The sequence below is a fragment of the Zingiber officinale genome, chromosome 3B (assembly GCF_018446385.1).
Source record: "Zingiber officinale cultivar Zhangliang chromosome 3B, Zo_v1.1, whole genome shotgun sequence".
NCBI classification, from domain to species: domain Eukaryota; kingdom Viridiplantae; phylum Streptophyta; class Magnoliopsida; order Zingiberales; family Zingiberaceae; genus Zingiber; species Zingiber officinale.
In genome coordinates, this window is record NC_055991.1 from 45,568,235 (window position 1) to 45,640,323 (window position 72,089).

The following is a 72,089-nucleotide window of genomic DNA, read 5'->3' on the forward strand; positions in this document are numbered from 1 at the left end:
TACTCTGATTTCTGTAATTGTAATCGAATTTGAATGATGAAAATGCTGAGCAAGTCCCCTGGAATTGAAAAAATATGCTAGAAACTATAGTGCAGAAATCAGAAGTTGTTAATATGGATTCTTGAGACTAATCCTTCATGATGTTTAGCTGAATCTGATGCTTTATTATGCATTTGAATTGGTGACATTACAGAACTCAGAGCTGAAGCAGTAAGAAAGAAACAGAGGAAGAGAAATAAAACTTGCAGAAAAGAAAAGAAAAAAATAGTAGCTAAAAGGATTTCAAGACATTGGATACATGTTGTGTTTGAATTATCCGAGACGACCAATGGATTAAGTGTGGGGGAGGGTGTTGGATACATGATTTGAGATAAGCTTCAAAATGCTGGTATTTAAGTGGAAAAATGCAAAAACAGTGAGAAAAAAAAATTTGGCACATCAAAAGAGTATCAAGTGTGGAGATAGAGTATCAAGATTCTATATTTGCCATCAAATTGAAGGGGAGATTAGCTTGATGTTTTGAATTGGTAACGACAAATGGTATTCATCTTTTTTTACATCAAATTGGTCAACTCATCAAGTATATTCCTCCAATACTCTATTTTCTCATTTACTTCACTAAATTCTTTTCTTTTGCCTATTTCATCCATTTTAATTGACCTTCTTGATTTCATTTCAATTCTTGTTGATAAATCCTTTTGATTCATGTATGCTATGTTTATAGTGGTGGAGAATTACAAAATAAGCAAGCTTATGGTAGTGAAATGTTGTGAGTGACATTGAGTGAGCTCCACTAATATATGTTTTGAGTGCGAGAGCTAGAATAGGTAAACCCTTTGTAAGATTGCATCTTGCTTAATTTTTCAATTGGATTGAAACCACCATACCTACTGATTATTGTTTGGATTGTATTCATGATTGTTTGTGATCTTTAAGATGACCTTAGTTAATTACCTTTTACTATCTTCTAGGTATTGCTAGGGGATTATTGTGAAGATGATTTTAGGTTTTCTTGACTTGAACGGGACGTCCAAGACTAAGTGTGGGGGATTTGATAACTATGATTTGGCTATATTGTTTTAATTCATAATGCATACTTTTCATGATCTTTTCATAGCTTAATTTTACATTTTACATCATATTTCAATATTGCATTTGATTTTGGATCTAATTATAAATTAGCTAATTTTTATGGTATTTGGTGCTAATATTTGATTCTTATTTTATAGGCATCAAAAGGGTCATGGACCCGATCAGATCAGACCACACTTGGGCTCAAATCAAGGGCTAATCAAGTCGATCAAGCCTTGGAGTGTTTTGGACCATCCATTAAAGATCAGAGAGATCTGAGTCATCCATCAAGGATCTGGTCCATCCGAGCTATGAGGAAGCACATCACAGCCATAGATGAAGATCCAAGGGTTTTGATCCAGATCCAAGATGATCCAACCATTGATCCAGCCCAAATTAATCTGGACCATCCGATCAATTTTGAGGAGGTTTAAAAGCCGCGTGAGAAGCTACAGTTCACTAAGCTCGGCGTTCACGATTTCCAGCACTATTCTTCTTCCTTCTTCCGCGACGCTGCAACCTCCCCTTCCACATTCTAGATCCGTGAGCAATCTTTCATCATTGCCGGCGATCTCCTAGCTATCGGCATTCGTCGTTCGAGGTAAGGAAGCGGTCGAGGGTGTTTCCCAGTCTGTGAGCTCGAGATTCTGTTCCCCTTCCCGCGATCCAAGCAGAGGGTGTTTCCCATACGCTGCGATCTTCATCAGCCACCGGAGCTCGAAGGGCGGTTCCTAGAAGCATCCGAATTTCAATTCAACTTCACTTCATCTGTTGAATTCGCACTGATCTGATCAATCGGCTGAGTGATGCAAAATTCCAGAATCGAGCTACTGTCTTCGTGTGATGTGAGTGCTAGCTGATCCGTGAGCCCGAATGGCGTTTCCCAGAGGCAGTGATAGGAAGGTTGCATTAGCTAAGAGCTTGGTTTGTCACTGGTGGTCACCCGAAGGGTGTTTCTCAGAGGTGGCTCTATTTCTGGCAGAATGAGGAAGATTTGTTCCGGATTGGGTTTGTGGAATGTTTAGGGTTTAATTTCCTTTGTAATTTACTTTGAATTGTACTTGAATCTGCTCAGATAGAAAGATCTGATCCCTTTTCCTTGCTATTTCTTCTTTACTTCATGTTCTTTGCAATTCTGTTATGAACACTTCATTACAATTCTGATTTCTTTGAATTACTGCAATCTGAATCATGTTTTACCACTGGATTAGTTTGCTAACCAGTTTGTGTTTTAAATTAGATGCTCTGATTAACATTAGTTTAATTAGTTTAGGTTATTTAGTTAGCTAGTCTTAGTTCTCTACTTTGGATCTATTGTTGATTGTGAAAATGTTTAAGTTGTTGAATGCTTAATGTGATGTTTATGGTTATGAATTTCAGTTCAATGTTGTTGTTTGTTATGGAGGACATTGAGTCAAGTTGTGAATGAATCATTTGAGCTTTCATTGCTTACCTTAATTTCATATGGTTAAATAATGCTGAATGAATGTTGTTGATGCTTGATTGTGAAGTTGATTGAGCTTGATGAGACGCAAGAGAATAATGTTCATATGAGAGAACCTTTCTTTGATTCTGATCTTGCATGCATTAAATGAAGACAATTTGAATTTTAAGTCAAATGATGCACTTAATTGACCTTGTTGATATAAGAATTGGACTTGAGTCAATTATAGAATTTTTACACACATTCACTTGTCTCCTTGGAAAAATACGACTTGGGACTCGTTACTACAACACTTGTTTGTCTTAATTTTAATGAGTTTCAATATTTATCAATTTGGGGTGCCACATGACATGTGAAAAGGCCAACACCAATCCCATACCCAAGAAGGACTAGTGTCTCACCATGCAGTCATGGAAGCCAATTTTGGAAATTAATATTTAATTGAATTTATAACATAAGTGGATTTGGATCAATAATGTTAAGCATCGTTTGCGATCCAAATCTAAACCATTAAGAATAGATAAGTTAAATTTGGAATCAATAATGTTAAGTTCCGTTTGCGATTCCTAATTTAATTTCTAAAGAACACAATAGGTTGTTTAGGAAAGGTTCGACACTTGTACAAAATTTTTGTACAGTGGAACCGGTACGATCTTCCTAGGACCAACCAACACCTCAACCACTTCAAACATAAGTGTCTTTAAGGTAATCCACAAGGGAACGGAATTATTGTGATTATGTTTATCTCCAAGAGCATGATTTTGACATAGAGTTGGAAAGTGATCATACATCTTTCGAAGAGGTTAAACAATGCTCTAAACATGAAAGGTGGATTAACGCCATACAAGAAAAGTTGAAGTCTCTGACAAACAATGATGTTTGAGAACTTGTCAAATTACCTGAAGGTAAGAAGCCCGTTGGTTATAAATGGATATTTAAAATCAAGCAGGATTCAAGGGGCAATATTGAAAAGTATAAAGCTCATCTTGTTCCTAAGGGATTCACTCAAAAAGAAAACATTGATTACAATGAGACTTTCTCACCTATGTCAATGAAAGACTCCTTTAGGGTAATCATGATACTTGTAGCTTATTATGATTTGGAGTTATATCAAATAGACATAAAGACTGCATTCCTCAATGGAGACATAGAAGAGTCTATATATATGGTGCAACCAGAAAACTTTGAGTTAACTACTCAAAGCACCTAATATGTAAATTAAGTCCATTTATTATTTAAAATAGATGTCCTATTAATAATACCAAAAATTTGATCAAGTGGTTACTTCATTTAGATTTAAAGAGAACCCCGTTGATTAGTGCATATATGTCAGGTTTAGTGGGAACAAGTTTTTTATACTTGTTCTGTACATGGATAATATATTACTTGCAAGCAATAATAAGGGTCTACTACATGAAACTAAGTTATTTCTATTTAATAATTTTAAAATGAAAGATCTTTGTGAAACATCTTTTATTTTAGGCATATAGATCTATCGTAATCGTTCAAGGGGCATTCTTAGACTTTCATAATATACCTATATTAAAAAGGTGCTTAAAAGGTATGATATGCATAATTGTACAACTGATGGCATACTTGTGTCAAGAGGTGACAAGTTTAACCTGCAGTAGCATCCACAGCTTGAACTAGAAATAAAGATGATAAAATAATTCACGTATGCGTCAACAATGGGAAGTCTCATGTATGTATAAGTTTATACTCAAATAGATATAGCGTTAATAATAGGGATATAAGATAAATATGTATGTAACCCAGGACCGTCAATGATGTAGTATTTGTAAAGAATTAAAGGATATATACTCACGTATCGAAGGCCAAATCACCTAGAGGTGATTAAATATTCAGACTCTAATTTTACTAGATGCTTAGATAACAGGAGATCCACTTTGAACTATATTTTCATGCTTGTTAGAGGAGCTGCATCTTGGAAGAGTGTTAAGTAGAAGCTAGTAGTCACTTCTACTATAGGAGCGGAGTTGGTAGCATGTTATGTGAAGCATTCAATCATAGGATTTGGCTATGAAGCTTCATCACAGCGTTACAGATCATTGATGTCATTAACATGCAACTGAGGATCTATTGTGATAATAAAGTCATAGAATATTTGCTAAGAACAACCATAATGTGTCGAAGTCTATGCACATCAACATTAAGTTTATGATAGTTAAAGAAAGAGTTCAGAGTTGTCAAGTCATGGTAGAGCGCATTAGCACAAATTCTATATTAGCTGATCCACTCACCAAAGGCTTGGTGCCTAAGGTGTTTTATGTATATGTTATGAATATGAAAATCCTTCTTATAGAAGAAGAACTCATCTAGTAGGAGTCTATATTTATTTGATTACTTTATATTTGATAATAAAGACAAACATTGTTGTTTTTATTATTGTACGTACTTAAGTTCAAAATATTAATGAGATTTTATTTATTGACATTCTGAAATACAATATGATGATTTACTACTGTTGTTTAGTATTTCATATTTGTAAATATGGTATATATTCGATTTAGGAATCATAAGGTTTATATCAGGATTTGTTATTGCAGTTTCACATAAAGTATTTGCAAATATGATCAGACCCTTTTGGGTCAGTGATGTGCGTAGATTATATATACTTTCATGCATGTTTTGACGCACATTCACATACTTTGAGCATGCTTTATCTATGCATTTTTATACTTCCAGCTTTCCGTTTAGCATATTTACTATTTTTGTTCGGAGATCTACTTTTGTGCATTTTTTGTACATAGGAGTCGAATTTGGTGAAGGATGCATGTTCGAGGCCAAAACTGCAAGCGAAGCGAGGGAGGAAGGCATTGCACCTGAACTTCACACAACCCTGCCATGGGGGGTTGCCCAGGTCGTGTGGAGATCCTTGGCCGTGTAGCTGCAGCAGGAAAGGAAGATGACTTGGCCGTGTAAAACTCACACGGCCCTGCCAAGATTTGAAGTCAAATGGAGTCAGGTCGTGTACACCACACGGCCATGTAAGATTTTCAGAGACCAGGGAATCCCTGGTCGTGTCCACCACATGGTCGTGCAAAGTTTCCAGTGAGCAAGAGGGCTCTAGCAATGTACACCACACGGCCGTGCCAGGTTTCCAGAGGCAGAAGCAGTCCAGGTCGTGTAGATCTACATGGCCATGCATGGGGGGTCATGGAAGATGCATGTCACGACCGTGTACCACACATAGCCGTGTAAGGTTGGCAGAGAAGGGAATGGCTTTGGTCGTGTGGACCTCACACGGTCGTGCCTCGGGGCCGTGTGCCGCCCAAACCTCAACTCTATATAAAGCCTCCTTCATGTTTTGAGAGGGGATATTCTCCCTTTTGGGGAGGGAAACAAGATTTAGGGAGTTCCTTGCCATTCTTGGAGGGATTTCCGGCGATCTAAGGGCGGATCTTCACCGAATCGACTCCGGGAAAGCAAGGATTGGATCTGAAGACGTTCTTCTTTGTAGATAAGTTTTCTTTCTCTCTTTTCTTGGATTTGAGGGGATTAAGAATGCTTGTAATCTTCTTTTCTTTGGGTTTCTTTACTTGTTTTATGGAGTAGATTTCTTGTTCTAAGATGGAGGGAGTAATTGTAAGGATGATTTGATGTAAAACTCTTGTGGATGTGTCAATTTCCTATTTCTATGATTTTACCCTGTTTGTATTCATTCTATCTTGTATGGATTGTTGTGATTAGGGCTTAATTACCAGGCAGATTAGATGTTTGGATACCTTGTGGATCTTGTAGAGATTGTATCTCATTCGATTTTCCGAGGGACGTTTGTGACAGGAACATGCCCGTGTAAGGACGTTTGAGGAACGATCTCGAGGGTGAAATAGGATAATTCAAGGAGGTAGGATAGATTGTGTGCATTAATCTTTATATCTTGATGCGGTTGATGAGTGATGAATTTGTATGTTGATTATCCGAGGGACACATGTGACAGGCAAGCCCGTGTAAGGACAACATAGGTTCATTCCTAATTGATCACATTTAGGTATAGATTTCAATTATAGGTCGGTTGTCTATTGCAAGAGAGAACCGGTAACCTTCTACAAATGATGGACAATTGAGGAATAAGATTTGGTAGATCATTTACATGGAACAATCCTTACAAAGAAACCAAAACTCCTAGAACATTCCCTTTATCGTCGCCCTTATTCTTGTTTCTTATTCTTTCATTTCTTGTTTACATTTCATAGTCATACTTAGCTTTTTGAAAACCAATTGAATAGTTATTTGGCTAATTCGCATTGAGACATCTTTAGTGCTTATTTCAGTCCCTGTGGATACGATATCTTTTATTATTACTTACGACATTTCCGTACACTTGCGGAGAGTCAGCAAGTTTTTGGCGTCGTTGCCGGGGACTGCGCTATAGCATTAGGGATTATCAATTGAATTAGACTAAACATAACTTTTCTTTTCTTTTCATTTGCATAGTTGAATCTAATTTTTAGAATTCTGATTTCATAACTTTTTCTTGTATTCCTTTCTACTTCTTACTTGTAGCAAATCTAATTCTGCACTTTTGATTTTCTAACATTCTAATCTAATTCTTTCTCTGTTTTTCTTGTCTTTGATTCAGCTTCTTTCTTCTTCTTTTATACATATCTTGCAAACTTGTTCTTGTGTATGCGAAGATCTAACTTTGCAGGAGAACTTCTTCCTCTAGATCCCGAGATAGACAGAACATTTCATAGAAGAAAAATTCTGCAAAGATAACAAGAAGAACAAGAACATTCTATCATGGCTAATAGACCACTAAAGGATTATGCAACACCTTAAGCTAGGGGTTTTCGATCTAGTATTTCAAGGCCTTCAGTTGAAGTAAATAATTTTGAGATCAAACCTGCAATTATATCTATGGTGCAGCAAAATCAGTTTGGTGGAGGACCGCATGAAGACCCAAATCAACACTTGGACGTCTTCTACGAGATATGCGGCACAATGAAGATGAATGGTGTTCCTTCTGAGACAGTGCGCTTATTACTATTTTGGTTTTCTTTGAGAGATAGAGCTAAGCAATGGTTAAACTCTTGGCTCCAAATAGCATCACCACATGGGAGTAATGTGAGCAACAATTTCTTGACAAATTATATCCTCCAAGTAAAATGGCTCATATGAGGAATCTTATTGCAAGTTTCAAACAAGCCGACTCAGAATCTTTATTTGAAGCTTGGGATAGATACAATAGTATGCTCAGACAATGCCCACACCATGGTTTGGAAAGGTGGTTAGTGCTACATACATTTTATAATGGCATCAATTATCATACAAAGGTGTCCCTTGATTCAGCTGCTGGAGGGGCACTTATGAACAAGAGTTTAGATGAAGCCGAAAAAATAATTGAAAGCGTAGCACAAAATCACCATCAATGGGCTAATGAAAGAAGTGGATATTCTTGTGTGAACCCAACAACAAAAGCATCAGGGAAGTTTGATGTTGATGCAGTTACTTTATTGGCTGCAAAACTGGATGCTCTCACAAAAAGGTTTGAGAATATGGAAACTAGCTCAAGTACGGTCAATGCTATTGTTTATTCTTGTGAAGTATGTGGAAATTCTGAACATTCGAATGACTCATGTCCATTGGGAGCTATAACTGCAAAAATTAATCAATTGGAACAATGTGATGCAATCATGGATTTCAGTCAAAAGCAAAACAACCCATACTCAATTACCTACAACCCTAGATGGAAGAGTCATCCTAATTTCTCTTACAGAAATAACCAAGATCAAGGACCATCTATGGGGGCAAGACCTAGTAGACCTAGTTTTCAATCTGGGCAGCAGAATTTTCAATAACAACAATCTTCTTAGGGATTTCCTATGTCTAAAATTGAAATGATGTTTGAAGAAATTATCTCCAATCAAAATGAAATGAAACAAGATATTTTAAGGCTTACTTAGAGAATGGATAGTTCTGATAAACATCAAAAGATTCTGGATAGTCAGATTGCCCAACTAGCTTCCTCATCTTCTAGAACACCAGGACAACTACCTGGCAAGCCTGATGTCAATTCTGTGGAGCACTGCAATAGAATTGAGCTTAGGAGCGGACAGACCTTGGGAGATCCCCAAGTGACTGCTCCAAAAGGGATGCACGCTGAAGAAGAGCTCTCTCCTACAACACAAAATCAGATTCAAGATAATGAGGAGAGTATCACTAAGGTTGAAGAGACTCTTCCACTTAACCATCAAAGTATAGCAGCCCCTTTTCCTCAAAGACTTATTATGTTAAAGAAGGATGAAGAGTTTGGAAAATTCTTAGAGAAGGTGAAAGAAATATGTGTTGAAGTACCACTTATTGATGCAATTCTTCAAATGCCCAAGTTTGCCAAATTCTTGAAGGACATCATGTCGAACAAAAGAAGGAAAGGAGACATAGAGACCATTACGCTTACAGAGGAATACAGTGCCCTTTTGGAAAAAACACTTCCCCAAAGTTGAAAGATCCTGGAAGCTTCTATATTCCTTGCAATATAGGAACTGAATTTATTGAGAAAGCTTTTTGTGATTTAGGGGCAAGTGTTAGCCTCGTTCCTTACTCTATTTGTAATAAATTAGGTCTCAAAAACTTTAAACTTACTACTATGGCACTGCAAACCTTTGCTTGTCCTCAAGTAAAATGCTACAATCTAAATTCATATGTTCTACAATGCACTCATATCCCCAATGCTTTTTCCTAACTCTATCAAAAAGTTTCATTAGTAAGCATGATCATGAAAATAAGTTAAGTGTGGCTCAAGCATAAGTATCATGTGCACAGTGCAAATAAAATAACTCAAAACTCTTCAAGTTTCAATCTATGTCCTAGTCAAGTCATCATCAAGTTTGAATTCCTAATGTTTCCAGTGATAGACAAGTAACCAGTGATAGGCACTTACATGTCACACACTTGGTTCATATTCGCAATCAACCCAAGGTCTCAAAGGTTTGCTCGACCTCAAGAGAAGCTGAGCAGTCATTTCCTCAGTAACCTAACTCATTCTCAAAGGGGTGACTTGCTAGATTCCACTCACGACAACTATTTTTTATATCCCTTATTCACTTTTTTTTTAAGTATTTGCATTGTGCAAATCTTATTTACAAATGTACTTTTAGTACAAATGTTAGAATATTTTGATTTTTCCAAATGAGCTTACATGAGTTGAGCCTCATCCAGTAACCAAAATGAAGTTTGAGAAATCACCATGGAAACTAAGTACTAAACAAACAAGATAAATCATGACTATTTCAATGATATCAACCATTCAAGCATCAAGTAGAAGTGAAGTGAAGATAAGATTCTTAAGGTCAGGTCAAAACTAAAACTCATCTCCATAAGATACTTAACTTATTTCATGCTACCCAAGATAGAAAAAAGAGGTTCATTAAGCATACTACTAGCATCACTTAAAACATCATGAATCTAGATAATGAACGTGCTAACATTTAATCTTGAAGACAAGAAATCATATAAGTGAAGTTTTGATGTTCTCAAGATATATGCCATAATATTTTCAAAAGATAGTCAAGTGACTATCAAAAATCAAGCAATTAAAGCAAGAACAAATGCAAAACAAAAACTAAGCATGGAGAAAACATGCAAAAACTAAAAACTAATGCATAAGGAAAAATCAGGTTCGACACCCCCCCCCCCCAGACTTAAACTATTCATCATCCCAATGAAATCAATATGGTGGAGGAGGTGGAGGTGGACGAGAGAAAGGAGGCCTACGACGTGGTTGGCCAATGGGAAAACTAGGAAAACCTGAAGTTTCGCTCAGGATTATATGATACTCAAACAAAGCATCTACTTGTTGGCTAGTGACACTCATGCTCTGCATAAAATCTCTCATTCTAGCTTGATCCATATCATAATCCTGGACAAATTCAGCCACTTGACCTTGAAAATTCCTCGTGAACTGAAAATGATTTTGTACCTCTCTAAACTGGTCATTTGATAAAGAGAAGTGACCTTCCAACATTTCACGTTGGGCATTTTGCTTCTCATGAAGTGATTCTAGAGATACACGAAAATCTGAGAAGTCAAATCTGGAGGGACCCGTGCCATAGGCAAAAGAATACCTAGCAGGATCCGGATGATCGGAGGGCTATGGGTATCCAGATGTCGAGGGCTCAATGTGTGGCTCTGTCTCCGGATATGGAAGGAACATTCTCGGGGTCTAAATCAGTGATTATCCAATTAGCTGGGTTGCGAACTGAAGTTCGATCAGGACAAGGAAGAGTAAAGGAAAACCATTCCTCCTAGGAAATGCAAAACCATTCTCATCCCGAACAATCATTTTTATAGCAAGATATGCATCCATGTCAATCATATCATTGCCATGAATAACTTCCAACCCATCTAAATCAAGTTCCAAGTTAATGGCTATTTGAGTAATCAAACCACCAAGCACTATTAATCCCGAAGATGCCCTCACAGCTCTCACTAAGGTTTGCAAAAAATGAAAATCGGAGTCAAAATCAACCTTATGTAATATAGCCCATAGAGAATAAAGTTCTACTTTTTAACGACTCCATCACTTTCCTCTCTACCAAAAATAGTTTTGCTCATGACTCGATGTAGATATCTAAAAATAAGGTTTTGCATATGAGAAGCCTTGGCTCTAGAGGGCTCATAGGGTTGATCTAATCCGGTGATTGAACTCCAAAAATTGTTCCAATTAAACCTGGAGTCAAACCTCCGAGAGCTACCGGAAGACAATCCAAAACAAGTGTTAAAGTCACTAAATGTCCATTGAAATTCTTGACTCATTAATCTAAAAGTTATCTTGTCAACATAATCATCCTCATTGGCAAAATGGGCATCTAGTGAACTTAGAAACTCCAAAACAAGGCGAGGATAAGTAGGTAGATGTGTGTACAAAATGTCACTCCAATCTAAAAACCAATCATCCAATCTATATCATCTCTAATTCCAATCATATCTAAAACGGTTGGGTCCATATACCTAGTACACACGATCTTTCTATTGATAAGAATTGTAAATCTAGTTATTTGATCATCATTTCTAAACACGATATTCAATTTGTTGTCATTACCTTCGTCGCGTGAGGTCCTCTTTCCTTTGCCTTTTACCGGTTGTTTCCCTTTGTCTTTGGTTGGCTCCTTCCCTTTGTCTCCACCACTAGATCCACCACCCCCCTTGTGAAGTCTCTTCAGAAGGTTGGATATATTAACGAGTTTGAGTGGGGAAAGGTACTGTTTGTGATTAGAGAAGCTAGGTCTTGAAGAAAGAGATCTTGAAGAATAAGATCTTAGAGTTATGAAAGTGGAGAGTCAGTTAGGACCAATTGGAAATTGATATGTATTGATCATATTGTTGGGACTGGTAGGGCAGGCAAGAGGGAGATGATTTTATCTGTCAAAAATTAAAACAACGCCTTTCTCGACCGTTCAATTCGAATTAGCAGCAATAGTATAATTAAAATAAACAACAAGAAAAATGAAGGAAGAGGTGCATGGTTTACTTGGTTACAACCTAGGTGGTTGTTAATCCAAGGACAAATGAAAGCTCTAAAAATCTCCTTCGGTGAAGGTGGAGAAGTCTCTTACACTTGTTAATTGCTCAGACTATTGCTAGGAAAATAATACAGGAGTTGTGTAATACTTCCTACGTCCAGGGATCTTTTTATAGACCCTAGAAAATCTTATCTATAGCTTGAAGGTGCCTTCTATAGGGCTGGAAGGTGCCTCCAGCGAAGCACCAAATGATAAAGTTTTATCCTTTGGCAATGACTAAAATTAGCCTGGTTGAAGGCGTCTTTGTACTGTTCATCGAAGGCGCCTTCCACAGTGAGGGGCGGAGGCACTGCGGAGGCTCCTTCACTTCCCTTTGAAGGCGCCTCCAGCATTGTTTCCAGCCTCCTTTCGCTCTTCTACTGCTCTGATCGCCTAGGTGATAGCGGCCATCTAGAATAGGGCTCACTCAGACCCATTTTCCGACCTTCTCCTCGAGCAGGCTTTCGCTTCGACTTCTCATCCCTCGGACCGCTGCGCGGGTCCTTCTCGTCCGTCGGTGTACTCTTCCACAGCTCTGTGTCCCTCATACTCACCGAGTCCGTTGGCTCTCTCCCGTGCTGTCCTTCTCGCTAGTCGCGTCTTCCACTCGACTTCCTGTGCTCCTAAACTCTTGTACACTTAGGCACAGGGTTAAACACAATAGGACCTAACCTAACTTGGTTGATCACATCAAAACTACCACGGGGTACCAACAATCTCCCCCTTTTTGATGTGATCAAACCCAAGTTAAGTTAGGGAAAAAAATTTATAAATTTTTGCAAGTAATAAAAATTTGTAAGTAAGAAAATATTTCTAAGTAAAATTTTCTAGAAAAAATTTTACAAAAGAATTTTAAAAAAAAAATAACCCTTTTGCAAGTAAAAAAGATTATAAGCACCCTCTAAACGTGTTCTCTACACCCCTTTTAATCACATTAAAAATGGGGTTCATTTAAAAGTAGAAAAAATCTAACTATTTTAAAAAGATGAGAATTAAAAAATATTTAATTAATTTTTAACAGTGAATTAAGGCATTTTTATAACTTTTAAATGCTTAACAATTAGTCAATTAAATACTTATTTCAATAATTGGCTTCCCGGTTACAGCGAGACACTAGACCTTCTTGGATATTGGAACAACAATCACTTTCCAGATAAAGCCTCGTAAAAAAATTTAATATTTAATTTACTCTGAAAGCCATAATTTAAAAGCATTCAATCAAAAAAATAATTTTGGAACTGAATATAGGTTCCTTCCTACTGGATAAACTTAGAATCTCTTAGGTATGTATTTCTTTAACATTTTTCTAATTTGACCCTTATGGTATTTAAGGTACCAATTCAATCCACTATATTTTCTAATATGTTGAATATTTGAGCATGTGTGATTTTTCAAAGTTTCTATGTCTTTTTGCAATTTTTCATTCTCAATTTTAACTTTATCATAGTCTTCTAATTGACAAGATTTAGCTAGAGTTGACTTTAGTTCTTTAACTTCTTTTTCTAATTTGCAGTAATTCTTTGTTAATAATTTAATAAACTGAAATAATTTATCAGGAGAAAGAGATCGTACTTGACTTACCTTGTCGATCCCGTGATCCGAAGCTCCCCTTGAAGTACTACTTTCTTCTGATATCGCTCCCCCTTCATCGATGCTTTCGATGCTCATTTCGGACGAGCTTGCTTCGTCTCCTTCTTCTTGGTGATTTTCCACTAGCGCAAGTCTGGTGATGCTTCAATTTCTGATTCGAACGATGTTTCGTCCCACGTCGCCGTCATATTCTTGTACTTGTTTGCTTGGGTCAGCTTCTTATTCTTGCTCTTGTTCTTGTCTTTCAGTTTAGGGTGATTATCTTTCACATGCCCTTCTTCATTGTAGTGGTAGCATCTTATCCTTCTTTTTCTACCCTGCACTTAATTAAATCTTTTAGTTTTAAATAAATTTTTAAATTTACATACCATCAGTGTTGTTTCATTATCGTCGAGAGAAGATTCTGAATCTTATTCATCCGCCTTTGCCTTTAAGGCAATGTTATGCTCCTTCTTCGGACCTGCACATCTCATTTCATGGACTTCAAAAGTTAAAAATAATTCTTCTAAAGTAGCTGAATCTAGATCCTTAGATATATAATAAGCATCTACTAATAATTCTCATTCAGTATTTCTAGGGAATGCATTAAGAGCGCACCTTTGTGAATCTCAGTTACTTACCTTTTCTCCAAGATTCATGAGTCCAGTGATGAGCTCCTTGATCCTTGAGTGAAGGTCTGCAACAATTTTGCCTTCTTCCAGTTTGATGTTGCTGATCTGGTTTCTGAGCAGATCTCGTCTTGCAAGTTTCGCCTCTGAGTTTCCTTCATGTAGTTCCAGGAATTTCTCCTAGAGCTCCTTTGCAGACTCATAGGCTTCGATTTGGTTGACTGCTTGTGGCGGTAAGATGCTTAGCAGATGGAACTCTGCTTTACTATTTACCACGAAATCGGTCTGCTCCTTTTTGGTCCAATGGTATTTTTCTTTGCCTTTGGGTGCTACAAAACCCAATTCCATTATTAAAAGAAAATCAAAATTAGTTTTGAAAAATACCTCCATCTTCTTCTTCCAGTTGGCAAAATCCCTCTCAAACTTTGGTGGGTAGATGCTTGAACCCGCCATCTCAAATGCTTCGTTCAGCGGTTAGTCCTCCTGAAGTGAACTTGGCTCTGATACCACTTGTTGGGACTAGTAGGACTGGCAAGAGGGAGATGATTTTATCTGTCAAAAATTAAAATAACACCTTTCTCGACCTTTCAACTCAAATAAACAACAAGAAAAATGAAGAAAGAGGCACAGGGTTTACTTGGTTACAACCTAAGTGGTTGTTGATCCAAGGATAAATGAAAGCTCTAAAAATCTCCTTCGGTGAAGGTGGAGAAGCCTCTTACACACGTTAATTACTCAGACTATTGCTAGGAAAAGAATACAAGAGTTGTGTACTATTTCATAAGTCCAGGGGTCTTTTTATAGCCCCTGAAAAATTGTATCCATGGCTTGAAGGCGCCTTCCATAGGGTTGGAAGGTGCCTCTAGTGAGGCGCCAAAGGATAAAGCTTTATCCTTTGGCAACGGCTAAAATCAGCCTAGCCGAAGGCGGCTTCCATAGGGTTGGAAGGCACCTTCGTACTATTCATCAAAGGTGCCTTCCATAGTGAGGCGCCTCGGAGGTGCCTTCACTTCCCTTTGAAGGCACCTCTAGCATTGTTTCTAGTCTCCTTTCGCTCTTCTACTGCTTCGATCGCATGGGTGATAGTGGTTATCCGGAATAGGGCTCACCCAGACCCATTTTCTGACGTTCTCCTCGAGCAAGCTTCCGCTCCGGCTTCTCGTCCGTCAGACTACTGCGTGCGTCCTTCTCGTCCGCCGATGCACTCTTCCGCATCTCCCCGTCCCTCAGACACACCGAGCCTGTCGACTCTCTCTCATGTCATCCTTCTCTCTAGCCACGTCTTCCGCTCGACTTCCTGTGCTCCTAAGCTCCTGTACACTTAGACACAGGGTTAAACACCAACAAGACATAACCTGACTTGATTGATCACATTAAAACTATCATGGGGTACCAACACATATTTCATATAATTTCCATCTACACATCACTATCTTGATATATGTTGTTAATGTCATTTATATTGTGATTACTATTTGTGCTTGTTATGATCATATATAGTAGCTATGACCTCTTTAATCATATACCAATGAAGTTAATGTACTAGATTATTTAAAGGGTATTATATACTGATTATGATAGTAACTAAAGTTATATTCGTATGTTGTCTATAATCACATATAGCCCAAGTGGGGGTCCCCTCTGGACGGTCTATTGGCTAACACACGAGGTGTTACCAACTTGAGGTTTGGGGTTTGAATCTCAGTATAGCTGAGGTAAATACCTCCCTGATGTGTCAGTCACTATTCCAAGAACTAGTAGCTACCCATGATTCACCTCCTCCGTCTTGACCTTGGGACTACTTGGTGGGGGTGCTGGGGGCGACCGTAGTCATCTTTTGCCAACATATAACCTAAGTGGTAGATTGTTAGATTTAATATCTCTTAAGGTGGGTTCACATGTGATTTAAGACTTGAGATACCAAAACCAGTTAAGTGATCTAACTTAAGATTGTTGGGTATCAGGTTATTGGATGTGGACTCATATGTATAGAACCCATTACCCACATAGATTATTATCTATAGGTTGATAATAGATGTGCACTATATAAGTGGTTGGCCCCAAGAGGATTAGGGGAATCTTGATAGACTCCTTGTTCCCCATATTGATGAGAGAGTTTTTGGGGTCGTCAACCCTGACTCCTCAGGAAGACCAACCTTCTTCTCCTTCTTCTTCCATAGGATTGTCGGATCGACGAGCACTATACGAAGAACAATGATAATTTTGTTACATTCAGGTTCTTCATAATTTATAGTTTATGTATTTACTTTCTTGTGTAATGTTTTTGATGAAAGTAGATCATATTTTGTGTTTTTTCTATTCGAGTTTTTATTTCATTTTTAAAATTCATACAATTAGGAGAAAACTCAAGTTCCACTACAAAAATATTCTGGTTTACCGATAGAATTTTCCATCGAAAATCCATCAGTATATCCGCTTATCGACATCATTCTGATGGAAACTAGTTTGTTAGGAGATAATTAGTCAGAAATAGTTTTCCTGACGAAAATTAAACTTCCATCGTTATAATTTCCAACTGAATACATATTCTATCAATAAATTTAAAAAAACATTTGCCAACGGAAATATTTTCGTCGGTATATACCTTCGAAATACCAACAAATACTGACAAAACATTATTTTTCGTCAGAAATTACCGATGAAAAACATTGTTCTATTAGTACCAAATAAAGAGTTATACCAATGAAAATAGTGGTTTCCTTCAAAAAAAATATTGACACAGAGTAACAATACGGAACAATGTTTACTGATGAAAATAATATTTTTGTTGGTATTCCATTGGTAAAAAAAATTAAAAAGAAAATGTTGTATTCAGGATCTACCCTATTTATAATTTATATATTTAACATTTCATATATACAAACATCACATTTTATAATCTATACATACAATCGTATTTTACACATCCTAACAATCTTTACATACAAACAAACTAATACAATTCTAACAATTCATACATCCTAACAATTTATATATCACAAACACAAATAAACGCAAACAAATAAATAGTTTTGTGGATAGAAACAAATAGAAACAAACACAATCTAAACAATACACAAACACAATAATAGAAACAAATATCCATATCTAATTTTTCTCAACATGCATGATATATCAATTATGTCAAATGAGTAGATACTATCAATAGGGAAGCTCCCAAAAATGTTCCTTTTCATCCAACCACAATTGCGCATCCTAACAATGTATTTATTTATCTCATCAAAACTAAATTGAGATGTTGGTAGAAATATATAACTCTCTATTTGTTCAATGATTTCTTCACCTGAAGCATTGATTGTTGGAGAAGGTCTTTTGACTACAATATTCTTTAGAATTTTTTTATTTCACCTGAAAGGGTGATCAATAGGTAAAAATTTACAGTGATTATCAAACTAAGATACCTTCCCACTGTAAGGTAATGAAAATACATCAAAATCTATCAAGTAGTGTGAGCATGATAATTTACCAACCGTTCTCCATCCTAACAACATTGAGTATGCTAAAAAATCATTGATCGTCCATAATAATACAGCATACAAGCTAAAATTAGTTTTACTTATAACATCATAAGTAATCGATCCTATATTCCATAATTCATTCAAATCAGCAATCAGAGGTTGTAAGAAAACATCTATCTTCTCTTTGAGATTGGTTGGACCATGAATAAGCATAGTAAGGAACATAAATTCATCTTTCATGCACATCCATGGTAGTAAATTATACGATATTAATATAACTATCCAAGATGAATATTACTATCCCAACTGACCAAATGGTTAAAATGCATCTGTGGAAAGTCTGAATCTTACATTATGTGGTTCTATTGCAAAGGAGGGAAATACAGTATCAAGATGTTTCCAAATAGGGGAATCACAAGGATGACACATAATACCTCCTTTGTGCTCATGTTTATAATGCCACATCATGTGGCAAGTTGTAGCAGCAAATGTATACAAGCGTTGAAGTCTAGCAGTTAAAGTAAAGTAATACATCATTTTCGAAGTAATAGTTTTCTTCTTTTTCCCTGGTGATCCTATCTGAGATCTGCAAAGATGATGTGCTGGGCCAGGTGGGCGAATGATTGACTAACAGAAGACCTTTCTCTCTCAAAAGAAGCTTTCCTTCGATCCTGTACATAAGGAGATAAGCCAACAAAATGCTAGTGCCTAGAAACCAAGGACACACTTGGAATGCTATCTGTTGAATATATTTTGGCCTAATATACTCTGTTGTGTATTATGCTGCATGTATCTTGGCCATGTTAAAATTCCATTTAAGAAATATAATACAGCACCTCATGTTTCCTTGAAATCTCTCTAATAATCTATGCTTTGCTAGAATTTCATATAGGTAATAGTGTGAGAATGAACATTGTAGGCCCGTTCATCCTTCTACCTAACCGAGCATATAATGGGCCATTAAGAGAAACTATGCTCTAAGAGGTTCGGTTAGTATACTAAACAAAGTCATATCCTATCTTTGCTTGATCAGTTTTCTATACTATCGGGGCGTCTAAAACTTGTCTACCTTTGTGACCGAATGGATACACACAAGAACATTATTGTCTAGAAATCAATTAGGGTGACCGGCAATTAGGATCGCCCTGGCGAGTACATGAGGATTCATATGAAGTAAGGAGTTTAGCTCTCCCTTGATTATACCTATGAATGATCTATTGTAGAGTGAGTCGATTATTCTGGCCAGCACGTGAGATTGGTCGGCCGCCACCTTAGCTGCCTCAATATACTAAATTCCCTAACTCACTCGGCTTAAGGGTTGACTATCCCTTTCTGACCGGATTATAACCCAGTCTGGTTGAATCTAAGAACCTTAGCACTGGCCTGGGCAATTAACTAGAGCCAAGTGGAAGGATATTGTCCCTTCTCGAATGGAACTGCCACATATCTTGATTTTGACTACCATGTCATCTTCTGAGTCTGCTCATCATAACCCATATCACTAGCCTCCTCTTTAAGTCTAGTTGAAAGAGGCGTAACCGACTGACTAGACTCAAGTCTTACTTTCACCCATTCGACTTCCTCACTATAACCATTCAATAATTCTTGTTTCCCTTTATGCCTTGAGAACTTAGCAATTTTTCAAAAGCTACCTACCCAAATCCAACTATATAGGAGAGATTACTAAGGACATGCGGAGAGGTTCCAGGTCAGAATAATGATTTGGTTGTTATTGTTGGTTGCTACTCGGAAAACCTAATGGTTCCACTGTACAAAAATTTTGTACAAAGGTCTGAACCTTTTCCTAGCTACCATGTATTCTTTTAAATTAAACTTGGATCACCTGCAGAACTTAACATATTTGATCCAAAGTTTAACTTATTTGTTCTTTTAGGTTTAGACTTGGATCTCCTGTGGAACTTAACACGTTCGATCCAAATCACCTAGGTTATTAATTCCATTAAATATTAATTTCTAAAATTGGCTTCCAGGACTGCATGGCGAGGCACATGGCCTTCTTGGATATGGGAACAACCACCACCGCCTAGACAAAGTCTTTTAAGGAAAGCTAATATTTAATTTCCTTAAATAACTTTAGGTCAACCAAAAAGAACAATCAAATCACAAGGAAAAGAAAAACAAAAGAACACAACATCGAAAACAAATTCGAAATACTAGAATCGCATGCCTCTTGTATTTGGTATTTTTACAAAGAAATAAAACTAGTATGATGCGGAAATTAAATACTAGTATACCTTTTCTTTTGCAAGCAAAAACCTCTAGGTCTTCTACCGTATTCCTCTTCTAACCTCGGACGTTGTGTGGGCAACGATCTTCCGAGATGAGAAACCACCAAAGCACCTTCTTCTCCTCTTGCAAGGTTCGGCCACAACAAGAGCACCTTCAAGGATGAAGAGAAAACACCACCAATGCTCCAAGGGATGCAAGCTTTCTCTCCTTCTTCTCCAAGCTAGAATCCGGCCACCACTTGATCTCCAAGAGGAAAGGAAGTTTCGGCCACAAGGATGGAGAGAAGAGAAAGGGATGAGCAGGCCACACCAAGGAAGAAAAGAGGGAGAAAATAATAGAGGTTGTTCACCTTGAAGGCTCCCAAAACCCCCTCTTTTATAATCCTTAGCTTTGGCAAATAAGGAAATTTAATTACAATAAAATTTCCTTAACTTTCCTTGACATGAATTAATTAAGAAAAATTAAATAAAATTTCCTATTAGAACATGTCATGGCCGGCCACCTCATGGAGAGCAAACAAGGCAGTTTTCAATCAACAATAAAAATTCCTTATTTGTCTTCGGAAATTTTAAAAAATAAAATTTCCCTTTAAAATCCCTTCATGGTTGATAAAAAGAAATCTCTATAATTTTAATTTTTCAACTTGTGAATAATTTACAAAGAAGAAAAATAAAATATCTTTCCAATCTACAAATAAGGAAAGAGATTTAATCTCTTTCTTTAATCTTTTGTAGAACCTTATAAAAGAGATATTTTAATTTTTAATCTCTCCAATAAATTATATCTTTCACATAAGAAAATTTTAAAATTAAAATTCTTTTTTTAATTTAATAGGGCCGGCCACCTAAGCTTGGGCTCAAGCTAGGGTCGGCCACCCATGGACCAAGGCTTGGCCGGCCCTAGCTTGATCCTCAAGCTAGCTTGGTCGGCCCCTCCAACATGGGTATGAAGGTGGGTATAGGTGGGTATAGTACTCTATAAATAAGAGGCTACGATAGGGACCGAGAGGAGGAATTGGTTTTGGTCTCCCGATAAAATTAAGCATCCCGTGTTCGCCCCGAACACACAACTTAATTTTATCAATAATAATTCATTCCACTAGAGAAATATTATTGAACTACCGTACCAATCCCAAATTACATTTTTGGGCTCCTTCTTATTATGAGTGTGTTAGTCTCCCTGTGTTTAAGATGTCGAATGTCCACTAATTAAGTGAGTTACTGACAACTCATTTAATTAATATCTTAGTCCAAGAATAGTACCACTCAACCTTATCGTCATGTCAAATTAAGTCCACCTGCAGGGTTTAACATGACAATCCTTATGAGCTCTTCTTGGGGACATTATCAACCTAGATCACTAGGACACAGTTTCTTTCTATAATCAACAACACACACTATAAGTGATATCATTTCCCAACTTATCGGGCTTATTGATTTATCGAACTAAATCTCACCCATTGATAAATTAAAGAAATAAATATCAAATATATGTGCTTGTTATTATATTAGGATTAAAAGCATACACTTCCATAATAACTGAGGTCTTTGTTCCTTTATAAAGTCAGTATAAAAGAAACGACCTCTAATGGTCCTACTCAATACACTCTAAGTGTACTAGTGTAATTATATAGTTAAGATAAACTAATTCCTAATTACACTACGACCTTCCAATGGTTTGTTCCTTTCCATTTTGGTCATGAGCTACTGTTTATAATTTATAAGGTACTGATAACATCATCTTCTATATGTGACACCACATACTATGTTATCTACAATATAAATTAATTGAACAACTACAAACAAATGTAGATAATTTGACCAAATGTGATTCTTTATTCAAAATAAATGTTTACAAAAGCTTAGACTTTCAGTATACACTCTAACAGTTATCTCCATCATAAATATCTATTTATGGATACTGCAACGTGGCTTCCTCCTTTGTTTTTTCAAAATAGTCTCTGGCACACGACTCCTCGTACAACTAAATGATTTCTTTCTTCATACAAATCAATGATCCATTGCATACCAACTTTATCCAATGGTCAACATTGAATCATTCTTTATAAAAACCCTAAATGGCCCATACTCCTCGCACTTTGCCTTTCATTTTCTTCGTCTTCTTCTCCAGCAACCTTTCACATATAGTGCCCCCCTCTCCTTCCCCTTAAGCAATCAGTAAGTCTTGTGCTCTCTTTTCACTTCATGTTTTCTTATGGCTGAAGAATCTTTCACCCCTTGGTATACCCTGACCTTCTCAAACTTTGATGTGGTCGATAAATCCTATATTCGTTGTCGGTATGAAATCCCTGAGAACTATCATATTGTAATCCATTCTCTTGATGCCCATCCTCACCATCCTCTTGATAAGCACATCATCTTCTTTATGGACCAACTGGCCGCCAATATTCATTTTCTTATTACCCAATTCTTGCCAGTGGTAAGCCAATATTTTCACATTCTTTTACAACAATTTGCCTCGAACGCCATTCGTGTCGTTTGCGACACCTTCATGCTATTCAGTCTGTTTAGCATTTTTCCTATACCTCAAAAAAAATTATTCTCATATCCTAAGAAATCTGAATTGAGAGTTTTTCTTTTCCAATCTCGCCCAAAATCTATTTTCTTTAAGGACATGCCCTCTTCCAACAAGGGTTGGAAGTTGTGATTCTTTTTCCTTGAGATACCTGAGCCCACCCCTTGGCCCACTGCCTGGAAATCTTATTTTCCACCCCTTCCTGACATAGAGAATTATAAATAGAACGCTACCTACCTCATTTCCTAAGCTAAGTAGTCAATAATTTAGGATTTATCGATGGTTGCGAGAAGGCTTTATTTACTTGTTTGGCTTAAGTCCCATACAAAAGAAGATTCCTGGCTCTTTTGATAAGCTTCGATAACATGGTTACTATATTATCACTAATTAAGGTATTCTTTGCTTTGTGTAATGGACACCCTTTACTTGGCCCTGGTTGATGACTCGATCGATTTGGACGAATAGGAAATCTAGGATAAGGAGCAAGAACTGCTAGTCGAGCGAGGAGTGCAACCAATCGCTCCTACCGAAGGGACTCTGATACCCTCGTGGTCAAGCCCAATATGACTACTACTTTGGAAGAATTATCGTCTGCCCCAGTTCTTGTGCCTGAAAGTTCTCCCTTGAAGGGGGAGGGCATTCCTTTGAAAAGGTGCAAAATACGTAAACTTGTTCATGCCGAAGTTCCTATGAGGCAGCGACATCAATTGAAATACCCACAAGCGAGGTGCCTTCCACTCACCTATCTCCCGTTCAGGCAGAGTCCGTCCAGGAAGAAGTACAGGAACAATCATCCAAGTAGACCTTGTATGCTCATCCTTCTGTTAGCCCCACGTCCGAGCCCGCTCAAACTCTAAAGGTGATATATCTACTGGATGAGACGATAGACCTTGCCTTCATCCTATCTCCCTGTGCAAAGAATTCTTCAGGCTCTACTAAACCAAGGTGACCTCATCAATTTTTAGCCCTCCTTGATATACTATCTGCCTAAGCCACCACTTCCCCTTTAACTACCCCAACTGGCCAGATAATTCTAAGTGGGCATCTAATAGAGGTCAGGGAAGATGCGAACAACTAGCTCAGTGAGTTAACCACCAGGGAATTAACAAACAAGTATGCCTTCGTGCAGACCAAGGTGAGACATTTTAACCTACCACTCCATACTTGTATTATTTCTAACATTGCTTATCCTTTCTTCTAGAACTGGCGATCGAGATGAGTGTTGCCCAACAATTATACTTCTTAGCACAGGAGAACAAAACACTAAAACAAAAAGTCTCAAGCCATTTCTGCACCTCCCTCAGAGTGGATAAGCGGGCTAGAATCCCAACTTGAAGAAGCTCAACGGCTAGCAAAAACTGAATTTGAGAAAGCCACTAATCTCAAGATTGCCCTGGAGAATGCTGAAACTAAATTCCAATTCGAGAACAACCTCCAGGTGAGTATGAAGGTAGAGCTAGATGAAAAGACTACAGAGTTAGATCACTTATCCTCCCAGCTAAGGGTTGAAATTGATCGCTTTTCCTTGAAGCTAGCTGAAGGAGCAACAGGCTACGCATTCAACTGAACTGGCTTCCAAGGTTTTCGAGTTGTCTGCTCGAAATATCGAGCAAGATGCCCTTCTTTCAGATTTAGCAACTACCCATAATTCCTTACCTGCTGAGGAATCTGAATGTGGGTATCTCGGTCGAACTATTAGCTGCCCGGGCAGAATTGGAGGTATACTGAGCAGGAGAGGACTAGGGCTTTGAGACGAGGAAGAAAGCTCTCCTCCAAACACCCAACTTCAACAATCCCATCACCAACTCTATCAGTAAGGCACTCCTCGGAGTAGAGGGCGCGGTGGAGCAGCTTAAAGAAGGTGGTTACCTAACTTCCGATCCCCCCACCCACTTTCTTAATCGTAAAAGGATAAACAACAAAACTCCACCTGACCTATTCCCAAGCTATTTTGATTTGTTTTACTTTATCCTGTAATGAATTCAAAAACCTGACCTTCTCCTTTTAACTTTCTCCTTCTAATGAAGGCATTAAGATCTTTTATCTGTGTTTCCCATTGTGAACAATTAAACCTATGATAAATTTGTCCTACGGCTTCATGAGTTTGTTTAGTAATTGGGGTCTCCATAGTTTATATTTTTTTTCTTGAGTGCACATGATATACTAAAGACAATGCGAGTTTGTCCAGGCTAAAGTCCATTGGGCTATAATTTACACAACCATTCGTCTAATCCTGCCAACTAAAAGGGACTAAATTTGATTGGCACAAATCTCGCTCAAGGGAAAAGTCAGTCTAACTTTCCTCAGGACGGGCTAGACGGGTTTTTCCTGGGTACTTTCCTGAGCGAGTCTTGAGAACTCTTTCAAGTTTATGACCACTCGAGTTTAGGATATGGGCCCCTACTAAGAACTCGTTCAGGTTTATGACCTCTTGAGTTTAGGATGCGGGCCCTTGAGAGAGTTACATATAAGAGGGTTGTACAAAAAATAAGGCTTGAATTGAAAAAAGTGCTGACGCTTCGCGAAAGCTTCCTGTCAAATCAGTTACCCTTGCAATCTTTTGGCAAGTGACATGTGTGTGTGCATTATTATAAATGAACCTAATTTTGCTTACCCGTTGTATCATCTTCTCATTGGACGATCCATAATTCAGCCCGCCTATTGGATGTTGAGATCTGATGACCTATCTTGAAAGAGAATTCTAGAAGGTAACCTTTAAAGGGTTCCCATAAGAAATTCCTGAGAATCCTAGAATCCGTAGTTCTTCTTCTCCTTCGACACTCTCTGTTCATCATTCCCTCTTATTACCTTTTCTTTCTTGCTTTCACTTCCTCTGCTTCCTTCATTCCCCTTTCTTCCTTTCTCCTGAAATGGTGGAGGGCAGTGACTGGTATACATAATGCTCTTCCAACTTCACCCTTATAGATGTTTACAACCTTAGCATCAACTATGGAGTACCTTCCTACATAATCATACCCACTAATGAAGATCACCCCCATCTTCCTATCCTGAGAGAGCCATTGTTTTTAGATAACAAGTCATGACAAGACTCTGTTTCCCTCTTCATCCTTTTTTTATTACGGTCAACTAATATTTTGGCATTCTTCTTCATCAAATCCTTCCTAATTCTATTCGCATCCTAAGTGATGTTACCATTATATTCCGTCTATTTGACCTTCCATTATCTCCCCACCTCTTTCATCATTATTTCCTTCCTCAAAAAGCAATGGATGATTTGTTCCACTTCTGGGTTCATCTTAGGGTGACTTTATTCGATAGGATTCTAGTGCAAGACAAATAGAGGGATAAATATTTCTTTATTCACCCCCACCCCCCCCAGCCCGTCCCCTCCGGCTTGTCCCATAACCTGGTAGTAGAATCTTCCCCATGTCCCTCATTTAGGGAATATTTGTGACGATCCAGCTTTGCGCCAAGCTTTAGAAAGTCTAAGGGGTTTAAAATTTAGTCTACCTGAACTAACCATCGAGGGTTTGTTGTATGTTTTTGGACTTACCCCAGTCAACATTGGGATAAGTGCCACCATTGGTAAGGACTCTTGGTCTCTTCATTGGCTACTCATAATGGCTTCCCTTACAATATTCCCATGTTGTTGCAACAGAGGCTATTACTCTGGCCTTCCTTGTCAATAGGAATTAGATAAAGGCAGATGCTTTGAATCAACAGGGGGAAGCTATACTAAGGGATAGTGAAGTCATGCAAGCGTCAGCCTCCACTAACTTTTTTCACCTGCAGAACCTCCTAAAGAAACCTCTTCTTCTGGTTCTTCAGATTTAGACACCCCCCCCCCCTTGTTTTCAAGAGCAAAAGACCTGATTAGAGGCTTCAGGTCTGGCTATATCTGAGCAGCTAATCTCCGAGTGGGCTCCTATTGCTATGACCAAGGTTTCTTTCTCTTAAGGTAACGAACTTGGATCTCAAAAATATTGTCGTTCTCATTTTAGAATTGCTATGATGAGGCCAGACATTCTTATATTTACGTCTCATGCAACTCCATTAGCTATCGGGCTAGTCGAGGCAATGCAAGGTCCCTCACCTATGCAGCTAACTCAGTCATAAATTTTGAGTGTTTCTTCAACCATCCCTCGTTCAAAATGAACCTCTAATATGAGACCGACTGGTAGTATACCTGAGCAATCAATACCCAAACAAGGTCCTAGGTCGTTCGGGCAAGTATCAGAGCCTTTACCTGCTCAACCAACTCCCACCCACTCTCATTCACCTAAGATCCACCTGGCTCTTCCTTCAAAGCCCAGCTCCTCCATTGGTCCTCCTCACCTTTTTAAACAATCTTATGTGTTACATAGTCAACAAAGAATAGAGGCTACTGCTTTTTCATCATATGGGGTGTTGAAGTTGAAAGGTTCCTTAGCCAACTCCTGGTTAGAGGTTTATGAACAATCAAAGGAATCTACTGTAGCAGCGGGCGCAGATGAACATGCTACGAATGCAGTTGCGGTAAGCTTACAACTAGGCACACTTTGTGGACCAAGGTCTTATTAATAAACTCTACAAACTAAACTCTTATTTCTATCCTCTTTCAGTTTCTTGCTTCTAGGATGCACTTAAGCTAGATAACTATAGACCTAGAGAAGGCCAACAAAATTTTGAAAGGATGGGTGGACAAACTAGAGGATGCTACTGATAACTAGCATTTTTATATGTTATTTTTGCTCTTGGAATTGATATTTTTACCCTTTCATATGCTTAATTATATATTTATATCATGTTTTATGAGTTGAGATTTATTTGGAACATTGAACTAATTTTTCCAATATTTTCTGGTATTTCATCTAAAAGGTGCATCATGTTTTGTAGGGAAGTAATCTGGACCGTTGATCAAGATCAAATAATCAAGGGTTCATCCAAGAAGTGGAGCTCCAATTCAAACCAAATCCAAAAACCCACCCTTGAAGCCCAATTCCAAAAAAACCCAATTTCCATTTCTCTTATTGGATCCGGATCTTTTCTCTTAACCCAAAACCTAACTCTACAACCCGATCCATTAAGAAACCAAAACCTCTTCTCACGCGGATGAACAGCGACACCGCGACATCTCTCGGCTCACGTTTTCTTCTTGCGCGGCTAGGGCACAGCGCACCTCCCACTTCCCTTCTTCCTCACCACTGGCCGACGGCTACTCTTCTCTTCCCTTGCCGTCGGCCGGCCGGCCATCCACAGCCCACAACTTCTTCTTCTAGATCCAAATCGGCGATGGTAGAAAGCTTTTCTCGGCGTCAACAAGCTTCAATCGCGACGGCAACGACCAAATCCACCTCACCGGAGGGGTTCTCTGGTAAGATCCTTCACCTCTCGGCGTTCTTCTTTCACTTCTTCCACTTGGGTTCAGGCGGCAGAGCAGAGAAGCAACAGCCGGCAGTCCATCATCTTCCAATCAACTTCCAGCGAGGGGGTTCTTCGTTGGAAGATTCGCTCATCTACCTCGTTGTTGAAGCAAGCACAGTCGGTACTTTGGTTGTTGTTCATCGGTTCATTCAGGAGTTGGGCATTTTGTGTGAAGTTCCTTCATCAGATTTCAATAGCAGCTTTCAAGAATAGAGTAGCACTTCTTCATCAAATTTCAGACAGTTTTGGATTGTTGCATTTCTTCACTTGATTCGTATAGATATGTTAATTTTGTGTGGTTGATTGTTTGATGCTTGTACTAAATTGTTCTCCCATGTTTTAGTGCACGTACTCATGTCATTTTGATTCATGCTCGTAAGGTGTTCGACAAAATGTTTCTTACAATAGTAGGTTTAAATTCGTGCACTTTATTCTGCTTAATTCTTGTTTGTCTTGTCTCTTACAATTGCTATAAGTTTTGTTATTAGTTTGGATGCAATTAGGATTAGATTTCTTTAATGCTCTAGATTTCATTCAATACTTACTTTATTTTGTCTTTAATATCCTTGCAATTATAGTTTAAGTTAGACTAGGTTTTCTTACTTGCATCGTCTTTCATTTACTAGGTTAGGTTCATTTAATGATTTGATATTTCATTCCTTAGTTTAATTCTACTATTAGTGAAATCGTAGCGTAGAGTGACAATGCACTATGAGATCATTATTAATGGATAGATAGGATGTCTTTCATTAATTAGGATTAGATTTCATACTTGCATTGCTCTTTTGTTCCTTAGGTTAAATTTCATACTTGTTTGTTATTTCATATCGTAGTTCAAAATTCAAAACTCAAACCCCCAGTTTCATATCAAAAATCCAAAAGCCATAACCAATCCTGAAGTTATCATCCTATCGTTACATTCTTTGGGAGACGACCTAAGTCAGCTCTATACTACTTTAGTGTAGAGGGGTTCGGTAACTTTAATTGTAATTTGATAAGCTCCCATAGCACGACACTCGAGATCACATCAAATTTTGGCGCCATTGCCGGGGATCTTGTAGTGGTGTTTGATAATTTTAGGATTGTTTTCTTATTTTTCTATAAAGTTTTGTTAAAAAAAAATTATCAAATGCTTTAATGTTCATAGATTCATGTGTTTGATATCATATACTCCTGTGTCTTCTAATCTTGTTTTTTAGTGTTTCAGTGTAAGACCACGACAATTCTTTCAGTTCAACATGGATCTTTATTCTCAGCAATTTGGAAGCTTCAATGAATATCACAATTTGGATACTAGGCAAGTGAGACACATATGTACTAATTGTGGCAGTCCTTCTCATCCAGTTGTTATATGTCATCTCTTTCAAAAGACTGCTAGATTTCCTATGGAACCCCAGTATTTCCAACATCAATATCAACAGGCAAATGATCCATCTCCTATTACCTATAGTCATGACTGGGGCAATTATTCGACTTAGTACTTTCAACCCCAGATTCCAGAGTAGCATGGATACTTCCAATCACAATACAATCAACCCCAACAACAGTATGGGAATGAGCAACAACAATTGAATCAATCTTTTTCAGCATATCAGATGCCACAAGGATTTTAGGATGATCCTATGCCCACATGGTCACATTCAGTCAGCAGATCAATCCAGTACCTTGGGGAACATTTCAAGAAAGCACTGAAGAAGTTCATGCCCCTAATCAATCAATATTTCAAGATTTGAAGGATGTAATGCAGCAAATGCAGCAACAACAAGAGGCATATACCCAGTCTCAACAAAGAAATGAAGCATCACTACAAAATTATCAGATATATCTAGATCAAATTGCAGCATCCATCAGCCAACGACAAGCACAACTATCTAGTGAGGAGATGGAGTATAGAGCTTGTAACAACCTTGATTCTAATCCTAAAGCTCTACAGGACTCCTCTGATTTTATGTGTTGTGATGATATAGTTGTAGTTGATCCTACTCTGATGATAATATTGTTGTTGTAGATATTGTTGATGCAGGTGTTGTTGGTGATGTTGAGGAGCTAGCTGAGCTGGATTATGCATCTATCGATAAGGAAAGTGTAGGGACTTGCATGGTGGAAGCAATGTCTCGAGAATCACCTAGTTTTGTTACACGACCACTTGATGATAAGAGTGTAGGGACTTATGTTGTGGAGGCAGAGCCCCAAAAATCACTTCATTTTGATGCACCACCAGAACCTGAGCCAGAACCAGAGTCTGAGCTATTATTTGATAAGGAGGAGGCCACATCCACTGTTCTAGAACCTCCAAGTACATTTCAGTACAGCAAGGTAAATATTTCTTGTGATCTTGTAGAAATTCCATAGAGGTTCCAAATATTGATTTTATTGGATGTGACTCATATTTGGATTCATGTTTGTCTTAGTTTGATATTGTTTCATCTCTTCCTTACCCCACATTCGTGTGGAAGGTACATTCTGTCCTTGGCCTTGCAGGTTTTTACAGGCCCTTGGAGTGGATGCTTAAGTTGAATCGCCTTCAACCTTCGGGAAGAACTTTCAAAAAGAATAGGGTGAAGGGAGCGGTCTTTATTCAAATGCAAACATTCCACTCCCAACTTGGATTTTGCACCTTAATCATTTGCAACCACCGGGAAGGATCATTCCACTACCGACGTGGCTTCTACTTCTGAATCGTCTTCAGCTGCCAGGAATAAAGGGGAGTTCGTTACTTTCCTTTCTTTTTCTTGCTTTCCTTTATCTTTATACTTGCATGTTTGTTTGCTTCCATATTTTGCTTTCATACTTTGCTTTCTTGTTTTGTATTTTGTTTGGTCTTGTTTATACCTTGCTTGATTTTGAGTCATATCTCCCTAGATGTCCCTTTATAATGCTTTAAGAATTGTAAAAGATAGTTAAATTTGACTATTAAGTCTTGGTTTCCTTGGTATATTTGGGTACATTAATTGCATTAGTCATTTGTTGTGGTGATGGACTCTATCTTGTTAGATTATGCATGATATTTGGTTATTCACCTAATGAGGTTGTTTCCACGCTTATCCTTTATCCTCTTGTGTGTGATAGCACTTGTGATACTTGACACTCTAGAACTTGCTTTGATTCTTTTTGAAATTATGGTAACATAAGCTTGCATGAATATGATAGAGGCAAATTTTCTTGTTGATCTCTTAGTTGTTCCTATACTTTGTTGTGTTACCAGTAAGCATTTCACCTAATGCTTTCATGTTTCATTGTACTTCCCTTGTCATATCTTCGCATTGCTATTATATTTTCATTATCATTATCATTGTACTTCCCTTGTCACATCTTCTCATTGTCGTCATATTTTCACTAGCATTTCTTTATCGATTCATTCTTTCCTTGGTCATGTGATGAGAGCATTGGGTGATTGCATGATGAGTTACATTTTCTTTGGCATATCTTTTTTTTTTTTTTTAGCCCCCTATTGTTGAGTTTTAGAGGATATCACTATTTGTTATATTGTCTGAGATGAACGAGTTTAAGTGTGGGGGATGCAAATATGTATGGATGAATGCTTGTTGAAAAAAAAATCTCTCTATGCTTGTTGAAAAAAAAAACATCAAAAAACGTCAAAAAAAAGTTGAAAAAAAATAAAAGAGAGGACAAAAAAATTCTCAAACATTTGTTATTTTGTTAGTGATGAACAAGAAGAAATATCTCCATGGAAAGATTGATGTATACTCATTTTATATTGTTATTGAGAGATTCTCATTAGTTAAGTTGTGAATACATGTATTTTGGAGATGTTATAGTGGTTGATGTATATCACAATGAGAATGTGCAAAGAGAGTTGAGGATGTTTGAATGAGTTTTTGAGTATATTATTTGATTGTATCCTTCATGTTGATTACCCCAATGCTCTCATATTCTCTTTGAATTCCATTGTTGTCTATCCTTCTTGTTCTATTGTTTACATTTGTGGTTTCATTATTATTCATGAAAAGTCCTTTTGATTTATATGCGCTTATGTTTACATTAGTGGAGAACTAGAAAATAAGCAAGCATATGGTAGTGCAATATCATGAGTTGCTTTGGAGAGAGCTTCACTTTCATGTCTATTATTTATGTGAGCATTAGTGCATATACCCATCTTGTGAGGTTGTATCATGCTTAATCTATTCAAGTTGATTGAAATTTCCATGCTTGTTGACTTATGTAAGAATTGGAACCATGAATACCTTGATTCTTAAAACTTGATGATCCTAAGTAATTTTCTTTTACTAATTTCAGAGTTTGGTTAGGGAATTGATAGGGAGATAAGTTTTTGGTTGCTTCCTAGTTTTATTTTATTTGCCCAAGACGTGCAAGAATAAGTGTGGGGGAGTTGATAATTAGCATTTTTATATGTTATTTTTGCTCTTAGATTTGATATTTTTACCCTTTCATATGCTTAATTACGTATTTATATCATGTTTTACGAGTTGAGATTTATTTGGAGCATTGATCTAATTTTTCCTATATTTTCTGGTATTTCATCTAAAAGGTGCATCATGTTTTGTAGGGAAGTAATATGGACCGTTGATCAAGATCAAATAATCAAGGGTTCATCCAAGAAGTGGAACTCCAATTCAAACCAAATCCTAAAACCCACTCTTAAAGCCCAATTCCAAAAAAACCCAATTTCAATTTCTCTTATTAGATCCGGATCTTTTCTCTTAACCCAAAACCTAACTCCACAACCCGATCCATTAAGAAACCAAAACCTCTTCTCACACGGATGAACAGCGACACCGCGACATCTCTCGGCTCGCGTTTTCTTCTTGCGCGGCTAGGGCACAGCGCACCTCCCACTTCCCTTCTTCCTCACCACTAGCCGGCGGCTACTCTTCTCTTCCCTTGCCGTCGGCCGGCCGGCCATCCACAGCCCACAACTTCTTCTTCTAGATACAAATCGGCGACGGTAGAAAGCTTTTCTCGGCGTTAGCAAGCTTCAATCGCGACGGCAACGACCAAATCCACCTCACCGGAGGGTTTCTCCAGTAAGATCCTTCACCTCTCGGCGTTCTTCTTTCACTTCTTCCACTTGGGGTTCAGGCGGCAGAGTAGAGAAGCAACAGCCGGTAGTCCATCATCTTCCAATCAACTTCCAGCGAGGGGGTTCTTCGTTGGAAGATTCGCTCATCTACCTCGTTGTTGAAGCAAGCACAACTGGTATTTTGGTTGTTGTTCATCGGTTCGTTCAGGAGCTAGGCGTTTTGTGTGAAGTTCCTTCATCAGATTCCAACAACAGCTTTCAAGAACAGAGCAGCACTTCTTCATCAAATTTCGGACAGTTTTGGATTGTTGCATTTCTTCACTTGATTCGTATAGATATGTTAATTTTGTGTGGTTGATTGTTTGATGCTTGTACTAAATTGTTCTCCCATGTTTTAGTGCACGTACTCATGTCATTTTGATTCATGCTCGTAAGGTGTTCAACAAAATGTTTCTTACAACAGTAGGTTTAAATTTGTGCACTTTATTCTGCTTAATTCTTGTTTGTCTTGTCTCTTACAATTGCTATAAGTTTTGTTATTTGTTTGGATGCAATTAGGATTAGATTTCTTTAATTCTCTAGATTTCATTCAATTCTTACTTTATGTTGTCTTTAATTTCCTTGCAATTATAGTTTAAGTTAGACTAGGTTTTCTTACTTGCATCGTCTTTCATTTACTAGGTTAGGTTCATTTAATGATTTGCTATTTCATTCCTTAGTTTAATTCTATTATTAGTGAAATCGTAGCGTAGAGTGACAATGTACTATGAGATCACTATTAATGGATAGATAGGATGTCTTTCATGTTAGTTAGAGCCCTAGAGCCAATCATATAATGATTGTTGTATGGACTCGATGTATCATATTCCTATATATTAATAAAGTCATTTCTTTATGGTTATTATACTTACTTGTATTGGTGTCAAATAACTAAATATAATAGCGTCCTTGAGTAGAAGGTTCTTATCTATATCAATCAATTGGTTGAATTGATAGTGAGATGATATAGAGAACACTACTCTTAATCATTCCTAGTCAAGTATTAACATTTAGGGACACTGTTAATGCGATGAGACTAGCATATAGGTCAACTCAATGACTTGATCTCACAAGTCATGGATATAGAGATATCAAGTTGACAGATGGGTATGCATTGGAGAATGTATACTGAATGGCCCTCCATGAGAAAGTATCATGGATCGTTATATGAGTGTCATATACTTTTTCATGTGACTATTAGTATGACTATCAGTCCTTGGACCTGAAGTCACCATAGTTCCCTACATAAGGAGTTACATACTTTGGCTTCGTTAAACGTCACCCGTAACTAGGTGGGCTATAAAGATGATTACTGGGTATGTAACAAATTATGCGGAGGGATGTGAGTGATGTAGATGGGATCTATCCCTCCTATATGACGGGAGTGACATCATGATTCTTGATAGAGTGAGACAACTAAGTGCATGGTCATGTCCAAATGAGTCAATATGAGATATTGATCTCATTTGATTAGAGTGAGTCTACTTGGGGTTCAAGATATAGATTGATTAGAGGATGACACGGTTTATGCTTTAATTGATCAATCTAGATGTCAAGGATAGAAGGACATTGTCACATATTGTGAGAGTCACAATTAGTAGTCACAATGGTAGTGTTGGATCTCAACATTCTTGTAACTTGGGTAGTAATGATATGTTGCTAGATACCGCTCATTACTTATGTTTCTAAATGGGTTTAGGAGCATTGCCAACGTTACAAGTGTTGGGTTTTCGGGCCGCGAAAATCGCTTTTTCGCGTCGCGGAAACCCTGAAACTCCCTAGCCAACGGATCCGTGCAAAGAAAAATTTCGAAAAAACTACGAGTATGAGTTTACCTAGATCTACACTTAGATCTACATGGAGAAAATCTTATACCTTCGATGCGTGCCCTTCGCGAGTCTCGCTTGTCCAAGGAGATGCCGGATCTCTAGTTGTCAAAGTAGACAACTCGCTAGAAGTATCCACACGAACAAGATGTGTTCTCTAACACACAAGGATGGAGAAGAGAACACCACAAGTGTGCTAGCACTTCTTGATGCTCTCGAATGGGATTGGAAGAAGAAGAAAAGAAAAAAAAAGAACACACTCCTCTAAAATCTCTATGTGACTTTCACTAACCTTTCTTCTTGGATTAGATTTACTCTCCTTTCTTCTCCCTTGCTTGAAACCCACGACCAAGAGAAGAGAAGGAGCAAGAAGAGAGCTTAGGAGGAGGAAGATGACTTGAATGAGAGTTACTCACCAAAAAGAAGAACTTCTCTTTTTCCATCAAGTGGTGTAACCCCCTTCACAATAATCACAATTAATGTGGAGACCATTAAAGAGAATAGTTGTAACCTCCATGAGGTGGCACATGTGATGATGTGGCACATCATCATTAGTTCTCCTAATGCCAAGTCACAAATGATGTGGCATAAAGTCAAGTCAAACTTGACTCTTCCTCTTCCTCTCAAGTCAAGTCAAACTTGACTTAATCTCTTTCATAGTTGATCTAATCCAACCATTTAATTCAAGCCAATTTAATATAATGAATCTAATTCATTTAATTAAATTGATTTAATGAGTCATAATCTAAATTAGACTCATTGAACACATGAATTAACTTAAGTCCAACTCAATTAGCCCAATTAGGATTACTCTTAATCCAATTTGATTCATCAAATGAATCTAATCCTCTTGGTTCATCATATGAACCTAATCTCCATCCACTTGTTCTTTGTGTGTGACCCAATAGGTTCTTGTAACGTTGGCAATGCCCCTAAACTCATTTAGAAGAATAAGTAATGAGCGGTATCTAGCAATACATCATTACTACCCAAGTTACAAGAATGTTGAGATCCAACATCACCTTGTGATTACTAATTGTGACTCCTCACAATATATGACAAGTGTCCTTCTATCCTAGACATCAGATTGATCAATGTGAGGCATAGACCATGTCGTCCTCTGATCAATCTAAATCTTGAACTCCAAGTAGACTCACTAAATCAAATGAGCTCAATATCTTATATTGACTCATTTGGGCATGGTCATGCACTTCGTGGTCTCACTCTATCAAGAATATCGATGTCTCTCCCATCATATAGGAGGGATAGATCTCATCTACATCACTCACATCCCTCCGCATAATTTGTTATATACCCAGTAATCGCCTTTATAGTCCACCCAGTTACGGGTGACGTTTGACGAAACCAAAGTACATAACTCCTTATGTAGGGATCCATGGTGACTTCAGGTCCAAGGACTAGTAGTCATACTAATAGCCACATGAGAAAGTATATGACACTCATATAACGATCCATGATACTTTCTCATGGCGGGTCATTCAGTATACATTCTCCAATGCATACCCATGTGTCAACTTGATATCTCTATATCCATGACTTGTGAGATCAAGTCATCGAGTTGACCTACATGCTAGTCTTATTGCATTAACATTGTCTCTGAATGTTAATACTCGACTAAGAATGATTAAGAGTAGTGTTCCCTATATCATCTCACTATCGGTTCAACTAACCGATTGATATAGGTGAGAATCGTCTACTCAAGGACGTTATTATACTTAGTTTATTTGGCACCAATACAAGTAAATATAATGACCAAAAACCAAATGCCTTTATTTATATAGAATATGATATAACAAGTTCAAAATACAATCATCAAATGATTGGCTCTAGGGCTCTAGCTAGCAATCTCCCACTAGCACTAGTGCCAATCAGTGTAGGCTCTAAGCCCCAATGACCTAGTGTGACCTGTTAGCTAGAGCCCTAGAGCCAATCATTTGATGATTGTATTTTGGACTTATTGTATCATATTCTATATAAATAAAGGCATTTGGTTTTTGGTTATTATACTTACTTGTATTTGTGCCAAATAAACTAAGTATAATAACGTCCTTGAGTAGACGGTTCTCACCTATATCAATCGGTTAGTTGAACCGATAGTGTGATGATATAGGGAACACTACTCTTAATCAGTATTAACATTCAGGGACAATGTTAATGCAATAAGACTAGCATGTAGGTCAACTCGATGACTTGATCTCACAAGTCATGGATATAGAGATATCAAGTTGACACATGGGTATACATTAGAGAATGTATACTGAATGACTCGCCATAAGAAAGTATCATGGATCATTATATGAGTGTCATATACTTTCTCATGTGGCTATTAGTATGACTACTAGTCCTTAGACCTGAAGTCACCATGGTTCCCTACATGGGAGTTATGTGCTTTGGTTCGTCAAGCGTCACCGTGAATCGGTGGACTATAAAGCGATTACTGGTATATAACAAATTATCGCGAGAGGATGAGTGATGGGATCTATCACTCTTATATGATGGGAGTGACATCGGTATTCTTGATAGAGTGAGACCACATGTGCATGACCATGCCCAAATGAGTAAATATAGGATATTGAGTTCATTGATTTAGTGTGTCTACTGAGTTCAGATTTAGATTGATTAGAGGATGACACGTCTATGCCTCATATTGATCAATCTAGATGTCTAGGATAGAAGGACACTTGTCATATATTGTGAGGAGTAGTCATAAGGTGATGTTGGATCTCAACATTCTTGTAACTTGGGAGTAATGATGTGTTGCTAGATACCGCTCATTATGCTCCTAAATGGGTTTGGGGCATTGGCAACGTTACAGAACCTATAGGGTCACACACTAAGGACAATTAGATGGAGATTAGGTTCATATGATGAACCAAGAGGATTAAATTCATTTGATGAATCAAATTGGATTAAGAGTAATCCTAATTGGGCTAACTTGAGTTGGACTCAAGTGGATTCATGTATTCAATGAGTCTAATTTAGATTATGACTCATTAAATCAACTTAATTTAATGAATTAGATTCATTATATTAAGTTGGCTTGAATCAAATGGTTAGATTAGATCAACCATGGAAGAGATTTGGTCAAGTTTGACTTGACTTGAGAGGAAGATAAAAGGTCAAGTTTGACTTGACTTTATACCACCTCATTGGTGAGTTGGCATTGATGTAGACCAATGATGTTACTCCATATCATCATGGGTGCCACCTCATGAAAGTTACAAAGTCATTTTCTTTAATAGCTTCACATTAATTGCACTTAATGCAATTTTTGGGAGTTACACTTTGAAAGTGGCCGGCCACTTTTGAATGGGAATGGAATTGATTTTCCTCATTCAAGTGCATTATTCCTTCTTCTTCCTCTTGGAGCTCTCTCCCTCTCCCTCTCCTCCTCAACTTGGTCGAACCACACATAGGTGCTAGCACACCTCTTTGTGTGTTTTTCTCCACCTACGAGTCTGTGTGGATACTTCTAGAGGAGTATCTATCTTGATACTCTTGAGATCTGACATTTTGAACGAGCGGGATACGCAAAGGGCACGCACCGAAGGTATAACTCTTTTCATGTAGATCTAGGAGTAGATCTAAGTAGAAACTCGTACTCATAATTTTTGTTTTGAAATCTTTTCTTCGCACGAGATCCGTTGGCTAGGGTGATTCGGGGTTTCCGCGATGCGAAAACGCGGTTTTCGCGGCCCGAAAAACCCAACAGTGGTATCAGAGCCACGTGCGAAGCGAGTACGAGTTTAGATTCATATTTTTATGAAAAATATAGATCTGTAAACTTTCTGTAAATTCATGTTTTTATAGTTTTAATGGGTAATTTTCTCGTAGAAGCGAAGCACAAGTGTTTCGGCACTTGTAGGCTTCCCCTACCGGGAAGATTTTTCCAAAACGGCTTGGTTTCGCCCCAAATATTTTTGGAACAGCGGACTAAGGCGCCATTATATCACAAAGGAACCTCGCGATGGTTAGATCACGGGTAGGAGTTCTGCCCCTGGCCCCGCAAGGGGATTCGTTCCGCGATTGCGCCCGAAATCGCTAATCGGGACCGCCAGGAAAAATTTACTCATAAAATCTGTAAAATTATGAAAAATATATAATTTTGAATTATATATTAATTTTGTGATATTCATGGCCCAAAGACCTAATTTGATTGGATAATCTGTGTTGTAATTCATAATACGGCCTGCGCGCCGTGATGTGATGTGCATGTTGTACTTTTTTTTTTTCTCGCGACCTGCGCGTCGTGCCTTTCTTTTATTCTGGTTGTAAATTAGATTTAGACTCGAATGTAACTCGAGTTTCAAAATTGTAATGTAAATTTTGAAGCGGTGGAAGGTCCACACGAGACGGAGTTACGAGGAGGGCGCGAGCAACACAAGGTGGTCAAAGGAAGAAGCTTGAGAAGCTGTTGACCTTAGGTTGACCATCCGATCTTCTCATTGGCTTGAGAAGATCGTAGTAGGGCCATGACACAATCACAAAATAATTTAATTAATTGCTTATATGTATGCGATGCATGTTTAATTAAGTAGTTAATTAGTGCCTAGCGATTAGATAAGATCTAAATCGTGCACATGATGCACCCCACGATTAGATTAGATCTAAATCAAAGTATTTGATATGCATCATCATTTAGATTAGATCCAAATCACGTCAACTCGTAATGCCTACCATGCCGTGATACCTACCACTACCTCAATCGCATGCTGTTGTTGAATCTGTCAAAGCAGAGCAACACATACTATCTTGGTAGGGTACGGAGGGACAATCTTGGTCCCGCCTATCAACGCATGGGTGAATATAAACTCAATTAGATTGAGTATTCCTAGTTTACTCGGTTGGATCGAGTACAACTATAGGCATTCTTCCAATAGTTGAAAAGGTAGGATAAAATCACGTTTATATTAATTCTCGGGCGTATTAGCCAAAGCTAACTCGAGTTTTAATATAAATGCGGATTTTATCCTATAAACAAGAGTTGCATAGAGATGTAATTGGTAATCGTTACCTACCGATCATACTAAATCTTGGGCGTTTTAGCCAAAGCTAACTCAAGGGTTAGTATGATGTGGATCTTGTCCCACATGAATATAGAATTCAGTGGGAGCATCATTTAGTTAAAGGCCTAATTAAATAATTAAGAATATGATACTTATATCTGCATTTATTTCTGTTGTAGAATTGCCATGACGTCGAACACGAACACCTTCTTCCTACGATCTATCCTCGAGAAGGATAAGCTCAACGGAGCAAACTTCCTGGACTGGTACAGGAACCTGAGAATAGTTCTCACCCAAGAACATAAACTGTACGTTCTGGAGCAACCCATTCCGGAGGCTCCTCCTGCCAATGCCCCGCGAGCTGACAAAGATGCTTACAAGAAGCATCAAGACGATGCATTAGATGTGTCCTGTCTATTGCTCGCGACCATGAACTCTGAGCTTCAGAAGCAACACGAGTTAATGGGCGCTTACGATATGGTTGAACATCTTCGTCAACTATATCAAGGACAAGCGAGGCATGAGAGATTTGAGATCTCAAGGGCACTGTTTCAGTGCAAGATGTCAGACGGGGCTCCAGTAGGCCCATATGTACTCAAAATGATTGGGTACATAGAGAACCTACAAAGGTTGGGGTTCCCTCTTGGCCAAGAGCTAGCTACTGACCTGATCTTGCAATCCTTGCTGGATAGCTACAGTCAATTCGTTCTAAACTACAATATGAACGAGATTGACAAGCCACTGCCCGAGCTGCTTAGCATGTTAAGAACTGCTGAGCTAAACCTTAAGAAGGCTAAGCCCAACACTGTTCTGATGGTTCAGAAACATAAGGGCAAGGGCAAGCCCAAAGGCAAGGGAAAGTCCCAAGCCAAAGGCAAGGCACTGAAGCCTAAAGGAGGGGTCGCCAAGGATGCTACCTGCTTCCACTGCAGTCAGACCTGACACTGGAAGAGGAACTGCAAGGTATACTTGGAGGATCTTAAGAAGAAGTGAAGTGAGACTTCCACTTCAGGTATATATGTTATAGAAGTCAATCTATCTATTTCTACATCATGGGTATTAGATATTGGATGTGCTTCTCACATTTGTACTGATGTGCAGGCGCTGAGAAATAGCAGGGCATTGACAAAGGGCGAGGTGGACCTACGAGTAGGCAATGGAGCACGGGTTGCTGCTGTTGCTGTAGGGACTTACTGTCTATCTCTGCCCTCTGGGCTTGTACTAGAGTTAGTCGATTGTTGTTATGTGCCTGCATTAACTAAGAACATTATATCAGTTTCTTATTTGGACAAGAAAGGTTTCTCGTTTACTATAAAGAACAAATGTTGTTCCGTCTATTTAAACGATATGTTCTATTGTAGTGCACCTCTGATAAACGGACTCTATATTCTAGACCTTGAGAGCCCTATCTATAACATAAATACCAAGAGGTTCAAGTCAAATGACATGAACCAAACCTACCTCTGGCACTGTCGCTTAGGTCATATAAATGACAAACGCTTATCCCAGCTCCATAAGGATGGTTTGCTGGACTCATTTGATTTTGAATCATATGAGATATGCGAGTCATGCCTACGAGGCAAGATAACCAAGACTCCCTTTAGTGGGCATAGCGAGAGAGCAACTGATTTGTTAGGACTCATACATAGTGATGTATGTGGCCCTTTCAATGTTGCTGCTAGAGGCGGTTATAGATACTTCATCACATTTACTGATGACTTCAGTAGATATGGTTATGTGTACTTGATGGCACATAAGTCTGAATCCTTTGAAAAGTTCAAAAGATTCAAGAATGAAGTACAGAACCAGCTTGGCAAGAGTATTAAGATACTTCAATCCAATCGAGGTGGAGAATACCTTAGCCATGAGTTTCGTGACTATCTAGCAGAGTGTGGGATCCTATCCCAACTCACTCCTCCTAGAACACCACAGTGGAATGGTGTATCCGAAAGGAGGAATCGTGCCCTATTAGATATGGTGTGATCTATGATGAGTCACACAGATCTTCCGACATACCTTTGGGGTTATGCTCTAGACACGACAGCTTTTATACTCTACCGAGTTCCATCCAAGGCCGTGATAAAGACACCATATAGGATATGGACTGGGAGAGATGCCCAGGTGTCTTTTATGAGGATTTGGGGTTGTGAGTCTTACGTTAGACGTCAAGTCTCAGATAAATTAGGACCCAAATCTGACAAGTGCTACTTTATTGGATATCCCAAGGAAACTAAGGGATATTACTTCTACATTCCCAGTCAGCACAAGGTAGTTATGGCAAAGACTGGGGTCTTTCTAGAAAGGGACTTTATTTCTAGAAAGACTAGTGGGAGCGCGTTCGATCTTGAAGAAGTTCAAGATGTGAACAATAGCACTGATGCCTCAATGGAAATTGAGCTGGAATCACAAAATGTTGTGGATGATGTTGTTCCACAAGGAGTTGAGGAACAACAACCAGTTCAAGTAGACATACCTCTTCGCAGGTCTGATAGGGTACGTCGTCAGCCTGAGAGATACTCATTTCTCTTATCTGACCATGATGGCATTGTGCTCATAGATGATGAGCCTACCACCTATCAGGAAGCTGTGATGAGACCAGATTCTGAGAAATGGCTAGAGGCCATGAGATCCGAGATGGAATCCATGTACACCAACCAAGTATGGACTTTGGTTGATCCACCTGAAGGGGTAAAACCCATTGGATGTAAGTGGGTCTTTAAGAGAAAAACTGACATGCATGGACTTATCTATAAGGGTCGCTTGGTAGCTAAAGGTTTCAAGCAGATTCATGGTATTGACTATGATGAAACCTTTTCTCCAGTTGTGATGTTTAAGTCCATTCGGATCATGCTTGTTATTGCAGCCTACCATGACAATGAGATATGGCAGATGGATGTCAAAACTGCGTTTCAGAATAGAAACCTACTCGAGGATGTGTACATGACACAACCTGAGGGTTTTGTAGATCCACAGCATACTAGCAGAGTATGCAAGCTGCATAGGTCCATTTATGGACTAAAGCAAGCTTCTCGGAGCTGGAATCTTCGATTCGATGATGCAATCAAACAGTTTGATTTCATCAAGAATGAAGATGAACCTTGTGTCTACAAGAAGGTTGTAGGGGATATAGTTGTCTTCCTCATATTGTATGTGGATGACATACTACTAATTGGAAAGGACATCCCTATGCTTCAGTCTGTCAAGACATGGCTAGGGAGTTGCTTCTCAATGAAGGACTTAGGTGAGGCATCCCGCATTCTAGGGATATAAATCTATAGAGATAGATCTAAGAGAATGCTTGGCCTAAGTTAGAGTACATATATTGACAAGGTACTCTTTCGGTTTGCCATGCAGAATTCCAAGAAGGGATTTCTGCCGATGTCACATTGCATGAGTCTGTTGGGTGTTTCGGGCCGCGAAAACCGCATTTTCGCGTCGCGGAAACCCTGAATCACCCATGCCACTGGATCTCGTGCGAAGAAAACTTTCGAAAATATGAGTACGAGTTTAAAGCTTCAATCTACAGTAGATCTACAAAGGAAGAAAACAATTTTTATACCTTTGAAGCGTGCCTTTCGCGTATCCCGCTCGTCCAAAATGCCGGATCTCTAGACCGTCAAGCGTACGGTCCTCTAGAAGTATCCACACGGACAACTTAGGTGGAGAAGACCTAAACAAAGGTGTGCTAGCACCTTGATAGGTCACGGCAAGAAGAGGAGAGGGAGAGAGCAAGAAGAACTCAAGGAAGAAGAAGGAATGAATACACACTTGAATGAAAAAAATGAATTCCATTCAAAAACATAAGTGGCCGGCCACATCTCCAAGGTGTAACCCCCATTCTCATTAAACGTAGCCATTAAAGAGAATGGAGTTGTAACTCCCATGAGGTGGCACACTTTGATGATGTGGCACATCATCATTGGTCCACATCTTGCCATCTCACTAATGATGTGGCAATTAGTCAAGTCAAACTTGACTCTTCCTCTTCCTCTCAAGTCAAGTCAAACTTGACCAAATCTCTTCCATGGTTGATCAAATCCAACCATTTGATTCAAGCCAACTTAATATAATGAATCTAATTCATTTAACTAAATTGATTCAATGAGTCATAATCTAAATTAGACTCATTGAACACATGAATCAACTTGAGTCCAACTCAAGTTAGCCCAATTAGGATTACTCTTAATCCAATTTGATTCATCAAATGAATTTAATCCTCTTGGTTCATCATATGAACCTAATCTTCATCTAATTGTCCTTAGTGTGTGACCTTATATGTTATTGTAACGTTGGCAATGCCCTAAACTCATTTAGGAGCATAAGTAATGAGCGGTATCTAGCAACACATCATTACTACCCAAGTTACAAGAATGTTGAGATCCAACATCACCTTGTGACTACTAATTGTGACTCCTCACAATATATGACAAGTGTCCTTCTATCCTAGACATTTAGATTGATCAATGTGAGGCATAGACCGTGTCATCCTCTAATCAATCCAAATCATGAACTCCAAGTAGACTCACTCAATCAAATGAGCTCAATATCCTATATTGACTCATTTGGGCATGGTCATGCACTTCGTGGTCTCACTCTATCAAGAATATCGATGTCGCTCTCATCATATAGGAGGGATAGATCCCATTTACATCACTCACATCTCTCTACATAATTCGTTACATACCCAGCAATTGCCTTTATAGTCCACCCAGTTACGGGTGACGTTTGACGAAACCAAAGTACATAACTCCCTATGTAGGGAACCATGGTGACTTCAGGTCTAAGGACTAGTAGTCATACTAATAGCCACATGAGAAAGTATATGACACTCATATAACGATCCATGATACTTTCTTATGGCGGGTCATTCAGTATACATTCTCCAATGCATACCCATGTGTCAACTTGTTATCTCTATATCCATGACTTGTGAGATCAAGTCATCGAGTTGACCTACATGCTAGTCTTATTGCATTAACATTGTCCCTGAATGTTAATACTCGACTAAGAATGATTAAGAGTAGTGTTCCCTATATCATCTCACTATCGGTTCAACTAACCGATTGATATAGGTGAGAATCGTCTACTCAAGTACGTTATTATACTTAGTTTATTTGGCACCAATACAAGTAAGTATAATAACCAAAAACCAAATGCCTTTATTTATATAGAATATGATACAATAAGTCCAAAATACAATCATCAAATGATTGGCTCTAGGGCTCTAGCTAACAATCTCCCACTAGCACTAGTGTCAATCAGTGTAGGCTCTAAGCCCAAATGACCTAGTGTAACCATCATGCTTCTTCTGTGCCAAAGCCTTGGTCAAGTCAACTTGATATCTCTAATGCATACCCATGTGTCAACTTGATATCTCTATATCCATGACTTGTGAGATCAAGTCATCTAGTTGACCTACATGCTAGTCTTATTGCATTAACATTGTCCTTGAATGTTAATACTCGACTAGGAATGATTAAGAGTAGTGTTCCCTATATCATCTCACTATCGATTCAACCAATCGATTGATATAGGTAAGAACCTTCTACTCAAGGACGTTATTATACTTAGTTTATTTGGCACCAATACAAGTAAGTATAATAATCAAAAACCAAATGCCTTTATTTATATAGAATATGATACAATAAGTCCAAAATACAATCATCAAATGATTGGCTCTAGGGCTCTAGCTAACAATCTCCCACTAGCACTAGTGCCAATCAGTGTAGGCTCTAAGCCCAAATGACCTAGTGTGACCATCATGCTTCTTCTGTGCCAAAGCCTTGGTCAAGTCAACTTGATATCTCTAATGCATACCCATGTGTCAACTTGATATCTCTATATCCATGACTTGTGAGATCAAGTCATCTAGTTGACCTACATGCTAGTCTTATTGCATTAACATTGTCCTTAAATGTTAATACTCGACTAGGAATGATTAAGAGTAGTGTTCCCTATATCATCTCACTATCGATTCAACCAATCGATTGATATAGGTAAGAACCTTCTACTCAAGGACGTTATTATACTTAGTTTATTTGACACCAATACAAGTAAGTATAATAACCAAAACCAAATGCCTTTATTTATATATATATAATATGATACAATAAGTCCAAAATACAATCATCAAATAATTGGCTCTAGAGCTCTAGCTAACAATCTCCCACTAGCACTAGTGCCAATTAGTGTAGGCTCTAAGCCCAAATGACCTAGTGTGACCATCATGCTTCCTCTGTGCCAAAGCCTTGGTCAAGGGATCTGCGATGTTAGCCTCTGTAGGTACTCTGCAAATCTTCACATCTCCTCTCTCGATGATCTCTCGAATGAGATGGAAGCGCCGTAGTATGTGTTTGGTCCGCTGGTGTGAGCGAGGTTCCTTCGCCTGTGCTATAGCTCCATTGTTGTCACAATAGAGCTCAATAGAGTCAGCAATGCTAGGAACCACCCCAAGTTCAGTGATGAACTTGCGAATCAAGCGCCTCCTTTCTTGCCTCGATGTAGCAATATACTCGGGTAGAATCGACTAATGTGTCTGCTTGAACTCTTCAAGCTCACGGCACCACCATTAATGCAAAACATGAACCCGATTGTGATCTATAGTCATCCTGGTCGGTCAGGAAGCTAGCATCACTGTAACCCTTTACATCTAGCTCATCATTGCCTCCATATATCAAGAAATATTCTTTAGTCCTTCTTAAGTACTTAGAATATTCTTGACCGATATCGATGACTTTCACGACTGGTATCTTGTCGTCATGCTCAAAGCATACGAGGCATCGGTCGTACACAGCATGGCGCACATGATCGATCCTATGGCTGAGGCATAAGGGATCGATCCATGCGGTCTCTCTCCTCTCTAGAAGAGGGACCTTGAGTCTTCGAAAGACTCACGCCATGTGACATCGGCAGAAATCCCTTCTTGGAGTTCTGCATGGCAAATCGAAAGAGTACCTTGTCAATATATGTACTCTGACTTAGGCCAAGCAATCTCTTAGATCTATCTCTATAGATTTGTATCCCTAGAATACGAGATGCCTCACCTAAGTCCTTCATTGAGAAGCAACTCCCTAGCCAGGTCTTGACAGACTGAAGCATAGGGATGTCCTTCCCAATGAGCAGTATGTCATCCACATACAATATGAGGAAAACAACTATATCCCCTACAACCTTCTTGTAGACACAAGGTTCATCTTAATTCTTGATGAAACCAAACTGTTTGATTGCATCATCGAATCGAAGATTCCAGCTCCGAGAAGCTTGCTTTAGTCCATAAATGGACCTATGCAGCTTGCATACTCTGCTAGTATGCTGTGGATCTACAAAACCCTCAGGTTGTGTCATGTATACATCCTCGAGTAGGTTTCCATTCAGAAACGCGGTTTTGACGTCCATCTGCCAGATCTCGTAATCGTGGTAAGCTGCAATAGCAAGCATGATCCGAATGGACTTAAACATCGCTACTGGAGAAAATGTTTCATCATTGTCAATACCATGAATCTGCTTGAAACCTTTAGCTACCAAGCGACCTTTATATATAAGTCCATCCATGTCAGTCTTTCTCTTAAAGACCCACTTACACCCTATGGGTTTTACCCCTTCAGGTGGATCAACCAAAGTCCATACTTGGATGGTGTACATGGATTCCATTTCGGATCTCATGGCCTCTAACCATTTCTCGGAATCTGGTCTCATCACAGCTTCCTGATAGGTGGTAGGCTCATCCTCTATGAGCACAATGTCATCATGGTCAGATAAGAGAAATGAGTATCTCTCAGGCTGACGACGTACCCTATCAGACCTAAGAAGAGGTATGTCTACTTGAACTGGTTGTTGTTCCTCAACTCCTTGTGGAACAACATCATCCACAACACTTTGTGGTTCTAGTTCAATTTCCATCGAGGTATCAGTGCTATTGTTCGCATCTTGAACTTCTTCAAGATCGAACGCGCTCCCACTAGTCTTTCTAGAAACAAAGTCCCTTTCTAGAAAGACCCCAGTCTTTGCCACAACTACCTTGTGCTGACTGAGAATGTAGAAGTAATATCCCTTAGTTTCCTTGGGATATCCAATAAAATAGCACTTGTCGGATTTGGATCCTAATTTGTCTGAGACTTGACGTCTAACGTAAGCCTCACAACCCCAAATCCTCATGAAAGACACCTGGGCATCTCTCCCAGTCCATATCCTATATGGTGTCTTTATCACGGCCTTGGATGGAACTCGGTTGAGTATAAAAGCTGCCGTGTCTAGAGCATAGCCCCAAAGGTATGTCAGAAGATCTGTGTGACTCATCATCGATCGTACCATATCTAATAGGGTACGATTCCTCCTTTCGAATACACCATTCCACTGTGGTGTTCCAGGAGGAGTGAGTTGGGATAGAATCCCACACTCAGCTAGATAGTCACAGAACTCATGGCTAAGGTATTCTCCACCTCGATCGGATCGAAGTATATTAATACTCTTGCCAAGCTGGTTCTGTACTTCATTCTTGAATTCTTTGAACTTTTCAAAGGATTCAGACTTATGTGTCATCAAGTACACATAGCCATATCTACTGAAGTCATCAGTAAATGTGATGAAGTATCTATAACCGCCTCTAGCAGCAACACTGAAAGGGCCACATACATCACTATGTATGAGTCCTAACAAATCAGTTGCTCTCTCGCTGTGCCCACTAAAGGGAGTCTTGGTCATCTTGCCTCGTAGGCATGACTCGCATATCTCATATGATTCAAAATCAAATGAGTCCAACAAACCATCATTATGGAGTTGGGATAAGCGCTTGTCATTTATATGACCTAAGCGACAGTGCCAGAGGTAGGTTTGGTTCATGTCATTTGACTTGAACCTCTTAGTATTTATGTTATAGACAGTGTCACGCCCCAGAGGAGTCCCTGTCCGAGAAAATTTCGGCAGCATCTCCCCTGTACGGTGGACAATCTGAAACTTTTCTACATCTCACAAATACCTCAGCCACAGGCGGCTGGAATAATAACAACAAAATAAAACATCACCACGCAGTTATATATAATCAAACAAAGTAATAATACTCTGACTCGAAATCTACCCTACTCCACTACACTCGTAAAGCTCAAATCCGACGAACTCACCTCTTCTGCCATCCAGGCAGGCATGTAGTAGAATAAAATCCAAATCCAAATCCATCGCAATAATAAAATCCATACAATATCCATAAGCAGAATAATCCAAAACATATCATGTTCAAAGCAGTCTAGAACAGAAAAGAAACCAAAGAAAACCAAACATAACCTCGAGGTCTGCAGGGACCAGCACAACGTGCAGTGATGACTAGCGACCGAAACTCCCTCCTGACAGCATCAAACTGAGAAAATAACAACAATGAAGGCGGGGTGAGTCCAAGCAAGTACAATTGATATGCAAAGTAAAGAAACAACACCTAGCACTAATCATGCGATGGTCTCCGATAAGAAAGATAAAATGCAAATAAGCAGGAGAGAATCTGTACTAACCAGGTCTGAGTATAAGGTCAAACAGTCCGAGGATAAGGAAATCCTGTATGCATGTCAAACATAGGTATCCAAACAATATGCAGCATATAAATGCAGCAAACACAAACACAACAATAAATGCATCATGCATATGATGCCAATGTCATGGTCACCCGACGCCAGTCGATCATCTCACACACAATAGTGAGGCCGAGTGGGTAGGGTTGTGCACTCTGTCGTCACTACTCCTGATGAGTGACCGAGTGGACGGGATGCTGTCGGAGTACACCTATCCTCCTACCCCAAATCATAGATGGGGGAGCACAACGCTCTCAACTCCCGGTACACGATGACGGGGAGGAATCCCTGCCGGATAACACGTTGTGTCACACTACCCATGAGTGGACCAACGGTGCCTAACAGAGTCCCTACTGCAACACACTCTGCCTGAATCGATCACTAACCCATGAGTGGTGGTGTGTGCAGATCCATGTAACTGGCGATGTGCTCAACAATAATGGAGCGGACTATCGCACAGCATGCAATCATGCAAATGATGCATGACAATAACCATATAAACATCCTGACCTAATCCATATATATAGAAAAGTGCACCCTAGGTCAACGAATCATATCGAATCAAAGGTACACAGAAGGTATAAAAACCTAGGTCCTGAACATGGTGAAGCATGGTATATCACTACCCCCTATAAGCATGTATAAACAGGTAAACTATACATGAGATGCAAACCAATCAATCAATCAAGCATGTACCAAGATTTGGGTAGTGATTAACCGAAAGAAATAAAGGACATAATTAATGCAACATGTTAATTTCATTACTAAGCATATCAAAGACAAAAAGTCAAAAGTACCCGCCTCCGAAAATAGAAAGGTCCAATCTAGCAAATCCAAGTCGAGACGCCCGTCTCAAATCAGAGTCCTGCGTCAAAACAGTATATATATTTTATTTAGCTAAATCCAAATGAAATAGCTAAATAAAATTCCCAAAACTGTATTAGGACAAAACTCTAATCACCATAATCCAACTTATCTAATTAAACCTTCAATCAAACCTGCACATGATCATCCATCTAAAATAATCAAATCCAATCATGATCTACATAAAGGATTAATTATCTAATTCAATTTAAACATAACCCTAATTCAATGCTACACATGATCATGTAATCAAAAACCTACATATGATCATGAATTCAAAATGATACTATGATCCACAACCAAGATCAAATACCTACACATAAGCCTAATTCAACTTAACCAATTGGTATCAAACTTACTACACATCAGGTATCAATCACCCTACACATACCTCAATCTCCAATCCTCTGTTCTTGATCCAAAGCCACTGATGATGCTGATTTGAAGGCTGCCGGCAATTAGAAACACCCCTCAAAGCACAAAAACCCCACCAAATCCGTGACCTAGAGTGGCAACAAGGAGAGGGTCGGCTGTAGGCAGTGGCTACTGATCACCGTGATAAGGCCGAGAGCAAGGGTGTCCGGCGGTGGCTTGTCGGACCAGAGGAGAAGAGAGGGAGTCTCGGTGGCTGGCAGCGCTGCAAATCTAGGGCACAGTGAACTTCTGCGTCGGCAGTGCTCGGCCCCGAGGGCAGAGGAAAGGAGAAGAGAAGAAGGTGGTCGGGCGGCGCCGGGTGGCTAGGGCACCGAGTGGTCCACGGTGGCGCCGGCACTGGGGCACAGACGCGCTTGCGGTGTGTCGGCAGTGGCGTCGATGTGCTTGGCTAGGGCACCGCAAGAGATAGTGAGAAGAAGAAACTAGAAGGAGATGAAGAAGAAGTGGGTGGCCGGCGAGGAAGAAACCGCCGGACCTGCGGTTAGGGCAAGGAGAGGCACGACGACGTCGGGGAGAAAAGGAAGAAGAGGCTCGGGTTCGTGCGGCAAAAGCAAAGGAAAAGAAATAAAGAAATAAAAAGGAAAAATGATATATATATCAATATAATCTTTTCCTCGCTTAAATCGGGTAGCCTAAAACAGGCTTTTCCGGGGCCCACTTTTATCCCCGTAAACTCGTCCGTACGAACTCTGAAAAATTCCCGAAAAATTTTCAAAAATTCCGAAAAATTTCCTTATTAATATTCGCCTATTTCCGGTATTTTACATTCTCCCCCACTAATAAAAATTTGGTCCCCAAATTTCATTATCTACCATCAGCAAGTACTAACAACAGATATAGCGTATAAATGCTGAACGGTAAATAAATCACATACCTCAAGTGAAAAGATGGGGATATCGAGCTTGGATAGTGTCCTCGAGCTCCCAAGTAGCCTCCTCGTCCGAGTGATGCTACCATCCGACTTTAACCAGCCGGATAGTCTTGTTCAATCGACGCTCTTCCGGTCGAGAATCGTCGAACCTCCTCATATGTAATGTCGGGGCGAGGAATTGGAATATCTGTCGGCACATCGTCGGATCGGTACATATCTCCTCGGCATGGATACATGAAATACATCGTGCACGCCGGTGGTAGTGCCAGTCGGTAAGCTACTGCTCCGATCCTCTCCAAGATCTCGAAAGGACCAATGTACCGCAGAGCTTACCTCGAGGCCAATCTCTTCACCCCTTTAGTGGGTGAAACTCTCAAAAATACACATGATCGCCAACAGAGAACTCTAGTGGTCTGCGTCTCCGATCAGTATTCTGACGATCCTGCGCCTCGACATCCTCCGTGCGATAATGCGGACCAACTCGCATCTGCTGAACTCTGAGGTCCCAACAATTGAGCCTCTCAACCTCATCCCAAAGGACGGGTGTCCGACAAGGTCTACCACAACGCCTCAAACGGTGCCATCTGCATAGCCGAATGGAAGCTGTTGTTGTAGGCAAACTCTACCAACGGCAGATGGTCCCAAGCGCCTCCAAAATCCATAACACATGACCTCGGCGGGTCCTCTAAAGTCTGAATGGTCGCTCATTGTCGCCCATCATGCGGATGGAAAGGCTATCTTGAAACGGCAGTGTGCCCAAGGCTGCTGCAGACTACGCGAAGCGAGGCGTGAACCGTGGATCTCTATCCGAAATGATACTCAGCGGAACACCATGTAGTCGGATGATCTCTCGGCAATACAGACCGCCAATCGATCCAGGATCGGTCCTCGGATCACTAAAGTGCTGTGGTTTGGTTAATCGATCAACGATTACCCAAATCGCGTCATGGCCTCGTCGTGTCCTCGGCAACCCTACCACAAAGTCCATGGTAATGTGATCCCACTTCCACTCGGGAATAGGAATCTGCTGAAGTAACCTGCGGGTCTCGGTGTTCACCTTCACTGGCTGCGGACAAGACATCTAGCTACGAATCCGCGATGTCTTTCTTCATGCTGTTCCACCAGTAGGAATGCCGATACATACGGGTCCCTTTGGATGGATCGTAAATCGAGAACAGTGTGCCTCTGAAGTAGCTCCTGTAAGACCGGATGAGACATAATCTACCTCGGAAGTATATGATACCCTCCTCGTCTCGTGTAAACTCGCCTGGAAGCTATCATTGCTAACAAGCGCAAATGTTGATCACGGCTGTGCCTCTCGATCCTCGTCACGATCGACGATGAGCAACCATGGTAACAAGAATACCTGCTCTGTCGGTCCTGCTCCTCAAGATCTAACTCAGGAAACTCTGAATCAAGTCCGTGATTGAATCCGGTGGCAAGCCAAAGTCCTCTGGACTTCCTGAGTGCATCTGCAACCACATTAGCTTTCCGGGTGGTAGCTAATGGTACAATCATAGTCCTTGAGAACTCCATCCATCTCCTCTGTCGGAGATTAAGCTCTCTGGGTGAAAATGTATTTGAGACTCTTATGATCGGTGAGAATCTCAAATGTGATACCGTATAAATGATGACCCCAAGCTTGAGCAAAGATGATAACAGCTAACTCCAGTCATGAACGGGTAATTCTTCTCATGCTCCTTGGTGATGAAGCATAAGACTACTCTGTAGTCTTGCATCGAGCGGCCCCAAACCACGAAGAGGCGCGTCGGTGTAAAGTACAAATCCGTCCTCTCGGAAGGTAAAACCAAAGCTGAGCCGACACTAATCTCGCTTGACTCACGAAGTGGTCTCACAATCCTCTGTCACGTAAACTTCACGCCCTTCACGGTAAGGCGTGTCAGTGGCATAGCAATACGCGAAAAATCCTCGACAAAGCGTCGGTAATATCCCTAGTCGAAAACTACGGATCTCCAACTTTGCTCCCAAGCGGTGGTGACCTCGATCTTCGAGGATCGGAAATACCGCTAGAAACCACGTGTCGAAAACCAGCGAGGATAACCGAATGCACTTCTTGAACTTGGCGTCGGTGATGTCGTCGAAGAATCTCCAAGACTATCTGAAGATCTTGCATGCTCCTCCTCGGGCGAGTAGACCAATATGTCATCAATGAAAGCGATAACAAACTGATATTCCAGAAAGATGCGGTTCATCAAGTCCAAAAACACTGGAGCATTGGTAAGCCAAATGGCATTACCAAAACTCATAATGATATACGGTACGGAAGCATCTTCGGATATCGAATCTCGACTCTCAGATTATATCCGGATCGCGGATCAATCTTAGAATACACTGTACCTCGGGCTGATCAAACAAATCCTCGATCCGTGGTAATGGATATTTATTTCGATGGTCCTTGCATTCGGTTTATGCGTAGTCAATACACAACCTCATAGTACCATCCTTTTCTTGACAAACAGTACCCATGGTGAAACACTAGGGCGAATAAATCCCCTGTCTAAAAGCTCCTGGAGTTGAACCTTCAGCTCGTTCAACTCTTTCGGTGTCATACGATACGGAGCTTTCGATGTCGGTGAGGTTCTCGGAATCAGCTCAATAGTGAACTCCACTGGCCTTCTAGGAGGCAAACCAGGAAGCTCCTCAGGGAATACATCTGGATACTCTCGGACTACAGAAATGTCGGAGAGCTGCGAACTTCTACTATCGTTTGTACTAATCAAAGATAATAGACAGCCATGTGACAACAGCTTCTGAGCCTGAATCGCCGAAATAATCGAGATACCGTCGTCTCTGATGCCAGTGAAACTCCACGAGGGTTGGTTCGGAGGCTGGAAGGTGACCACCCTCGTCTGGCAATCAACGGTAGCATGATAAACTGACAGTCAATCCATGCCAAGTATGACATCAAACTCGACCATCTCCAATACTAGAAGATCTACCGTAAGTATCATGTTGCCAAAGTCTAAGGGGCAACCTCTGACCTCTTGGGTGACGTCTAAAGTATCACTGGACGGTAGGGAGACGGTCAACCGCTGTAGTCTAACAATAGGTAATCTACCAATCTCCCGCATAAAGGTACGGGATATAAAAGAGTGCGAACTACCAGTATCAATCAAAATATCAGCAGTAAATGCATAAATGGAAATCGTACCACGGAAAACGGATCCGTCGGCCCGCTGAGCATCCTCTCTGGTAATCGCATGAACACGACCAGTCTCCGGCGGAGGAGGAGGAGGTATGCCCGGCCGGCGGTGGCGAAGCTGCCGCTGCACCTTCTTGGACTATGTGCGATAAGGCGAGAGGATGGTGGAGCGATCTTGTGCGATCAAGTCTTGCCTTACGAGAGTCGGATGATAAGGTCTCGAACAAAACTACGGGGTGCTACTGAAGCCTTTGGAGTACTCTGTCCAAGCATGCCAAATCTTTGCTGCGGAGGGCTGCCTCCCTGCTGTGAGGTGTGAATCTCGCCCTCCTCGTCGAGACACTGACCGACTAGACTGTCCCCTCTGACCCTCCGGAAGCCGTGTGCTGTGCCTTCAGCTGACAATATCGGCTCTGGTGCCCAGGCAGTTTGTAATAAAAGCAAACTGACAGTTCCAAAGTGCAGGCTGAAGTGATGTGGTCTCTGGAACCACATCGGAAACACTGTATATCGCTGGTGGACTGTTTCCGATCTTGCCGAGGAGACCGGAAACGTCCTGAGGAAGACTGTCCTGACTTCTGAGGCCTACGAGATACCCCAAAAGAACTCTGACCTGACCGTCAGCGACTACTCTGATGTTGTCCTGTCTCCTGTGACTCCACGATGTCTGACCCGTATGCTTTCTTTTCCTGTCCGGATATGCAGTCTGCCGAGCTAACTCTATCATCAAAGCTCGATTCAATGCATCAGAGTAAGATGTAATCCCTAATCCGGCAAGCTGTACATGCAGATAACCATCCAATCCCTATATAAACTGCATCATGCGAGTTCTGTCCTCCGCAACTAACTCTGGACAAAACTGAGCCAACCGGAGGAATTCAGTATTATACTCGGTCACTGAGCGATTATTCCGCCTCAGACTCATAAAATCCTGTCGGCGAGCCATCTGATAAGACAATGGAAAGAAACGGCTCTCAAAAGCCTCTCTGAACCTGGTCCATGTGATGTGCTCACCGATAATAGAACGCTGTGTAACCCACGGTGTTAGCTTCATCCCGTAAATGATAAGCAGCCATCTGCTTTCTCCCACTCGGAGCAAGCCATATAGAAGAAAGTTCGCTCCATAGTCTCTATCCATGACAGAGCCATACTCGGATCGAGATCTCCGCGAAAAGAGTGAAACGAGTCTTCATCGACTCGGCCTTTGGAATCCTAGCTCGTCGTGACAATATCGATGGTGTGTCGGGACAGTGCGAGCTGGCGGCTCTTGAGTTGATACTACGGTGGTACCGAATAGAGGAGGAGGAACTCCGTCTTCTTTGTATATCTGGAGCATAAGCCGTGGTGCACGGGGACAAAAGTGGTGGCGGTGGAGTGCAGTGAAAAGTCTGGGATATGGTGCACTCTTTGTGGCACTAGAAGTGCAGGTGTGTGTCGGTACCTTTGTGGTCCATGTGGCGGTGGTCTTGAATCTGCTGTATGTTGGAGCATATGTCGGGTACACAATGGTACCTGATGAGTGCAGTAAGCGGGGTGGCGTGGATACGGTGTGGCCAGTAGGTATCTCTCAGGAGGCTATCGAATTTGAGGCCGATGCTCCCCTTGCATCTGAGTGCATCACGGTAGCGGGCTCACTAACGGTGGGCATCTCGGCATATCCGAGATCCCATGGTCCTCACGTGGTGCGTCGATTACCACGTCTCGCGAATCGTGTGGATCGTCTCATATCTATTAAATTAAATTACGAGATATTACTACAAGTATAAAATCATAAAATAACAACATACCTATTTGTCGTCTGGAGATGTTACGCTATCCAGTTCCCAATTTGACCTCAAAATTCGAGCGAGAATATCGCGAAATCCAATAAATCCGAAAAGCAATCCGAAACATAACCATATCGAAATCCGAAAATGCCCAGTTTGACTCATAGACCTGAAATATCACAAATACCAACAACAGTATCCAGATGAATCTGACCAGTTAAACCCTTGGTGTACTAGATAGCTAGATATTATTCAGTTGGAATCATAATATCAATACCAAATCAAAGATTCATCTCTCCACCACTAACTATCACTTCCTAGGCACTGTCAGAAAATTCTGATCTCAATTTTGTGAACAATTTAAACTTTCTACATAAAAATACACAAAATTAAATAATAACAACAAATAAATCACAACATTTATATATAATCTATTCAATGAATAACATTATAGCGAAAATCACTTAATAATTTAACAAGTAAAATAATACTTCCACCCTTAAATTACACTCGTATAAATCTAATCGAACTCACCTCTTCCGCCATCCAGGCAGGCATGTAGTAGAATAAAATCCAAATCCAAATCCATCGCAATAATAAAATCCATACAATATCCATAAGCGAATAATCCAAAACATATCATGTTCAAAATAGTCTAGAACAGAAAAGAAACCAAAGAAACCAAACATAGCCTCGAGGTCTGCAGGGACCAGCACTACGTGTAGTGAGGACTAGCGGCCGGAATCCCTCCGGACAGCATCAACTGAAAATAACAACAATGGAGGCGGGGTGAGTCCAACACTCAGCGGTACAATTGATATGCAAAGTAAAGAAACAACACCTAGCACTAATCATGCGTACGGTCTCACGATAAGAAAGATAAAATGCATCTAAGTAAGCAGAGAATCTTGTACTAACTGTGAGTATAAGGTCAAACAGGGATAAGGAAATCTGTATGCATGTCAAACATAGGTATCGAAACAATATGCAGCATATAAATGCAAACACAAACACAAATAATAAATGCATCATGCATATGATGCCAATGATGCGTCCTGGTCACCCCGACGTCAGTCATCTCACACACAATAGTGGGGCCGAGTGGGTAGGGCTGTGACAACGTGCACTCTGTCGTCACTACTCACGATGAGTGACCGAGTGGACGGGATGCTGTCGGAGTACACCTATCCTCCTACCCCAAATCATAGATGGGGAGCACAACGCTCTCAACTCCCGGTACACGATGACGGAGAGGAATCCCGGATAACACGTTGTGTCACACTACCCATGAGCGGACCAGCGGTGCCTAACAGAGTCCCTACTGCAACACACTCTGCACTGAATCGACCACTAACCCATGGGTGGTGGTGTGTGCAGATCCATGTAGCTGGCGATGTGCTCAACAATAATGGAGCGGACTATCGCACAGCATGCAATCATGCAAATGATGCATGACAATAACCATATAAACATCCTGACCTAATCCATGTATATAGAAAAGTGCACCCTAGGTCAACGAATCATATCGAATCAAAGGTACACAGAAGGTATAAAAACCTAGGTCCTGAACATGGTGAAGCATGGTATATCACTACCCGTATAAGCATGTATAAACAGGTAAACTATACATGAGATGCAAACCAATCAATCAAGCATGTACCAAGATTTGGGTAGTGATTAACCGAAAGAAATAAAGGACATAATTAATGCAACATGTTAATTTCATTACTAAGCATATCAAAGACAAAAAGTCAAAAGTACCCGCCTCCGAAAATAGAAAGGTCCAATCTAGCAAATCCAAGATACTCGTCTCGAGTCAAAGTCCTGCGTCAAAACAGTATATATATTTTATTTAGCTAAATCCAAATGAAATAGCTAAATAAAATTCCCAAAACTGCATTAGGACAAAACTCTAATCACCACAATCCAACTTATCTAATTAAACCTTCAATCAAACCTGCACATGATCATCCATCTAAAATAATCAAATCCAATCATGATCTACATAAAGGATTAATTATCTAATTCAATTTAAACATAACCCTAATTCAATGCTACACATGATCATGTAATCAAAAACCTACATATGATCATGAATTCAAAATGATACTATGATCCACAACCAAGATCAAATACCTACACATAAGCCTAATTCAACTTAACCAATTGGTATCAAACTTACTACACATCAGGTATCAATCACCCTACACATACCTCAATCTCCAATCCTCTGTTCTTGATCCAAAGCCACTGATGATGCTGATTTGAAGGCTGCCGGCAATTAGAAACACCCCTCAAAGCACAAAAACCCCACCAAATCCGTGACCTAGAGTGGCAACAAGGAGAGGGTCGGCTGTAGGCAGTGGCTACTGATCACCGTGATAAGGCCGAGAGCAAGGGTGTCCGGCGGTGGCTTGTCGGACCAGAGGAGAAGAGAGGGAGTCTCGGTGGCTGGCAGCGCTGCAAATCTAGGGCACAGTGAACTTCTGCGTCGGCAGTGCTCGGCCCCGAGGGCAGAGGAAAGGAGAAGAGAAGAAGGTGGTCGGGCGGCGCCGGGTGGCTAGGGCACCGAGTGGTCCACGGTGGCGCCGGCACTGGGGCACAGACGCGCTTGCGATGTGTCGGCAGTGGCGTCGATGTGTTCGGCTAGGGCACCGCAAGAGATAGTGAGAAGAAGAAACTAGAAGGAGATGAAGAAGAAGTGGGTGGCCGGCGAGGAAGAAACCGCCGGACCTGCGGTTAGGGCAAGGAGAGGCACGGCGACGTCGGGGAGAAAAGGAAGAAGAGGCTCGGGTTCGTGCGGCAAAAGCAAAGGAAAAGAAATAAAGAAATAAAAAGGAAAAATGATATATATATCAATATAATCTTTTCCTCGCTTAAATCGGGTAGCCTAAAATAGGCTTTTCCGGGGCCCACTTTTATCCCCGTAAACTCGTCCGTACGAACTCTGAAAAATTCCCGAAAAATTTCCAAAAATTCCAGAAAATTTCCTTATTAATATTCGCCTATTTCCGGTATTTTACAGACAGGGCTCTCAAGGTTTAGAATATAGTGTCCGTTTATCAGAGGTGCACTACAATAGAACATATCATTTAAATAGACGAAACAACATTTGTTCTTTATTATAAACGAGAAACCTTTCTTGTCCAAACAAGAAACTGATATAATGTTCTTAGTTAATGCAGGCACATAACAACAATCGACTAAGTCCAGTACAAGCCCAGAGGGCAGAGATAGAAAGTAAGTCCCTACAGTAACAGCAGCAACCCGTGCTCCATTGCCTACTCGTAGGTCCACCTCGCCCTTTGTCAATGCCCTGCTATTTCTCAGCGCCTGCACATCAGTACAAATGTGAGAAGCACATCCAGTATCTAATACTCATGATGTAGAAATAGATAGATTAACTTCTATAACATATATACCTGAAGTGGAAGTCTCACTTCGCTTCTTCTTAAGATCCTCCAAGTATACCTTGAAGTTCCTCTTCCAGTGCCCGGCCTGACCGTTGTAGAAGCAGGTAGCATCCTTGGCGACCCCTCCTTTAGGCTTCAGTGCCTTGCCTTTGCCCTTGGCTTGGGACTTTCCCTTGCCTTTGAGCTTGCCCTTTCCCTTATGTTTCTGAACCATCAGAACAGTGTTGGGCTTAGCCTTCTTAAGGTTCAACTCAGCAGTTCTTAACATGCTAAGCAGCTCGGGCAGTGGCTTGTCAATCTCGTTCATATTGTAGTTTAGAACGAATTGACTATAGCTATCCGGCAAGGATTGCAAGATTAGGTCAGTGGCCAGCTCTTGGCCAAGTGGGAACCCCAACCTTTGTAGGTTCTCTATGTACCCAATCATTTTGAGTACATATGGGCCTACAGGAGCCCCGTCTGACATCTTGCACTGAAACAGTGCATTTGAGATCTCAAATCTCTCATGCCTCGCTTGACCTTGATACAGTTGATGAAGATGTTCAACCATATCGTAAGCGCCCATTAACTCGTGTTGCTTCTGAAGCTCAGAGTTCATGGTCGCAAGCATTAGACAAGACACATCTAATGCGTCATCTTGATGCTTCTTGAAAGCATCTCGGTCAGCTCGCGGGGAAGTGGCAGGAGGAGCCTCCGGAATGGGCTGCTCCAGAACGTACAGTTTACGTTCTTGGGTGAGAATTATTCTCAGGTTCATGTACCAGTCCCGAAAGTTTGCTCCATTGAACTTGTCCTTCTCAAGGACAGATCGCAGGGAGAAGGTGTTCTTGTTCGACGTCATGGTAATCTACAACAGAAATAAAAAGCAGAAATAAATATCATATTCTTAATCATTTAATTAGGCCTTTAACTAAATGATGCTCCCACTGAATTCTATAATTCATGTGGGACAAGATCCACATCATACTAAACCTTGAGTTAGCTTTGGCTAATACGCCCAAGACTTAGTATGATTGGTAGGTAACGATTACCAATTACATCTCTATGCAACTCTTGTTTATAGGATCAAGATCTGCATTTATATTAAAACTCGAGTTAGCTTTGGCTAATAAGCCCGAGAGTTAATATAAACGTGATTTTGACCTATCTACCAACCATTGGATAATGTCTATAGTTTAAACTCGATCCAATTGAGTTAACTAGTTACTCAATCTAATTGAGTTATACTCACCCATGCGTTGATAGGCGGGGCCAAGATTGTCCCTCCGTACCCTACCAAGATAGTATGTGTTGCTCTGCTTTGGCAGATTCAACAACTACATGCGATCGAGGTAGTAGTAGGTATCACGGCACGGTAGGCATTAAAGTTGACGTGATTTAGATCTAATCTAAATGATGATGCGTATCAAATACTTGATTTAGATCTAATCTAATCGTGGGGTGCATTATGTGCACGATTTAGATCTTATCTAATCGCTAGGCACTAATTAACTACTTAATTAAACATGCATCACATACATATAAACAATTAATTAAATTATTTTGTGATTGTGTCATGGCCCTACTACGATCTTCTCAAGCCAATGAGAAGATCGGATGGTCAACCTAAGGTCAACAGCTTCTCAAGCTTCTTCCTTTGACCACCTTGTGTTGCTCGCGCCCTCCTCGTAACTCCGTCTCGTGTGGACCTTCCACCGCTTCAAAATTACATTATAATTTTGAAACTCGAGTTACATTCGAGTCTAAATCTAATTTACAACCACAATAAAAGGAAGGCACGACGCGCAGGTCGCGAAAAATAAAATAAATAAAAATAAGATAAATACAGCACGCACATCACATAACGGCACGCAAGCCGTATTATGAATTACAACACAATTGTCCAATCGAATTGGGTCTTTGGGCCATGACTATCACAAAAATAATATATAATTCAAAATTATATATTTTTCATAATTTTTCTGTAATTTTTCATAATTTTACAGATTTTATGAGTAAATTTTTTCCGGCGTTCCCGATTAGCGATTTCGGGCGCAATCGCGGAGCAAATCCCCTTGCGGGGTTAGGGGCAATACCCCTACCCGCGATCTAACCATCGCGAGTTGCTCCTAAGCGATCCAAGAGCGCCTTAGCCCACTGTCCCAAAAGATTTTAGGTCGAAACATTACCGTTTTGGAAAATTCTTCTCGGTAGTCAAAGCCTACAAGTGCCGAAACACTTGTGCTTCGCTTCTACGAGAAAAATACCCATAAAATCATAAAAATTAGGAAATTCACAGAATGTTACAGTATGCATATTTTTCACAAAAATACTAATTTAAACTAGTACTCGCTTCGTACGTGGCGCTGATACCACTGTTGGGTGTTTCGGGCCGTGAAAACCGCATTTTCGCGTCGCGGAAACCCCGAATCACCCATGCCACTGGATCTCGTGCGAAGAAAACTTTCGAAAAAATGAGTACGAGTTTAAAGCTTCAATCTACAGTAGATCTACAAAGGAAGAAAACAATTTTTATACCTTTGAAGCGTGCCTTTCGCGTATCCCGCTCGTCCAAAATGCCGGATCTCAAGACCGTCAAGCGTACGGTCCTCTAGAAGTATCCACACGGACAACTTAGGTGGAGAAGACCTAAACAAAGGTGTGCTAGCACCTTGATAGGTCACGGCAAGAAGAGGAGAGGGAGAGAGCAAGAAGAACTCAAGGAAGAAGAAGGAATCAATATGCCTTGAATGAAAAATCAATTTCATTCACAATGATAAGTGGTCGGCCACATCTCCAAGGTGTAACCCCCATTCTCATTAAATGTAGCCATTAAAGATAATGGAGTTGTAACTTCCATGAGGTGGCACACTTTGATGATGTGGCACATCATCATTGGTTCACATCTTGCCATCTCACTAATGATGTGGCAATTAGTCAAGTCAAACATGACTATTCCTCTTCCTCTCAAGTCAAGTCAAACTTGACCAAATCTCTTCCATGGTTGATCAAATCCAACCATTTGATTCAAGCCAACTTAATATAATGAATCTAATTCATTTAACTAAATTGATTCAATGAGTCATAATCTAAATTAGACTCATTGAACACATGAATCAACTTGAGTCCAACTCAAGTTAGCCCAATTAGGATTACTCTTAATCCAATTTGATTCATCAAATGAATCTAATCCTCTTGGTTCATCATATGAACCTAATCTCCATTTAATTGTCCTTAGTGTGTGACCCTATAGGTTCTTGTAATATTGGCAATGCCCTAAACTCATTTAGGAGTATAAGTAATGAGCGGTATCTAGCAACACATCATTACTACCCAAGTTACAAGAATGTTGAGATCCAACATCACCTTGGGACTACTAATTGTGACTCCTCACAATATATGACAAGTGTCCTTCTATCCTAGACATCTAGATTGATCAATGTGAGGCATAGACCGTGTCATCCTCTAATCAATCCAAATCTTGAACTCCAAGTAGACTCACTCAATCAAATGTGCTCAATATCCTATATTTACTCATTTGGGCATGGCCATGCACTTCGTGGTCTCACTCTATCAAGAATATCGATGTCGCTCCCGTCATATAGGAGGGATAGATTCCATCTACATCACTCACATCCCTCTGCATAATTCGTTACATACCCAGCAATCGCCTTTATAGTCCACCCAGTTACGAGTGACGTTTGACGAAACCAAAGTACATAACTCCTTATGTAGGGAACCATGGTGACTTCAGGTCTAAGGACTAGTAGTCATACTAATAGCCACATGAGAAAGTATATGACACTCATATAACGATCCATGATACTTTCTCATGGCGGGTCATTCAGTATACATTCTCTAATGCATACCCATGTGTCAACTTGATATCTCTATATCCATTACTTGTGAGATCAAGTCATCTAGTTGACCTACATGCTAGTCTTATTGCATTAACATTGTCCTTGAATGTTAACACTCGACTAGGAATGATTAAGAGTAGTGTTCCCTATATCATCTCACTATCGATTCAACGAATCGATTGATATAGGTAAGAACCTTCTACTCAAGGACGTTATTATACTTAGTTTATTTGGCACCAATACAAGTAAGTATAATAACCAAAATCAAATGTCTTTATTTATATATATAGAATATGATACAATAAGTCCAAAATATAATCATCAAATGATTGGCTCTAGGGCTCTAGCTAACAGAGACTTTCGAAGACTCAAGGTCCCTCTTCTAGAGAGGAGAGAGACCGCATGGATTGTTGGACCCCATGGTAGTTTTGATGTGATCAACCAAGTTGGTTAGGTCCTGCGTTGTATTTGATCCCTGTGTCTGAGTGTGCAGGAGCTTAGCAGCACAGGAAGTCGAGCGGAAGACGCAGCTAGCGAGAAGGATGGCACGGGAAGGGAGCCGACGGGCTCGGTGCATCCGAAGGACGAGAGAGCTGCGGAAGAGTACTCCGGTGGGCGTGAAGAGCGTGCGCGGAGTTCGAGGGACGTTAAACCGGGACGGAAGGCTGCTCGAGGAAGGCCGGGAATTGGGTTCGGGTGAGCCCTATTCCGGTTGGCCGCAATCACCCAAAAGAACGGAGCGAAGGAAGCTGAAGAAACTAAGCTGGAAGCTTGGAGGCGCCCTTGAAGGCGCCCTAGAAGGCGCCCTTGAAGGCGCCCTGGAAGGTGCCCTTGAAGGCGCCTTCAATAGGTCAGTTTTGACCGTTTGCGTGCGGATAAAATTTTATCTGCTGACCGAGCTAGAGGCGCCTTGAACCTTGTTGGAGGCGCCTTGGACCCTCGGGATAGACTTTCCAGGAGCTATAAAAAGGCCCCTGGAGCTAGGAATTCAATAACAACTCAAGCAATCAATCTGTAATCAATTCCTAGCAACTAAGTGAGTGTTCTAAGTGTAAAAAGGTTTCTCCGCCTACAGTAAAGGAGATTCTGATAGTAGAGCTTTTTCATCGCCCTGGATTAACAACCTCCTTGGTTGTAACCAGGTTAAATTCTGTTTCAGTTTCTTTTTCTATCTCTTTAATTTAGTTGTTATTTTACTGCTGATTTAAATTCTGAGTTGAAATCCCCCTCTTGCCGGTCTCCGCTGCACCAACAAGAGGTATCAGAGCCTGATCACCTCAGAAGGACTAACCGCCAACTGAAGCACTACGATCAAGACGATGGCCGGAGCGAACATCCATCCCCCGAAGTTCGACAGAGATTTTGCTACATGGAAGCGAAAAATGGAGGTATTTTTTAAAACTGATTTTGATATTCTTATTACAATGAAATATGGTTTTGCAGCGCCGAAAGACAAAGAAGAAAACACATGGAGCAAGAAGGAGCAAGCCGATTTCGTCGCCAACGGAAAGGCAGAGTTCCACCTGCTCAGTGTGCTGCCGCCGCAAGAAGTAAATCGGATCGGAAGCTACGACTCAGCGAAAGATCTCTGGGAAAAATTCCTGGAGCTACACGAAGGTACTTCTGAAGCGAAGCTAGCGAAGCGCGACATCCTCCGAAACCAGTTAACGAACCTCCGGATGAACCAAGGCGAGAAGGTAGCGCAACTCCAAGCGAGAATCAAGGAGCTCATAACGCAACTAACGAACCTTGGAGAAGAGGTAACCAACCGGGACTCTATCCGGTATGCGCTCAACGCCTTCCCTAGAACTCCAGAGTGGGCTTCCTTAGTAGATGCGTATTACATCTCTAAGGACCTTGAGGTAAGTACTTTAGAACAATTATTTTCCACTTTTGAACTTCACGAATCTCGAGTTTCAGAACCCATCGGAGCAGAGAAGACAAGTCAGAACATTGCCTTAAAGGCAAAGATGAACAGTTCTGACTCCGAAGCCTCAGTCGACGAATCTGAAGCGGCACTACTGGTAAGACGCTTCAATAAGTTTTTTAGTACTAATAAATTTAAATCGCAGAGGCATCATCGAAAGAAGAGGACGGTTCACTGCTACAACTGCAACGAAGAGGAACACATCAAAGATGACTGCCCAAAACTAAAGAGAAAGGAGAAAGAAAGGGCAAAGCCAAAATACAAGAAACCAGAACCCTCCAAGCACAAGAATCTGAAGGCTACTTGGTCAGATTCGTCAACCTCCGAATCGGAAGTCGAAGAATTCTCGGGACTAGCACTGATGGCCAACCATCAGCAAGAAGAAACCTCCAGCTCAGAGATGAGCATCGACGAAGGGGGAGGAACGTCAGAAGAAGAAAGCAGCAGTGAAGGGGGAGCGTCACCAGACCAGGTAAGTAAGGTACGCAATCTAACCCCAACTCAATCTTTCAAATTTATCAAGTCTCTTTCTAAAGAGTTAGATCAATTAGAAAAAGAGAATGCTGAACTAAAATTGAACTTAGCAAGAGCATGCCCATTAGAAATGTATGATCATCTAAAATCAGAAAATGAAAATTTAAAATTAGAAATTGAAAAATTGAAAAATGATGCATGCTTAAAGAAATTTCCAAAGTAAAAAATTAGAACTTATGGTAAATTAAATTGGTATATAAGGAAGCATCAAGGTCAACTTAGAAAAATACCAAGAAACTATGTACCCCCTAGATTTTTGAATAATCCTGTAGGAAGGAACCTCTATTGGGTTCCAAAATCTGTGCTTAATTAATTTTTCAAAAATTAAAAGCTTAAAGTGAGAGAATTAAACATTGAAATTCTTTATGGAAGTTTTGTCTAAGGAAGTAGTTGTTGCTCCAATAACCAAGAAGGCCTAGTGCCTCGCCACGACCTGGAAGCTAAAATATTGGAAGAAAATGTTTAATTAACTTTTTTGAAAAAGCATTAAACTAGAATCAAATAATGCTTTAAAAGTTTTTAAATCTTTTTAAATTCTAAAAAGTCAGATTGTGAAAATAAAAAAATAATAAAATTGTTCATCAAGGTTAATTTCTAACCAATGCATTACTAAATGAAATTCTTTATCAAGGTTAATTTCTCAGGCAAGGCTCTCATAGGTTCTGATTTCTAAAACTAAAATTGTATCAATTCTGAAACTAAACTTCTTGAATTAAGGTATCCAGGAATCAACAGTGGTGGAACCGTGCTTACATATTTGAGGTATCAGCTATTAAATAACAAGAGTCATGTGTTAATAAGAGGCAAGAAACATTGACAGAGAAGAGACCCAAAATTTGCTGATTACTTTGACTTTTAATACTGAAACTTATTCCAGTAAGTTGGTACTGTTGTGCTGTGGAAAAGCTGGGTTGTGGACAGAATTTAGACTATTATGTGCCAAAGTTTATAGATTTCTTTGATCATAACAGGTCCAAGTTAGGTTCCTTCCATTGCAGTAACTAAATGTCACCAATTCAAATGCACGAAAGGCATCAGATTCAGCTAAACATTCTCAGAGTTCAACTTCAATTGTCAAAGGTTTCAAAATTCTAGAAATCAAATACAGATTCAAATCTAAGGAATTCCTGCATTTCAGAAATTTTGTAAACATGTAATTTCTGCAGATTCTGGATTCCTCAATCCAGAAAATTTCAAGTTCTCAATCTTGACAGAATTTGAGAGATTCATTTGCTTGGATTTGTATTTGAATTCCTGGGAATAAGTCTTCTTGCAATTTAAAACTTCTTCATAAGGGAATCTGATGTGTTAAATTTAATATATGATCACTATATAATTGGTTAACTCTTAAAGATTAGTATCTAAGTTGCAATTGTTTCAGTTCAAGGGATTGCTAAGAATGCAGAATTTGAGCTCTAGAAAATGTGAAGGCAAAACTAGAAAAAAAAATTCAATTCTGAATTGTTGTTGCTGGCCTACTTTAAGTTTGGTTTGGTTCCCTACTAATGCAATGGAATGCACTCCTCTAGCTGGTTGGAAATGATGGTCATATGCAGAGGAAGAAAGGAAACAAATTTAGAGTCATAGATTCTGAATTCTGAAATCAGATTCCATTGTGTAACTCTGGGATTTGTGGAGCTGAGTTTACTTAAGTGAAAGGGTTGGATGTAACTAACTATTGGGGAAACTGAACTCACATAGAACTCAATGAAATGCTAGTTCTGAAATTGATCTTTCTGTGCCAATTTTTGGAGCTTAGTTTTTAGCCAAATTAATTGAATTCAAGCTGTGGTAACAACCATTAATAGATCTGATTCTTGTAAGCTTACCTTAGTTTTGCTGAAATTGTTTTCTCAAGTTCTGATTTGTAGCTTAATTAATTGAATACCTGTTGAACTGTGCTAGTTCAATAATTCTAAGGATCTGTGTGAACAAATGAATAATGGTTGTTCTCTATTACTATGCAAGAGCAAAACTGGAGGAGATAAGAAAAGGAAACGAATTGTGAATGTTAAACAAACTGTTGAACTGCTGGAATTTTGTAAATTGTGCAGAAATAGAGTATTAAATTGATGTATCAGATGTGTACCAAGATATGTTATAAGCATTTGGCATGAACAATGGAAGAGGATGCTAGAATTGTCCAGCTCCACTGCAATGATTATGAGCATGTTAAGTGCTGAATTTGAATCCTTAGATCTTTGAATTTGTTTGCTGCAAGAATACCGAGTCAAGTTCCTATCTCTACACCAATCCAGCTATGAAATCCTGATACTGGAAACTTTGGTTGCAGATTACAGAACCATAATTCATTTATAGAAATAGGCACATCATAAATTCAAATTGAACAATTAGAATGGCAGAATTGTTAGAAGGTTTTGGTTGTTTTCTGAAATTGATACTGGGAATTTGATTTCTGAATATGGTTTGTTGGTTCAGTGATAGAATTGGCTTATTCTAGAATTTGAATCTGAAAAATGAGAAATAGAGAAAGGAAGAAACAGAAATTTCTGCAGAATGAAGAAAGGAAAGAAATAGTGGCTAGAGGTGTTTCAACTTTGATTGAATGGAGTTGAATTGTCCGAGACGGCCAAGATTCTAAGTGTGGGGGAGGGAACTCTTCTCCATAAGGTGATATGAGATTGTTTTAGTTTCAAAATGCTAAAATTGAAGTGCAAAAACAGTGAAGAAGAAAGCAAAAACAGTGGCAAAACAAAAGAGTATCAAGTGTGGAGATAGAGTATCAAAATTTTTGGATAGCTATCAAATTGAAGAAAAGTTTGGCTTGGTCTTTTGTATTGATAAAAACAAATGGTATTCATTTCTTTTTACATCAAATGGGTCAACTCATCAAGTAAATTCCTTCCATACTCTTATTCTCTTCATTGATGCATTTTCTTTTGCCAATTTCATTCACTTTAATTGTTTTTCTTGCTTTCATTTTAATTCTTCATGATTAAATTCCTTTTGATTTATGTATGCTATGTTTATAGTGGTGGAGAATTAGAAAATAAGCAAGCTTATGGTAGTGAAGTGTTGTGAGTGGCATTGAGTTGAACTCCACTTATACACATGTTTGAGTGTGAGAGTTAGAATAGGTGAGTACCTTATGAGAATGCATCTTGCTTAGTTTTTCAATTGGATTGAAATCACCATACCTACTAATTATTGTAGGGATTGAATTCATGATTGTTTGTGATCTTTAGATGGTCTTAGTTAAATTCTTTTTACTATCTTCTAGGTATTGCTAGGAAATTAGTATAGAGATGATTTTTAGTTGTTTCTTTGTTTTGTTTGCTTGCATGGGGCATGCAAGAATAAGTGTGGGGGAATTTGATAATCATCATTTTGTATTGATATTTTGATTCATATAAGCATGTCATTTGATCTTCTCATGTGTTAATTCCACATTTATATCATATTTCATGAATTGCATTCATTTGTGAACTTAATTGCAAATTATATCATATTTATGATATTTGATGCTAATATTTGGTTATATTCTTTGTAGGCATCAAAGGGCAAGGACTCTAGTTTGATCAACTCAGATTGAGTTCAAATCTAAGCTTAAATAAGGAGATCAAGCTCTGAAACAATTTCAGCCGTTCATCCAAGATCGGAGTAGATCTAAGACATCCATGAAGAATCTGGTCCATCCAAGTCAAGGGGAAGTAGATCACAACCAGGGATCAAGATCTGAAGATTTGGATCGGATTTGGAGCAATTTCCACCGTTGGATCAATCCGAAGAAATCTCAACCGTTGACTCATATTTCAGATCTAATTTAAATGGGAATGAGAAGCTACAGTGGCTTCGTCAATTTTCTACAGTAGCGGGCGAGCTCACTCCGGCGATTTCGATCCTTTCCACCACCGGCGAGCTTGTGAGGTCAAGGGCTTCCCTTCCTCTGGTTATCATCTACCCATCATCAGCCGGCGATGCCATTTCAACAACCCGATCCAGATTTGACTGCATTTTCCGCCACAATTCTGAGAGGAAGAAGAACGGAGAAGTAGAGTGATCCGGTGGTTTCAGCCGATTTCTCTCCCATCTTCCAGCCAGCGATCTTCTTCCTGTGAAGTTCCGACCACATCCAAATGATGGGAGTGTTCTCTTATGCTCGTTTCTAATTTCTGCACAATTCATTTGAATCTGCCAGATCAAATTTCTTTTGATCAGTTTATCATCGATTACAAGATTCGGACATTTTCGTCTAATCCAGTGAGTGCTTAGGAATGCCCTAGCTCACATGGGTTCATCACTTTCCCTATTTGATTTCTGCATTTCTGTTTTCCAATTTCCAGCTTCGTTTATTGTTTCTTGGTTGTTTAGTTTTATAGATCTGAATTGGTAAGGTTACATGAAGTTTAGATCTGTTTCTTATTGTCTTTGATGCATCTGAATGTTTGTTAACTCTTTGAGTGGAGATCTGATTTGTTCTTGAGTTCATTGTTTAGTTCATAAATGCAAGAATCTAAATTGTTTGCTTTGTTCTTGTCTTATTCTTGTTTTGTCATTTAGTTTCTAATTTGTTGGATCTGTTAATGATGCAATCCATAGCATAAAGTGACAATATGTTGTGGGTTCATGATTAATAAATAGATAGGATTTCTTCCATTGCATTAGATTTAGTTTCATACTTGTCTTGCTATTTCATTCCTTACTTTAAGAATTCAATGAAATCCAAAAACCCCAATTTCTTGCCAGAACCCCAAAAGAAATAACAAATCAATCCTAAAATATCAAGCATTGGCTACATTCGTTGGGAGACGACCTGAGTCATCTCTATGCTACATTAGTGTAGAGTGAATTCGGTACTTAATTCTTTTGATACCCATTTTGCGATAAAATTAGGGTATATCAAGTATGCTCGCTTATACCTGACTAAATAGTTCGGAAGTCTAGGATTCGCCAAATCTTTAAGTCGGGGCTATAATTTATAATTTATAAAAATCATTAGATAAATTTGCCTGTACTCTCATTAAGTGTAAGAAATTTTACAAAATACATGGGCAAACTACAGGTGTACTTGTCAAGCCTGATAGGGCTATAAATTATTTGCACTCTAGGGCCAATCTAATCTTCTACCCTCTGCATCTTCAAGGTAGCAAAAGCCTGAGATAAGTTTTTGCACCACTCTATAGGGTCCTTCCCACCGTATCTCTATATTCACGTCCTCGACTGGCTTGATCCGCTTCTAGACCAGATCACCAACCTGAAAAAATTGGTGGATAACTCTTCTATTGTAATTTTGTCTCATCCTTTGACAGTACGCCATTAACAGAGCTGCTGCTTTGTCTCTGACTTTTTCCTATCAAATCGAGCTCTATTAAGCATCGGTCAGCATTGTCTTTATCATACAATTACCTCCAATCGGATTCCACCCCAATCTTGACCAGGACCACGGCCTCACCACTATAAACTAGATGAAAAGAAGTTATTCCTGTAGCTTCCCGAGGAGTTATACAATATGCCCATAGCACACTAGGGAGTTCATCGACCCAGCTTCCTCCAACATGGTCTAGTTTAGTTTTGAGACCTCTAACAATCTCCCTATTGGTTACCTCTGTCTGGTCGGTACTCTAAAAGTACACTACATATATAAAGACCTATGCGATACCATAACCTAAACACCATTCTCTGATTTTTCTACCCTGGAATTGCCTTTCATTATCTAAAATTAATTTATGTGAAATTTCAAACCTGTAAATAATATGTTTCTATAAGAACTTGATAACCATCTGTTCGGTTATCCTGTCTAGTAGCTCGACCTCCTCCCATTTAGAGAAATAATACACTGCTACTAGTAAAAATATTTTCTAAGCAAGTGCTAAAGGAAAATGCCCTACTATATCTATACCTCACTGATCAAACAGGCAAGAGACAATGGAAGTTTTTAGTAGCTTTGTGGGGTGATGCAGGATATTCTGGTACTTTTGATAGGACAAGCAGGTTCTCAGTAAT